This window comes from Pseudophryne corroboree, chromosome 10 (assembly GCF_028390025.1).
Source record: "Pseudophryne corroboree isolate aPseCor3 chromosome 10, aPseCor3.hap2, whole genome shotgun sequence".
Taxonomy (NCBI): Eukaryota; Metazoa; Chordata; class Amphibia; order Anura; family Myobatrachidae; genus Pseudophryne; species Pseudophryne corroboree.
Genome location: NC_086453.1, coordinates 39,909,738 through 39,981,826, shown reverse-complemented (window position 1 = coordinate 39,981,826; position 72,089 = coordinate 39,909,738). Strand labels below are relative to the sequence as shown.

The window sequence follows — 72,089 nt, the reverse complement described above, 5'->3', positions numbered from 1 at the left end:
TACAACAAGCTCATACTGCCCCCCCCCCTCCCCCCCTGCTGTAGTTACTGCGGACGATAGCTCCTCCTATGTCATTATCATATGACGTGTAATATATTTGTTATATAAGATCCCTGATATATTGTGTGTTATGTATATGAAGTTATTTATTATGTATATTTTTCAACAATTTTAAAAGTGTAACTTCATTTTGTTACATTTAATAAACTGGTGGCACTTCACACTCAATGGGGTATATTTACTAAGCTCCCGATTTTGACCGAGATGCCGTTTTTTCTTCAAAGTGTCATCTCGGTTAATCTCGGTAATTTACTAAACACTAATCACGGCAGTGATGAGGGCATTCGTAATTTTTTGCAAGTTCAGGTAAAAAATTACGAATGAATACACCATCGGTCAAAACGCGGCTGTTTAAGTATGAATCTCGGTCATTTACTAAGAAGTGCAAAGCCAAAAAAGAACAAACACTGCCGTGAAAAATTACAACTCGTAAAAAAGTGCTAAAAAAAAACAGACCTTTTTTTTTTATTCGTGATTGGATAGGCATGCACGGATCCATGAGATCCGTGCATGTATATCAGTGGGAAGGGGTGGGAAAGTGCTTATTTTTTCAAAAAAAATTGCGTGGGGTCCCCCCTCCTAAGCATAACCAGCCTCGGGCTCTTTGAGCCGATCCTGGTTGCAGAAATATGGGGAAAAAAATGACAGGGGTTCCCCCATATTTAAGCAACCAGCATCGGGCTCTGCGCCTGGTCCTGGTCCCAAAAATACGGGGGAAAAAAAGAGTAGGGGTCCCCCGTATTTTTAAAACCAGCACCGGGCTCCACTAGCTGGACAGATAATGCCACAGCCGGGGGTCACTTTTATACAGCGCCCTGCGGCCGTGGCATCAAAAATCCAACTAGTCACCCCTGGCCGGGGTACCCTGGGGGAGTGGGAACCCCTTCAATCAAGGGGTCCCCCCCCCCCAGCCACCCAAGGGCCAGGGGTGAAGCCCGAGGCTGTCCCCCCCCATCCAATGGGCTGCGGATGGGAGGGCTGATAGCCTTTGTTGTAAAATAAAAGATATTGTTTTTAGTAGCAGTACTACAAGTCCCAGCAAGCCTCCCCCGCATGCTGGTACTTGGAGAACCACAAGTACCAGCATGCGGCGGAAAAACGGGCCCGCTGGTACCTGTAGTACTACCACTAAAAAAATACCCAAAAAAACACAAGACACACACACCGTGAAAGTATAATTTTATTACATACATACACACATACATACATACTTACCTTATGTTCTCACGCAGGTCGGTCCTCTTCTCCAGTAGAATCCAAGGGGTACCTGTTGAAGAAATTCTACTCACGAGATCCAGGGGTCCAGGCTCCTCGGCAAATCCAGGGATAATCCACGTACTTGAATAAAACAAAAAAACGGTGTCCCGACCACGAACTGAAAGGTGACCCATGTTTGCACATGGGTCACCTTCCCACGAATGCCAGAAACCCACTTTGCCTTCTGGCTAAGTGGGTTTCTTCAGCCAATCAGGGAGTGCCACGTTGTAGCACCCTCCTGATCGGCTGTGTGCTCTTGTCCTCACTGACAGGCAGCACACGGCAGTGTTACAATGTAGCGCCTATGCGCTACATTGTAACCAATGATGGGAACTTTCTGCCCTGCGGTTGACCTAAAGTGACGTCACCGCTGAGCAGAAAGTTCCCATCATTGGTTACAATGTAGCGCATAGGCGCTACATTGTAACACTGCCGCGTGCTGCCTGTCACTCAGTACAGGAGCACACAGCTGATCAGGAGAGTGCTACAACGTGGCACTCCCTGATTGGCTGAAGAAACCCACTTAGCCAGAAGGCAAAGTGGGTTTCTGGCATTCGTGGGAAGGTGACCCATGTGCAAACATGGGTCACCTTTCAGTTCGTGGTCGGGCAACCGTTTTTTTGTTTTATTCAAGTACGTGGATTATCCCTGGATTTGCCGAGGAGCCTGGACCCCTGGATCTCGTGAGTAGAATTTCTTCAACAGGTACCCCTTGGATTCTACTGGAGAAGAGGACCGACCTGCGTGAGAACATAAGGTAAGTATGTATGTATGTGTGTATGTATGTAATAAAATTATACTTTCACGGTGTGTGTGTCTTGTGTTTTTTTGGGTATTTTTTTAGTGGTAGTACTACAGGTACCAGCGGGCCCGTTTTTCCGCCGCATGCTGGTACTTGTGGTTCTCCAAGTACCAGCATGCGGGGGAGGCTTGCTGGGACTTGTAGTACTGCTACTAAAAACAATATCTTTTATTTTACAACAAAGGCTATCAGCCCTCCCATCCGCAGCCCATTGGATGGGGGGGGACAGCCTCGGGCTTCACCCCTGGCCCTTGGGTGGCTGGGGGGGGGGGACCCCTTGATTGAAGGGGTCCCCACTCCCCCATGGTACCCCGGCCAGGGGTGACTAGTTGGATTTTTGATGCCACGGCCGCAGGGCACTATATAAAAGTGACCCCCGGCTGTGGCATTATCTGTCCAGCTAGTGGAGCCCGGTGCTGGTTTTAAAAATACGGGGGACCCCTACTCTTTTTTCCCCCCGTATTTTTGGGACCAGGACCAGGCGCAGAGCCCGATGCTGGTTGCTTAAATATGGGGGAACCCCTGTCATTTTTTTCCCATATTTCTGCAACCAGGATCGGCTCAAAGAGCCCGAGGCTGGTTATGCTTAGGAGGGGGGACCCCACGCATTTTTTGGGGGGATTTTACATTGTTTAATTAAAAATAAAAAATAAAAAGAACCCCAGCACGGATCACACAGATCCGGCCGAGATTGATTGTAAAAAAAAACGGCAGTGTTTTGCTAATCACTGCCGTAAAATTAGGAAAAAAAAAACGAATGACATCGACATCGGAAGAAAAGAAAAACACGAATACGACAGCTTAGTAAATCCATCGTAATAAATTCAAAAAGTTGCAGTTTTACACTCTCGATGTCATTCGTGATTGAACTTTGACCTATTTTCGGAAATTACGAATGTTAGTAAATATACCCCAATCTGTTGTTCATTGTTTTATGTGTGTTTTTGGAAACAAATTAGCGGTATACAGGTTAATTTACAGACACCCCGGGGTAAATTTACTAAGGTGGGAGTTTTTTTTTAGAACTGGTGATGCTGGTCATAGCAACCAATCAGATTCTATCTATTATTTTCTAGAAGCAGCTAGATAAATGCAAATGTTAATGTTAAGTAGAATCTGATTGGTTGCTATGACCAACATCTCCAGTACTTAAAAACTCCCACCTTAGTAAATTGACCCCCTCGTGAGAGACACAGTCCCTTCGTCTATACCTGGTTGGTTTCACCCACCTACAGGACATTCATGCGTTTTCAATGGATTAGGGCTGGTATAACATCAAATAATACCAAAATAAAGAGAATATATAACACACCGTTGGCTCCTTAGTATAGGATCTGTATTAGAGGCTAATAAAGAACAGGCGCCATGACAACGGAGCACTGAGACCAGCATGAGGTATGCAAAAGTCATAAAGCATAACAAAAACAAAAGACAACAAAATTATATAAATAACAAAACAAACATAATACAAACACAAATATCAGAAAACTAAGTAAATCTGAGTAAATAATGAAAAGAAAAACAAAATAATCAAAAAGCCAGGAAAGATGTCTGCAAGTAGCCGTTGGTTCGGTATGGAGTACCGGCGGGGGTGGGATGCCGGCAGGGGGGCGAGCATTTAGAGTACCTTTGCTGGCTCGGTTGCTCTCTGTACTCGCCATAGGGTCTATTCCCACCATTTGGGTCTTGTGGACACCCACAAGTAGGAATAGCCCTGGTGCACTGGGATTCCGGCTGGTGGTATTGTCGGCTGTCAGGATTCCAGTATCGGCCTCCTGAACGCTGGTACCCCGATCGCCGGCAAACTGACGGCATCCCGTTCATGTGGTTACATATATCAACTGGTGTAGGAAAAGCAGACAGGTGATACTACGCTGCCCCTAGAACGTAGCGAAGATACTACGCCGCCCCCAGAACCGTCTGAACATAGCAGGTTACACTACGCTGCCCCCAGAACCGTCTGAGCATAACAGGTTACACTACGCTGCCCCCAGAATGTAAATCACATTGTGGATTTCACATTTCCTCCCTGTAGCCAGAGCCGGATTAAGGGGGAGTAAGTAACCCAGGCCCCCCATTTTAATAGGGCCCCCCAGCACCCGCACACAGATCGTTCCTCCACGCTGGGCTCCCAGCGGCTCCCTCTAGGTTGCCCTGGCAACCTAACAGCAGCAGCGGCGCGCATAGAATTACTGGACAGCTGAGCGACGGCTCAGCTGTCCAATGGTGTGTAAAGGCGCTGCGCTCCCAGTGGCTCCCCATAGGTTGCCCTGGCAACCTAACAGCACTGCCGCTGCTTAGAAGTATAGACGGCTCAGCTGTCCAGTGGTGTGTAAATGTGCAGCCTCCTCCCACCTCTACTACCTACACTAATACACCCTCACACCTCCCCTCCTCCAACCTATACTACCTACACTAATACACCCTCACACCTCCCCTCCCCCCACCTATACGACCCACACTAATACACCCTCACACCTCCCACCTATACTACCTACACTAATACACCCTCACACCTCCCCTCCTCCCACATGTACTACCGACACTAATACACCCTCACACCTCCCCTCCTCCCACCTATACTACCCACACTAATACACCCTCACACCTCCCCTCCTCCCACCTATACTACCTACACTAATACACCCTCACACCTCCCCTCCTCCCACCTATACTACCTACACTAATACACCATCACACCTCCCCTCCTCCCACCTATACTACCTACACTAATACACCCTCACACCTCCCCTCCTCCCACCTATACTACCCACACTAATACACAATCACACCTCCCCTCCTCCCACCTGTACTACCCACACTAATACACCCTCACACCTCCCCTCCTCCCTCCTATACTACCCACACTAATACACCCTCACACCTCCCCTCCTCCAACCTCTACTGCCTACACTAATACACCCTCACATCTCCCCTCCTCCAACCTATACTACCCACACTAATACACCCTCACACCTCCCCTCCTCCAACCTATACTACCCACACTAATACACCCTCACACCTCCCCTCCTCCAACCTATACTACCCACACTAATACACCCTCACACCTACCCTCCTCACACCTATACTACCCACACTAATACACCCTCACACCTCCCCTCCTCCCACCTATACTACCCACACTAATACACCCTCACACCTCCCCTCCTCCCACCTCTACTACCTACACTAATACACCCTCACACCTCCCCTCCTCCATCCTATACTACCACACTAATACACCCTCACACCTACACTCCTCTCACTTATACTACCTACACTAATACACCCTAAAACCTCCCCTCTTCCCACCTCTACTACCTACACTAATACACCCTCACACCTCCCCTCCTCCAACCTATACTACCCACACTAATACACCATCACACCTCCCCTCCTCCCACGTGTACTACCCACACTAATACACCCTCACACCTCCCCTCCTCCCACCTATACTACCCACACTAATACACCCTCACACCTCCCCTCCTCCCTCCTATACTACCCACACTAATACACCCTCACACCTCCCCTCCTCCAACCTATACTACCCACACTAATACACCCTCACAACTTCCCTCCTCCCTCCTATACTACCCACAATAATACACCATCACACCTCCCCTCCTCCCACATATACTACCTACACTAATACACCCTCACACCTCCCCTTCTCCCACCTATACTACCCACACTAATTCACCTCCCACCTCCCCTCCTCCCTCCTATACTACCCACACTAATACACCCTCACACCTCCCCTCCTCCCACCTGTACTACCCACACTAATATACCCTCACATCTCCCCTCCTCCCACCTATATTACCCACACTAATACACCCTCCCACCTCCCCTCCTCCCACCTATACTACCCACACTAATACACCTCCCACCTCCCCTCTTCCCTCCTATACTACCCACACTAATACACCGTCACAACTACCCTCCTCCCACCTATACTACCCACACTAATACACCCTCATACCTCCCCTCCTCCCACCTATACTACACACACTAATACACCTCCCACCTCCCCTCCTCCCTCCTATACTACCCACACTAATACACCGTCACAACTACCCTCCTCCCACCTATACTACCCACACTAAAACACCCTCACACCTCCCCTCCTCCCACCTATACTACCAACACTAATACACCTCCCACCTCCCCTCCTCCCACCTATACTACCCACACTAATACACCCTCACACCTCCCCTCCTCCCACCTCTACTACCTACACTAATACACCCTCACACCTCCCCTCCTCCAACCTATACTACCCACACTAATACACCCTCACACCTACACTCCTCTCACCTATACTACCTACACTAATACACCCTCACACCTCCCCTCCTCCCAGCTCTACTACCTACACTAATACACCCTCACACCTCCCCTCCTCCAACCTATACTACCCACACTAATACACCCTCACACCTCCCCTCCTCCCACCTGTACTACCCACACTAATACACCCTCACACCTACCCTCCTCCCACCTATACTACCCACACTAATGCACCCTCACACCTCCCCTCCTCCCACCTATACTACCCACACTAATACACCATCACACCTCCCCTCCTCCCACCTATACTACCCACACTAATACACCCTCACACCTCCCCTCCTCCCACCTATACTACCCACACTAACACACCCTCACACCTCCCCTCCTCCCACCTATACTACCCACACTAATACACCCTCACACCTCCCCTCCTCCAACCTATACTACCCACACTAATACACCCTCACACCTCCCCTCCTCCCACCTCTACTACCTACACTAATACACCCTCACACCTCCCCTCCTCCCTCCTATACTACCCACACTAATACACCCTCACACCTCCCCTCCTCCAACCTCTACTGCCTACACTAATACACCCTCACATCTCCCCTCCTCCAACCTATACTACCCACACTAATACACCCTCACACCTCCCCTCCTCCAACCTATACTACCCACACTAATACACCCTCACACCTCCCCTCCTCCAACCTATACTACCCACACTAATACACCCTCACACCTACCCTCCTCACACCTATACTACCCACACTAATACACCCTCACACCTCCCCTCCTCCCACCTATACTACCCACACTAATACACCCTCACACCTCCCCTCCTCCCACCTCTACTACCTACACTAATACACCCTCACACCTCCCCTCCTCCATCCTATACTACCACACTAATACACCCTCACACCTACACTCCTCTCACTTATACTACCTACACTAATACACCCTAAAACCTCCCCTCTTCCCACCTCTACTACCTACACTAATACACCCTCACACCTCCCCTCCTCCAACCTATACTACCCACACTAATACACCATCACACCTCCCCTCCTCCCACGTGTACTACCCACACTAATACACCCTCACACCTCCCCTCCTCCCTCCTATACTACCCACACTAATACACCCTCACACCTCCCCTCCTCCCACCTATACTACCCACACTAATACACCCTCACACCTCCCCTCCTCCCACCTATACTACCTACACTAATACACCCTCACACCTCCCCTCCTCCCACCTGTACTACCGACACTAATACACCCTCACACCTCCCCTCCTCCCACCTATACTACCTACACTAATACACTCTCACACCTCCCCTCCTCCCACCTATACTACCCACACTAATACACCATCACACCTCCCCTCCTCCCACCTGTACTACCCACACTAATACACCCTCACACCTCCTCTCCTCCCTCCTATACTACCCACACTAATACACCCTCACACCTCCCCTCCTCCAACCTCTACTGCCTACACTAATACACCCTCACATCTCCCCTCCTCCAACCTATACTACCCACACTAATACACCCTCACACCTCCCCTCCTCCCACCTCTACTACCCACACTAATACACCCTCACACCTCCCCTCCTCCAACCTATACTACCCACACTAATACACCCTCACACCTACACTCCTCTCACCTATACTACCTACACTAATACACCCTCACACCTCCCCTCCTCCCAGCTCTACTACCTACACTAATACACCCTCACACCTCCCCTCCTCCAACCTATACTACCCACACTAATACACCCTCACACCTCCCCTCCTCCCACCTGTACTACCCACACTAATACACCCTCACACCTACCCTCCTCCCACCTATACTACCCACACTAATGCACCCTCACACCTCCCCTCCTCCCACCTATACTACCCACACTAATACACCATCACACCTCCCCTCCTCCCACCTATACTACCCACACTAATACACCCTCACACCTCCCCTCCTCCCACCTATACTACCCACACTAACACACCCTCACACCTCCCCTCCTCCCACCTATACTACCCACACTAATACACCCTCACACCTCCCCTCCTCCAACCTATACTACCCACACTAATACACCCTCACACCTCCCCTCCTCCCACCTATACTACCCACACTAATACACCCTCACACCTCCCCTCCTCCAATCTATACTACCTACACTAATACACCCTCCCACCTCCCCTCCTCCCACCTATACTACCCACACTAATACACCCTCACACCTCCCCTCCTCCCACCTATACTACCAACACTAATGCACCCTCACACCTCCCCTCCTCCCACCTATACCACCCACACTAATACACCCTCACACCTCCCCTCCTCCCACCTATACTACCCACACTAATACACCCTCACACCTCCCCTCCTCCCACCTATACTACCCACACTAATACACCCTCACACCTCCCTCCTCCCACCTATACTACCCACACTAATACACCCTCACACCTCCCCTCCTCCCACCTATACTACCCACACTAATACACCCTCACACCTCCCCTCCTCCCACCTATACTACCTACACTAATACACCCTCACACCTCCCCTCCTCCCACCTGTACTACCGACACTAATACACCCTCACACCTCCCCTCCTCCCACCTATACTACCCACACTAATACACCCTCACACCTCCCCTCCTCCCACCTATACTACCCACACTAATACACCCTCACACCTCCCCTCCTCCCACCTATACTACCCACACTAATACACCCTCACACCTCCCCTCCTCCAACCTATACTACCCACACTAATACACCCTCACACCTACACTCCTCTCACCTATACTACCTACACTAATACACCCTCACACCTCCCCTCCTCCCAGCTCTACTACCTACACTAATACACCCTCACACCTCCCCTCCTCCAACCTATACTACCCACACTAATACACCCTCACACCTCCCCTCCTCCCACCTATACTACCCACACTAATACACCCTCACACCTCCCCTCCTCCCACCTATACTACCTACACTAATACACCCTCACACCTCCCCTCCTCCCACCTGTACTACCGACACTAATACACCCTCACACCTCCCCTCCTCCCACCTATACTACCTACACTAATACACCCTCACACCTCCCCTCCTCCCACCTATACTACCTACACTAATACACCCTCACACCTCCCCTCCTCCCACCTATACTACCCACACTAATACACCATCACACCTCCCCTCCTCCCACCTGTACTACCCACACTAATACACCCTCACACCTCCTCTCCTCCCTCCTATACTACCCACACTAATACACCCTCACACCTCCCCTCCTCCAACCTCTACTGCCTACACTAATACACCCTCACATCTCCCCTCCTCCAACCTATACTACCCACACTAATACACCCTCACACCTCCCCTCCTCCCACCTCTACTACCCACACTAATACACCCTCACACCTCCCCTCCTCCAACCTATACTACCCACACTAATACACCCTCACACCTACACTCCTCTCACCTATACTACCTACACTAATACACCCTCACACCTCCCCTCCTCCCAGCTCTACTACCTACACTAATACACCCTCACACCTCCCCTCCTCCAACCTATACTACCCACACTAATACACCCTCACACCTCCCCTCCTCCCACCTGTACTACCCACACTAATACACCCTCACACCTACCCTCCTCCCACCTATACTACCCACACTAATGCACCCTCACACCTCCCCTCCTCCCACCTATACTACCCACACTAATACACCATCACACCTCCCCTCCTCCCACCTATACTACCCACACTAATACACCCTCACACCTCCCCTCCTCCCACCTATACTACCCACACTAACACACCCTCACACCTCCCCTCCTCCCACCTATACTACCCACACTAATACACCCTCACACCTCCCCTCCTCCAACCTATACTACCCACACTAATACACCCTCACACCTCCCCTCCTCCCACCTATACTACCCACACTAATACACCCTCACACCTCCCCTCCTCCAATCTATACTACCTACACTAATACACCCTCCCACCTCCCCTCCTCCCACCTATACTACCCACACTAATACACCCTCACACCTCCCCTCCTCCCACCTATACTACCCACACTAATGCACCCTCACACCTCCCCTCCTCCCACCTATACCACCCACACTAATACACCCTCACACCTCCCCTCCTCCCACCTATACTACCCACACTAATACACCCTCACACCTCCCCTCCTCCCACCTATACTACCCACACTAATACACCCTCACACCTCCCTCCTCCCACCTATACTACCCACACTAATACACCCTCACACCTCCCCTCCTCCCACCTATACTACCCACACTAATACACCCTCACACCTCCCCTCCTCCCACCTATACTACCTACACTAATACACCCTCACACCTCCCCTCCTCCCACCTGTACTACCGACACTAATACACCCTCACACCTCCCCTCCTCCCACCTATACTACCCACACTAATACACCCTCACACCTCCCCTCCTCCCACCTATACTACCCACACTAATACACCCTCACACCTCCCCTCCTCCCACCTATACTACCCACACTAATACACCCTCTCACCTCCCCTCCTCCAACTTATACTACCCACACTAATACACCCTCACACCTACACTCCTCTCACCTATACTACCTACACTAATACACCCTCACACCTCCCCTCCTCCCAGCTCTACTACCTACACTAATACACCCTCACACCTCCCCTCCTCCAACCTATACTACCCACACTAATACACCCTCACACCTCCCCTCCTCCCACCTATACTACCCACACTAATACACCCTCACACCTCCCCTCCTCCCACCTATACTACCTACACTAATACACCCTCACACCTCCCCTCCTCCCACCTGTACTACCGACACTAATACACCCTCACACCTCCCCTCCTCCCACCTATACTACCTACACTAATACACCCTCACACCTCCCCTCCTCCCACCTATACTACCTACACTAATACACCCTCACACCTCCCCTCCTCCCACCTATACTACCCACACTAATACACCATCACACCTCCCCTCCTCCCACCTGTACTACCCACACTAATACACCCTCACACCTCCTCTCCTCCCTCCTATACTACCCACACTAATACACCCTCACACCTCCCCTCCTCCAACCTCTACTGCCTACACTAATACACCCTCACATCTCCCCTCCTCCAACCTATACTACCCACACTAATACACCCTCACACCTCCCCTCCTCCAACCTATACTACCCACACTAATACACCCTCACACCTCCCCTCCTCCAACCTATACTACCCACACTAATACACCCTCACACCTACCCTCCTCACACCTATACTACCCACACTAATACACCCTCACACCTCCCCTCCTCCCACCTATACTACCCACACTAATACACCCTCACACCTCCCCTCCTCCCACCTCTACTACAGTACCTACACTAATACACCCTCACACCTCCCCTCCTCCATCCTATACTACCACACTAATACACCCTCACACCTACACTCCTCTCACTTATACTACCTACACTAATACACCCTAAAACCTCCCCTCTTCCCACCTCTACTACCTACACTAATACACCCTCACACCTCCCCTCCTCCAACCTATACTACCCACACTAATACACCATCACACCTCCCCTCCTCCCACGTGTACTACCCACACTAATACACCCTCACACCTCCCCTCCTCCCACCTATACTACCCACACTAATACACCCTCACACCTCCCCTCCTCCCTCCTATACTACCCACACTAATACACCCTCACACCTCCCCTCCTCCAACCTATACTACCCACACTAATACACCCTCACAACTTCCCTCCTCCCTCCTATACTACCCACAATAATACACCTTCACACCTCCCCTCCTCCCACATATACTACCTACACTAATACACCCTCACACCTCCCCTTCTCCCACCTATACTACCCACACTAATTCACCTCCCACCTCCCCTCCTCCCTCCTATACTACCCACACTAATACACCGTCACAACTACCCTCCTCCCACCTATACTACCTACACTAATACACCCTCACACCTCCCCTCCTCCCACCTGTACTACCCACACTAATATACCCTCACATCTCCCCTCCTCCCACCTATATTACCCACACTAATACACCCTCCCACCTCCCCTCCTCCCACCTATACTACCCACACTAATACACCTCCCACCTCTCCTCTTCCCTCCTATACTACCCACACTAATACACCGTCACAACTACCCTCCTCCCACCTATACTACCCACACTAATACACCCTCATACCTCCCCTCCTCCCACCTATACTACACACACTAATACACCTCCCACCTCCCCTCCTCCCTCCTATACTACCCACACTAATACACCGTCACAACTACCCTCCTCCCACCTATACTACCCACACTAAAACACCCTCACACCTCCCCTCCTCCCACCTATACTACCAACACTAATACACCTCCCACCTCCCCTCCTCCCACCTATACTACCCACACTAATACACCCTCACACCTCCCCTCCTCCCACCTCTACTACCTACACTAATACACCCTCACACCTCCCCTCCTCCAACCTATACTACCCACACTAATACACCCTCACACCTACACTCCTCTCACCTATACTACCTACACTAATACACCCTCACACCTCCCCTCCTCCCAGCTCTACTACCTACACTAATACACCCTCACACCTCCCCTCCTCCAACCTATACTACCCACACTAATACACCCTCACACCTCCCCTCCTCCCACCTGTACTACACACACTAATACACCCTCACACCTACCCTCCTCCCACCTATACTACCCACACTAATGCACCCTCACACCTCCCCTCCTCCCACCTATACTACCCACACTAATACACCATAACACCTCCCCTCCTCCCACCTATACTACCCACACTAATACACCCTCACACCTCCCCTCCTCCCACCTATACTACCCACACTAACACACCCTCACACCTCCCCTCCTCCCACCTATACTACCCACACTAATACACCCTCACACCTCCCCTCCTCCAACCTATACTACCCACACTAATACACCCTCACACCTCCCCTCCTCCCACCTATACTACCCACACTAATACACCCTCACACCTCCCCTCCTCCAATCTATACTACCTACACTAATACACCCTCCCACCTCCCCTCCTCCCACCTATACTACCCACACTAATACACCCTCACACCTCCCCTCCTCCCACCTATACTACCCACACTAATGCACCCTCACACCTCCCCTCCTCCCACCTATACCACCCACACTAATACACCCTCACACCGCCCCTCCTCCCACCTATACTACCCACACTAATACACCCTCACACCTCCCCTCCTCCCACCTATACTACCCACACTAATACACCCTCACACCTCCCTCCTCCCACCTATACTACCCACACTAATACACCCTCACTCCTCCCTCCTCCCACCTCTACTACCTACACTAATACACCCTCACACCTCCCCTCCTCCAACCTATACTACCTACACTAATACACCCTCACACCTCCCCTCCCCCAACCTATACGACCCACACTAATACACCCTCAGACCTCCCGTCCTCCCACCTATACTACCTACACTAATACACCCTCACACCTCCCCTCCTCCCACATGTACTACCGGCACTAATACACCCTCACACCTCCCCTCCTCCCACCTATACTACCTACACTAATACACCCTCACACCTCCCTTCCTCCCACCTATACTACCCACACTAATACACCCTCACACCTCCCCTCCTCCCACCTATACTACCCACACTAATACACCCTCACACCTCCCCTCCTCCCACCTATACTACCTACACTAATACACCCTCACACCTCCCCTCCTCCCACATGTACTACCGACACTAATACACCCTCACACCTCCCCTCCTCCCACCTATACTACCTACACTAATACACCCTCACACCTCCCCTCCTCCCACCTATACTACCCACACTAATACACCCTCACACCTCCCCTCCTCCCACCTATACTACCCACACTAATACACCCTCACACCTCCCCTCCTCCCACCTATACTACCTACACTAATACACCCTCACACCTCCCCTCCTCCCACCTGTACTACCAACACTAATACACCCTCACACCTCCCCTCCTCCAACCTATACTACCCACACTAATACACCCTCACACCTACCCTCCTCACACCTATACTACCCACACTAATACACCTTCACACCTCCCACCTATACTACCCACACTAATACACCCTCACACCTCCCCTCCTCCAACCTATACTACCCACACTAATACACCCTCACAACTTCCCTCCTCCCACCTATACTACCTACACTAATACACCCTCACACCTCCCCTCCTCCCACCTATACTACCCACACTAATACACCCTCACACCTCCCCTCCTCCCTCCGATACTACCCACACTAATACACCCTCACACCTCCCCTCCTCCCACCTATACTACCCACACTAATACACCCTCACACCTCCCCTCCTCCCACCTATACTACCCACACTAATACACCCTCACACCTCCCCTCCTCCCACCTATACTACCTACACTAATACACCCTACTACCTACACTAATACACCCTCACACCTTCCCTATACCCACCTATACTACCCTCAATAATACACCCACACACCTCCCCTCCTCCCACCTATACTACCCACACTAATACACCCTCACACCTCCACTCCTCCCACCTATACTACCCACACTAATACACCCTCACACCTCCCCTCCTCCCACCTGTACTACCCACACAAATACACCCTCACACCTCCCCTTCTCCCACCTATACTACCTACACTAATACACCCTCCCACCTATACTACCTACACTAATACACCCTCACACCTCCCCTCCTCCCACCTATACTACCCACACTAATACACCCTCACACCTCCCCTCCTCCCACCTATACTACCTACACTAATACACCCTCCCACCTCCCCTCCTCCCACCTATATTACCCACACTAATACACCCTCACACCTCCCCTCCTCCCACCTATACTACCCACACTAATACACCCTCACACCTCCCCTCCTCCCACCTATACTACCCACACTAATACACCCTCACACCTCCCCTCCTCCCACCTATACTCATATCTCCCCTCCTCCCTCCTATACTACCCACACTAATACACCCTCACACCTCTCCTCCTCCAATCTATACTACCTACACTAATACACCCTCCCACCTCCCCTCCTCCCACCTATACTACCCACACTAATACACCCTCACACCTCCCCTCCTCCCACCTATACTACCCACACTAATGCACCCTCACACCTCCCCTCCTCCCACCTATACCACCCACACTAATACACCCTCACACCGCCCCTCCTCCCAACTATACTACCCACACTAATACACCCTCACACCTCCCCTCCTCCCACCTATACTACCCACACTAATACACCCTCACACCTCCCTCCTCCCACCTATACTACCCACACTAATACACCCTCACTCCTCCCTCCTCCCACCTCTACTACCTACACTAATACACCCTCACACCTCCCCTCCTCCAACCTATACTACCTACACTAATACACCCTCACACCTCCCCTCCCCCAACCTATACGACCCACACTAATACACCCTCAGACCTCCCGTCCTCCCACCTATACTACCTACACTAATACACCCTCACACCTCCCCTCCTCCCACATGTACTACCGGCACTAATACACCATCACACCTCCCCTCCTCCCACCTATACTACCTACACTAATACACCCTCACACCTCCCTTCCTCCCACCTATACTACCCACACTAATACACCCTCACACCTCCCCTCCTCCCACCTATACTACCCACACTAATACACCCTCACACCTCCCCTCCTCCCACCTATACTACCTACACTAATACACCCTCACACCTCCCCTCCTCCCACATGTACTACCGACACTAATACACCCTCACACCTCCCCTCCTCCCACCTATACTACCTACACTAATACACCCTCACACCTCCCCTCCTCCCACCTATACTACCTACACTAATACACCCTCACACCTCCCCTCCTCCCACCTGTACTACCAACACTAATACACCCTCACACCTCCCCTCCTCCAACCTATACTACCCACACTAATACACCCTCACACCTACCCTCCTCACACCTATACTACCCACACTAATACACCCTCACACCTCCCCTCCTCCCACCTATACTACCCACACTAATACACCCTCACACCTCCCCTCCTCCAACCTATACTACCCACACTAATACACCCTCACAACTTCCCTCCTCCCACCTATACTACCTACACTAATACACCCTCACACCTCCCCTCCTCCCACCTATACTACCCACACTAATACACCCTCACACCTCCCCTCCTCCCTCCGATACTACCCACACTAATACACCCTCACACCTCCCTCCTCCCACCTATACTACCCACACTAATACACCCTCACACCTCCCCTCCTCCCACCTATACTACCCACACTAATACACCCTCACACCTCCCCTCCTCCAACCTATACTACCCACACTAATACACCCTCACACCTACACTCCTCTCACCTATACTACCTACACTAATACACCCTCACACCTCCCCTCCTCCCAGCTCTACTACCTACACTAATACACCCTCACACCTCCCCTCCTCCAACCTATACTACCCACACTAATACACCCTCACACCTCCCCTCCTCCCACCTGTACTACACACACTAATACACCCTCACACCTACCCTCCTCCCACCTATACTACCCACACTAATGCACCCTCACACCTCCCCTCCTCCCACCTATACTACCCACACTAATACACCATAACACCTCCCCTCCTCCCACCTATACTACCCACACTAATACACCCTCACACCTCCCCTCCTCCCACCTATACTACCCACACTAACACACCCTCACACCTCCCCTCCTCCCACCTATACTACCCACACTAATACACCCTCACACCTCCCCTCCTCCAACCTATACTACCCACACTAATACACCCTCACACCTCCCCTCCTCCCACCTATACTACCCACACTAATACACCCTCACACCTCCCCTCCTCCATTCTATACTACCTACACTAATACACCCTCCCACCTCCCCTCCTCCCACCTATACTACCCACACTAATACACCCTCACACCTCCCCTCCTCCCACCTATACTACCCACACTAATGCACCCTCACACCTCCCCTCCTCCCACCTATACCACCCACACTAATACACCCTCACACCGCCCCTCCTCCCACCTATACTACCCACACTAATACACCCTCACACCTCCCCTCCTCCCACCTATACTACCCACACTAATACACCCTCACACCTCCCTCCTCCCACCTATACTACCCACACTAATACACTCTCACTCCTCCCTCCTCCCACCTCTACTACCTACACTAATACACCCTCACACCTCCCCTCCTCCAACCTATACTACCTACACTAATACACCCTCACACCTCCCCTCCCCCAACCTATACGACCCACACTAATACACCCTCAGACCTCCCGTCCTCCCACCTATACTACCTACACTAATACACCCTCACACCTCCCCTCCTCCCACATGTACTACCGGCACTAATACACCCTCACACCTCCCCTCCTCCCACCTATACTACCTACACTAATACACCCTCACACCTCCCTTCCTCCCACCTATACTACCCACACTAATACACCCTCACTCCTCCCCTCCTCCCACCTATACTACCCACACTAATACACCCTCACACCTCCCCTCCTCCCACCTATACTACCTACACTAATACACCCTCACACCTCCCCTCCTCCCACATGTACTACCGACACTAATACACCCTCACACCTCCCCTCCTCCCACCTATACTACCTACACTAATACACCCTCACACCTCCCCTCCTCCCACCTATACTACCCACACTAATACACCCTCACACCTCCCCTCCTCCCACCTATACTACCCACACTAATACACCCTCACACCTCCCCTCCTCCCACCTATACTACCTACACTAATACACCCTCACACCTCCCCTCCTCCCACCTGTACTACCAACACTAATACACCCTCACACCTCCCCTCCTCCAACCTATACTACCCACACTAATACACCCTCACACCTACCCTCCTCACACCTATACTACCCACACTAATACACCCTCACACCTCCCCTCCTCCCACCTATACTACCCACACTAATACACCCTCACACCTCCCCTCCTCCAACCTATACTACCCACACTAATACACCCTCACAACTTCCCTCCTCCCACCTATACTACCTACACTAATACACCCTCGCACCTCCCCTCCTCCCACCTATACTACCCACACTAATACACCCTCACACCTCCCCTCCTCCCTCCGATACTACCCACACTAATACACCCTCACACCTCCCCTCCTCCCACCTATACTACCCACACTAATACACCCTCACACCTCCCCTCCTCCCACCTATACTACCCACACTAATACACCCTCACACCTCCCCTCCTCCCACCTATACTACCTACACTAATACACCCTACTACCTACACTAATACACCCTCACACCTACCCTATACCCACCTATACTACCCTCAATAATACACCCACACACCTCCCCTCCTCCCACCTATACTACCCACACTAATACACCCTCACACCTCCACTCCTCCCACCTATACTACCCACACTAATACACCCTCACACCTCCCCTCCTCCCACCTGTACTACCCACACAAATACACCCTCACACCTCCCCTTCTCCCACCTATACTACCTACACTAATACACCCTCCCACCTATACTACCTACACTAATACACCCTCACACCTCCCCTCCTCCCACCTATACTACCCACACTAATACACCCTCACACCTCCCCTCCTCCCACCTATACTACCTACACTAATACACCCTCCCACCTCCCCTCCTCCCACCTATATTACCCACACTAATACACCCTCACACCTCCCCTCCTCCCACCTATACTACCCACACTAATACACCCTCACACCTCCCCTCCTCCCACCTATACTACCCACACTAATACACCCTCACACCTCCCCTCCTCCCACCTATACTCATATCTCCCCTCCTCCCTCCTATACTACCCACACTAATACACCCTCACACCTCCCCTCCTCCAATCTATACTACCTACACTAATACACCCTCCCACCTCCCCTCCTCCCACCTATACTACCCACACTAATACACCCTCACACCTCCCCTCCTCCCACCTATACTACCCACACTAATGCACCCTCCTACCTCCCCTCCTCCCACCTATACCACCCACACTAATACACCCTCACACCGCCCCTCCTCCCACCTATACTACCCACACTAATACACCCTCACACCTCCCCTCCTCCCACCTATACTACCCACACTAATACACCCTCACACCTCCCTCCTCCCACCTATACTACCCACACTAATACACCCTCACTCCTCCCTCCTCCCACCTCTACTACCTACACTAATACACCCTCACACCTCCCCTCCTCCAACCTATACTACCTACACTAATACACCCTCACACCTCCCCTCCCCCAACCTATACGACCCACACTAATACACCCTCAGACCTCCCGTCCTCCCACCTATACTACCTACACTAATACACCCTCACACCTCCCCTCCTCCCACATGTACTACCGGCACTAATACACCATCACACCTCCCCTCCTCCCACCTATACTACCTACACTAATACACCCTCACACCTCCCTTCCTCCCACCTATACTACCCACACTAATACACCCTCACACCTCCCCTCCTCCCACCTATACTACCCACACTAATACACCCTCACACCTCCCCTCCTCCCACCTATACTACCTACACTAATACACCCTCACACCTCCCCTCCTCCCACATGTACTACCGACACTAATACACCCTCACACCTCCCCTCCTCCCACCTATACTACCTACACTAATACACCCTCACACCTCCCCTCCTCCCACCTATACTACCTACACTAATACACCCTCACACCTCCCCTCCTCCCACCTGTACTACCAACACTAATACACCCTCACACCTCCCCTCCTCCAACCTATACTACCCACACTAATACACCCTCACACCTACCCTCCTCACACCTATACTACCCACACTAATACACCCTCACACCTCCCCTCCTCCCACCTATACTACCCACACTAATACACCCTCACACCTCCCCTCCTCCAACCTATACTACCCACACTAATACACCCTCACAACTTCCCTCCTCCCACCTATACTACCTACACTAATACACCCTCACACCTCCCCTCCTCCCACCTATACTACCCACACTAATACACCCTCACACCTCCCCTCCTCCCTCCGATACTACCCACACTAATACACCCTCACACCTCCCCTCCTCCCACCTATACTACCCACACTAATACACCCTCACACCTCCCCTCCTCCCACCTATACTACCCACACTAATACACCCTCACACCTCCCCTCCTCCCACCTATACTACCTACACTTATACACCCTACTACCTACACTAATACACCCTCACACCTACCCTATACCCACCTATACTACCCTCAATAATACACCCACACACCTCCCCTCCTCCCACCTATACTACCCACACTAATACACCCTCACACCTCCACTCCTCCCACCTATACTACCCACACTAATACACCCTCACACCTCCCCTCCTCCCACCTATACTCATATCTCCCCTCCTCCCTCCTATACTACCCACACTAATACACCCTCACACCTCCCCTCCTCCAATCTATACTACCTACACTAATACACCCTCCCACCTCCCCTCCTCCCACCTATACTACCCACACTAATACACCCTCACACCTCCCCTCCTCCCACCTATACTACCCACACTAATGCACCCTCACACCTCCCCTCCTCCCACCTATACCACCCACACTAATACACCCTCACACCGCCCCTCCTCCCACCTATACTACCCACACTAATACACCCTCACACCTCCCCTCCTCCCACCTATACTACCCACACTAATACACCCTCCCACCTCCCTCCTCCCACCTATACTACCCACACTAATACACCCTCACTCCTCCCTCCTCCCACCTCTACTACCTACACTAATACACCCTCACACCTCCCCTCCTCCAACCTATACTACCTACACTAATACACCCTCACACCTCCCCTCCCCCAACCTATACGACCCACACTAATACACCCTCAGACCTCCCGTCCTCCCACCTATACTACCTACACTAATACACCCTCACACCTCCCCTCCTCCCACATGTACTACCGGCACTAATACACCATCACACCTCCCCTCCTCCCACCTATACTACCTACACTAATACACCCTCACACCTCCCTTCCTCCCACCTATACTACCCACACTAATACACCCTCACACCTCCCCTCCTCCCACCTATACTACCCACACTAATACACCCTCACACCTCCCCTCCTCCCACCTATACTACCTACACTAATACACCCTCACACCTCCCCTCCTCCCACATGTACTACCGACACTAATACACCCTCACACCTCCCCTCCTCCCACCTATACTACCTACACTAATACACCCTCACACCTCCCCTCCTCCCACCTATACTACCTACACTAATACACCCTCACACCTCCCCTCCTCCCACCTGTACTACCAACACTAATACACCCTCACACCTCCCCTCCTCCAACCTATACTACCCACACTAATACACCCTCACACCTACCCTCCTCACACCTATACTACCCACACTAATACACCCTCACACCTCCCCTCCTCCCACCTATACTACCCACACTAATACACCCTCACACCTCCCCTCCTCCAACCTATACTACCCACACTAATACACCCTCACAACTTCCCTCCTCCCACCTATACTACCTACACTAATACACCCTCACACCTCCCCTCCTCCCACCTATACTACCCACACTAATACACCCTCACACCTCCCCTCCTCCCTCCGATACTACCCACACTAATACACCCTCACACCTCCCCTCCTCCCACCTATACTACCCACACTAATACACCCTCACACCTCCCCTCCTCCCACCTATACTACCCACACTAATACACCCTCACACCTCCCCTCCTCCCACCTATACTACCTACACTAATACACCCTACTACCTACACTAATACACCCTCACACCTACCCTATACCCACCTATACTACCCTCAATAATACACCCACACACCTCCCCTCCTCCCACCTATACTACCCACACTAATACACCCTCACACCTCCACTCCTCCCACCTATACTACCCACACTAATACACCCTCACACCTCCCCTCCTCCCACCTGTACTACCCACACAAATACACCCTCACACCTCCCCTTCTCCCACCTATACTACCTACACCATGGGTCTTCAACCTGTGGCCCTCCAGCTGCTGTGAAACTACATGTCCCAGCATGCCCTGCCACAGTTTTGCTATTAAGGTATGCTAAAACTGAGGCAGGGCATGCTGGGATGTGTAGTTCCACAGCAGCTGGAGGGCCGCAGGTTGAAGACCCATGACCTACACTAATACACCCTCCCACCTATACTACCTACACTAATACACCCTCACACCTCCCCTCCTCCCACCTATACTACCCACACTAATACACCCTCACACCTCCCCTCCTCCCACCTATACTACCTACACTAATACAACCTCCCACCTCCCCTCCTCCCACCTATATTACCCACACTAATACACCCTCACACCTCCCCTCCTCCCACCTATACTACCTACACTAATACACCCTCACACCTCCCCTCCTCCCACCTATACTACCCACACTAATACACCCTCACACCTCCCCTCCTCCCACCTATACTCATATCTCCCCTCCTCCCTCCTATACTACCCACACTAATACACCGTCACACCTCCCCTCCTCCCACCTATACTACCTACACTAATACACCCTCACACCTCCCCTCCTCCCACCTATACTACCCACACTAATACACCTCCCACCTCCCCTCCTCCCTCCTATACTACCCACACTAATACACCGTCACAACTACCCTCCTCCCACCTATACTACCTACACTAATACACCCTCACTCCTCCCACCTGTACTACCCACACTAATACACCTCCCACCTCCCCTCCTCACACCTATACTACCCACACTAATACTCCTCCCACCTCCCCTCCTCCCTCCTATACTACCCACAATAATACACCGTCACACCTCCCCTCCTCCCTCCTATACTACCCACAATAATACACCGTCACACCTCCCCTCCTCCCACATATACTACCTACACTAATACACCCTCACACCTCCCCTTCTCCCACCTATACTACCCACACTAATACACCTCCCACCTCCCCTCCTCCCTCCTATACTACCCACACTAATACACCCTCACAACTACCCTCCTCCCACCTATACTATCTACACTAATACACCCTCACACCTCCCCTCCTACCACCTGTACTACCCACACTAATACACACTCACACCTCCCCTCCTCCCACCTATATTACCCACACTAATACACCCTCCCACCTCCCCTCCTCCCACCTATACTACCCACACTAACACACCTCCCACCACCCCTCTTCCCTCCTATACTACCCACACTAATACACCGTCACAACTACCCTCCTCCCACCTATACTACCCACACTAATACACCCTCACACCTCCCCTCCTCCCACCTTTACTACCCACACTAATACACCTCCCACCTCCCCTCCTCCCTCCTATACTACCCACACTAATACACCGTCACAACTACTCTCCTCCCACCTATTCTACCCACACTAAAACACCCTCCCACCTCCCCTCCTCCCACCTATACTACCCACACTAACACACCTCCCACCTCCCCTCCTCCCACCTATACGACCCACACTAATACACCCTCACACCTCCCCTCCTCCCACCTCTACTACCTACACTAATACACCCTCACACCTTCCCTCCTCCAACCTATACTACCCACACTAATACACCCTCACACCTACACTCCTCTCACCTATACTACCTACACTAATACACCCTCACACCTCCCCTCCTCCCAGCTCTACTACCTACACTAATACACCCTCACACCTCCCCTCCTCCAACCTATACTACCCACACTAATACACCCTCACACCTCCCCTCCTCCCACCTGTACTACCCACACTAATACACCCTCACACCTACCCTCCTCCCACCTATACTACCCACACTAATGCACCCTCACACCTCCCCTCCTCCCACCTATACTACCCACACTAATACACCATTACACCTCCCCTCCTCCCACCTATACTACCCACACTAATACACCCTCACACCTCTCCTCCTCCCACCTCTACTACCCACACTAATACACCCTCACACCTCCCCTCCTCCCACCTATACTCATATCTCCCCTCCTCCCACCTATACTACCCACACTAATAAACCGTCACACCTCCCCTCCTCCCTCCTATACTACTCACACTAATACACCCTCACACCTCCCCTCCTCACACCTATACTACCCACACTAATACACCATCACACCTCCCCTCCTCCCACATATACTACCCACACTAATACACCCTCACACCTCCCCTCCTCCCTCCTATACTACTCACACTAATACACCCTCACACCTAACCTCCTCACACCTGTACTACCCACACTAATACACCATCACACCTCCCCTCCTCCCACCTATACTACCCACACTAATACATCCTCACACCTACCCTCCTCACACGTATACTACCCACACTAATACACCATCACACCTCCCCTCCTCCCTCCTATACTACCCACACTAATACACCCTTACACCTCCCCTCCTCCCACCTATACTACCCACACTAATACACCATCACACCTCCCCTCCTCCCACCTATACTCATATCTCCCCTCCTCCCACCTATACTACCCACATTAATACACCCTCACACCTCCCCTCCTCCCACCTATACTAACCACACTAATACACCCTCACACCTCCCCTCCTCCCTCCTATACTACCCACACTAATACACCCTCACACCTCCCCTCCTCCCACCTATACTACCCACACTAATACACCATCACACCTCCCCTCCTCCCACCTATACTCATATCTCCCCTCCTCCCACCTATACTACCCACACTAATACACCATCACACCTCCCCTCCTCCCACCTATACTCATATCTCCCCTCCTCCCACCTATACTACCCACACTAATACACCCTCACACCTCCCCTCCTCCCACCTATACTACCCACACTAATACACCCACACAGCTCCCCTCCTCCCACCTATACTTACCACACTAATACACCATCACAATTACCCTACACCCACCTATACTACCCACACTAATACACCCTCCCACCTCCCCTCCTCCCACCTATACTACCCAAACTAATGCACCCTCACACCTCCCCTCCTCCCACCTATACAACCCACACTAATAATTCCTCTAACCAACCCTACACCCAACTATACTACCCACACTAATACACCCTCACACCTACCGTCCTCCCACCTATACTACCCACACTAATACACCCTCACACCTCCCCTCCTCCCACCTATACTACCCACACTAATGCACCCTCACACCTCCCCTCCTCCCACCTATACTACCCACACTAATACACCATCACACCTCCCCTCCTCCCACCTATACTACCCACACTAATACACCCTCACACCTCCCCTCCTCCCACCTCTACTACCCACACTAATACACCTTCACACCTCCCCTCCTCCCACCTATACTACCCACACTAATACACCATCACACCTCCCCTCCTCCCACATATACTCATATCTCCCCTCCTCCCACCTATACTACCCACACTAATAAACCCTCACACCTCCCCTCCTCCCTCCTATACTACTCACACTAATACACCCTCACACCTACCCTCCTCACACCTATACTACCCACACTAATACACCATCACACCTCCCCGCCTCCCACCTATACTACCCACACTAATACACCCTCACACCTCCCCTCCTCCCTCCTATACTACTCACACTAATATACCCTCACACCTAACCTCCTCACACCTATACTACCCACACTAATACACCATCACACCTCCCCTCCTCCCACCTATACTACCCACACTAATACACCCTCACACCTACCCTCCTCACACCTATACTACCCACACTAATACACCATCGCACCTCCCCTCCTCCCTCCTATACTACCCACACTACTACACCCTTACACCTCCCCTCCTCCCACCTATACTACCCACACTAACACACCATCACACCTCCCCTCCTCCCACCTATACTCATATCTCCCCTCCTCCCACCTATACTACCCACATTAATACACCCTCACACCTCCCCTCCTCCCACCTATACTACCCACACTAATACACCCTTACACCTCCCCTCCTTCCTCCTATACTACCCACACTAATACACCCTCACACCTCCCCTCCTCCTACCTATACTACCCACACTAATACACCATCACACCTCCCCTCCTCCCACCTATACTCATATCTCCCCTCCTCCCACCTATACTACCCACACTAATACACCATCACACCTCCCCTCCTCCCACCTATACTCATATCTCCCCTCCTCCCACCTATACTACCCACACTAATACACCCTCACACCTCCCCTCCTCCCACCTATACTACCCACACTAATACACCCACACACCTCCCCTCCTCCCACCTATACTTACCACACTAATACACCCTCACAACTACCCTACACCCACCTATACTACCCACACTAATACACCCTCACACCTCCCCTCCTCCCACCTATACAACCCACACTAATAATCCCTCAAACCAACCCTACACCCAACTATACTACCCACACTAATACACCCTCACACCTACCGTCCTCCCACCTATACTACCCACACTAATACACCCTCACACCTCCCCTCCTTCCACCTATACTACCTACACTAATACACCCTCACACCTGCCCTCCTCCCACCTATACTACCTACACTAATACACCCTCACACCTCCCTTCCTCCCACCTATACTACCTACACTAATACACCCTCACACATCCCCTCCTCCCACCTATACTACCCACACTAATACACCCTCACACCTCCCCTCCTCCCACCTCTACTACCTACACTAATACACCATCACACCTCCTCTCCTCCCACCTGTACTACCCACACTAATACACCCTCACACCTCCCCTCCTCCCTCCTATACTACCCACACTAATACACCCTCACACCTCCCCTCCTCCCACCTGTACTACCGACACTAATACACCCTCACACCTCCCCTCCTCCAACCTCTACTATCTACACTAATACACCATCACACCTCCCCTCCTCCAACATATACTACCCACACTAATACACCATCACACCTCCCCTCCTCCAACCTATACTACCCACACTAATACACCCTCACACCTACCCTCCTCACACCTATACTACCCACACTAATACACCCTCACACCTCCCCTCCTCCCACCTATACTACCTACACTAATACACCCTCACACCTCCCCTCCTCCAGCCTATACTACCCACACTAATACACCCTCACACCTACACTCCTCTCACCTATACTACCTACACTAATACACCCTCACACCTCCCCTCCTCCCACCTCTACTACCTACACTAATACACCCTCACACCTCCCCTCCTCCAACCTATACTACCTACACTAATACACCCTCACACCTCCCCTCCTCCAACCTATACTACCCACACTAATACACCCTCATACCTAACCTCCTCCCACCTATACTACCCACACTAATACATCCTCCCACCTATACTTCCCACACTAACACACCCGAACACCAACCCTCCTCCCAACTATACTAACCACACTAATACACCCTCACACCTACCCTACACCCACCTATACTACCCACACTAATACACCCTCACACCTACCCTCCTCCCACCTATACTACCTAATCCACCCTCACACCTACCCTACTCCCACCTATACAACCTGTCAAAGTCGAAAAATATTGTAATGCATTCACCATGTACTAACCCTTACACATGCCCGCTGCGCGTGTACTTATTCCGCCGTGCGTGCACATATTCGCAATTTGCGTAGGATCGCTCCTGCAATCATGCGCGTGGTATGGGTATTTACGACGGAGTTTGTGAGCGCATAGAGGGTTATCAGAACATTACATATTTAACCCAAATAGTGCACTTTGTACACATAGTTCCCCTACACCATATCAGCAAGTATCAACAGTTTAAATGATTCCAGGACTAAGGGATTCGCCTTTGCATGATAGGAGGGGACAGACGAAGGTTATAAGGTGATGTCTAGTATCCAGCTGTAGGGTATTTTAAGGGTAACATTCCGGTGTTGGTTAGAGAAAGATTGCATGTTCCTGCGTATAGTTATGTACAAAAGTAGAATATAGATATTAACTGTATTTACTGTATATTATGCATGCGGCGGGAATCCAGAGGATACCACCCCCAAGAGCATTTGAGAAAGACATCGCCCACCTTTTCAAATCAACCTATGATCTCTCCTGTAATGTAAAGATGCACCTCTGTGTCCAATGGACAATGAGATTACAGTGACCATTGTATTGTGTATGTAAGTTGTGTATAAAAAGCCCGTTGTTGCCTGGCCGGTCAGAAGACATAATATACTGTAAATACAGTTAATGTTCATATTCTACTTTTGCACATAACTATACGCAGGAGCATGCGATCTTTCTCTAACTAACACCGGAATGTTACCCTCAAAATACCCTACAGCTGGATACTAGACATCACCTTCCAACCTTTATCTGACCCTTCCTATCATGCAAAGGCGAATCTCTTAGTCCAGGAACTGTTTAAACTATTAATACTCACTGACATGGTGCAAGGGAACTATGGGTACAAAATGCACTATTTGGGTTAAATATGTAATGTTCTAATAACCCTCTATGCGTTCACAAACTCTACCGTAAAGGCGCATGGCCGTGAAAAGCTCCGTTACACAAATTGCGGATATGCGCACGCACGGCAGACTGAGTGCACACGCAGCAGGCATGTGCCTGGGTTTAGTACGTTAGGCATGCATGCATTATTTTTTCGACTTTGACAGTCCACCTTTTGGCAGTCAACAATATCTGCCACTATCTAAACATTAAACAGAAAAAATATACAATACAATATCTATAAAATGATTGGATGGTAGGAGGAGAGGAGTAGGCGGGAAATGTATGACCTAGTGGGATAGTAAAAGCATGTATGTATGAAATTCATGTCTGAGGGGCATGTATCATCGTGCCATACATGTTCTAGATAAGCTTTGAGTTATTGCGAAGTACACATTAAATCATTCTCATCCCGTATTAAGGGTCTGTAAGTGGGCCAACAAACACTACCGAGCTCTTTTTGGTTTCTCGTTCCAACAAATGGGGTGCACATTTAGTTGATGATACATGGAGGGGGAAACACATGTGAATGCTAATATATGTATATATATCACCTGTCGACTATGTGTGTCACTACCTGAAGGTTGTAGAGATGAAGATAAGACACATATCACAAATACAATCACATAACATTTGTGCAATCGTTCTTGGGTGTTGGTTGAAGTCTTGCCCGGCTGGGTGTATCTTTGCTGAAAGTGTTAATCAAAGTCTTTTCTGCATGGATGTATTGTTCATCAAAAGTATTTTCCGAATGGGTATTGTTCATCAAAGTCTTATCCGAATGGGTGTATTGTTCATCAAAGTCTTTTCCGAATGGGTGTATTGTTGCTTGAGGGAAAAAAAAGGAGAAATGGGTGAAAGAAACGGACCGTGGAATCACGTCTTATCACAACATTGTCTCGATTGATGGGTCATAAATTAAATCAGTTGTTGTAACAATGCCCCCGCTCCTCAAACTCATCACTTTGGTACAGCGCTTGCACCGCATTAAAATTCGAACACATCTAAATATCAAACCAATCATTATGACAACTCCCAGGATACAAAGGAGAAACTTTCCTACACTCACGATAACATTTTGAGCCCATTCTACTAAACCTGAGAACCAATTGCGTGGGTTCAACCATGAGACCCAGCCGGTCAGTTCATTACTCACAGCAGTAAGGGTAAGGTTGTGTCTCCTCCGGAACTCCCACTTCAATTGCAAGATATCGTCCATCTTTTGATCTATGACCTCGGTTGGGTCATCAGTGCTGTTTGTAATGTACGTGCAGCACTTCACACCATACTGAGTTTCCAAGGTGACACAGTACCCGCCTGTCACCGCTGTGATATAATTTAGAACCATCCTGTGCTGGATCAGTTCCGTTTTGTAAGTTTGCAACTCCCTCCCTGTATACCTGAAGGTGTCATCATACATCTCGGTGATATTATCTATCAGGTTCGCTAGCGCATGAATATACCTATAATTTATCATTCCTCTGGCAGTACAGGTGATATCTAACGCGAGTAGGAATTGAATCCCGGTGGATTTGTGGAGCAAATCAGAGGCTGCGTGCTCTGTCCTATCTATAAGGTGTCTCTTAAACAATGTGTTCATAGTGAGTGTGAGTGTAAGGAGCTTGAGCATTGCGGTGAACATCTTTAATCTTATTATGGGTTATGGTCATAACTTCTGGCAACACTGTTCCAATGTAACACAATCCCTCTGAGTTTGGGGCAAACCACTTATACGTCTTCCTCCCGCATATGAAATATGCATCATCGGGGAGAACATATGGGACAGAATATGACATTACCATATTGCAAACCTTCCAAGTGAAAAATCCTATCCCTAACTCTCTCATCTGTTCAGTACACGTATCAGGCTGTATTATATGTGCACAGTACCCTGGTGATACTTCTCCAACCCGCATGGTCCTGCTTCCTAGAGTATACCTGTACCGAAAATACCTTCCACCGTCGGCTATTTGGCGTATAAGTTCAGTGTCTACGGGTATTCTGTCGGCTCTGTGTGAAAATGCCATGGTTTGGTTATTCCATGTCACTTCCCAATTTCCCGGCTTTTGGGAATTGGAAATGTTGAAACATACTAAGGATCTATCCACATGATATTGGTGGAGCTTCAAACTAGGGGGCCTAGAAATATTAAATTTCTTGTCCACCGGTCTCCCACCCCTTAATTCAAGTACCTCATCTATTGTTAATGGATACGGTACTAGTCCTGACTTGCTCTGACCTTGAGGTACTTGTGAGCACACCCAGCATTCTGTTTGGTTTAGAACCTTACCTACTAATGAGTGATAATCACTCAATGGATGACGGTCCATGTTGATATTAAGGCTGGACTGACATCTCTGGATGCACCCGTCCTCAACTATGTTTTCAGTTTCTACAAATACAATTTTCCTCAGCCAATAACCCTTCACAGTGCCTCCTAGTTTCTTGACTACCAGATCGTTTTCTGATACTCGCTTTTGCTCAATGGATGTGTTGCTCTTGGAATTCTACAAATCCGTCCTTGCCATCAGAACCCATTCCAGATCCTTTCTCGACCTCTCTGGTACTCTCACCGAAACAGACTGCTCTGGTCAACAACAGGGTCAACAGGAAAACCCAGAATGCAGTCTCTTGTGGTAAGTCCATCTTGCTAAGGGGAGAGAAAAAGGAGCAAGGAAGGGGGGAAAGGAGGGTAATGGGAGATGGAGAAAATATTAAAAAGGAAAAAGAAATTTTGGTGCGACAACCGCCTCTGGTCTTGTAGTTCTCTGTGCTCAGGTGTCGTGACAACAGTCCTGCCCCTCAACCTTCCCGGAACAGGCACTCCAGTGATACGATTTCCTCGACACTCTGCTCTTTGTCACGGCTTTCTCTGGGTCAGCGACCTTCTTACAGTGGGACGAGTGGACCCAAGTCTCTCTCTCGGCAACCTTTAATGCTGTCGTGCTGGTCAGTAAGACTTGGTACGGTCCTTCCCACCGGTCAATAAGGCAACCTGAGCGTAGAAAATTTTGAATCATTACATAATCCCCAGGTTCAATGTCATGACTGCTGGCTCATCTTAACCATATATTTTACAGTCATCTCATTATTGCATTTCAAATCATCCTGGGGGTCAATCATTACATGGGGTTGTCGACCAAAAAGAATCTCAAAGGTTGATAGGTTAAGGGGGGACCTGGGAGTGGTTCTGATGCTGTACAATACAAGCGGCAAAGCTTCTGGCCATAACAATCCAGTTTCAGCCATCACTTTGCTCAACTTGTTCTTAATAGTGCTGTTTGCTCTTTCCACTTTCGCACTCGCCTGTGGGTGGTACGGAGTATGCAGCTTACTATTAATTCCCATCAGTTTGCACATAACCTGGAAGACTTCACCTGTAAAATGGGTACACCTATCGCTTTCAATTATCCTAGGGATACCATATCTGCACACAAATTCCTGCACAATTTTCTTTGCAGTGAACGTAGCAGTATTTGTGGCAGTGGGGAACGCTTCTACCCAATTTGAAAACACGTCAATACAAACTAACACATACTTTAAATTTCTGCAGGGTGGAAACTGTATGAAATCAATTTGTATTACCTGAAAAGGGCCGTCTGTTGGCGGGATATGGGATGGTTCTATTGGTATTGACTTTCCAATATACTTCATAAACAGGTAAGACATGTCATTGCTCTCTTACCCGCATGAGAAGAGTATCCTGGCGCACACCAGTAGGCTCTCACCAGCTTACACATACCCTCTTTGCCCAGATGAGTCAGACCGTGTGCCGCCTCAGCTAAGCTTGGAAGATATGCTCTGGGGGCTACTGGCTCACCTTGTCCATCTGTCCAGAGTCCTGAGGACTCCTGGCCATATCCTTTTGACCTCCAGACTGCCTTTTCCTGTGGAGAACACAAATTTTGCATTTCACTTAATTTTTTTGTGTTGACGGTGCTGGCTGCTGATTTAGCAGCTTCGTCTGCCCGGCTGTTACCAAGTGACACTGGGTCTTGACTGTAAGTGTGGGCTTTGCACTTGATAACGGCCACTCTGTCAGGTTCCTGTATCGCTGTTAGAAGCCTTTTTATATGGGATGCATGCGCTACAGGTGTGCCAGCTGCCGTCATGACATTTCTGAGGCGCCATAGGGCCCCGAAATCATGCACTACTCCAAAGGCATACCTAGAATCTGTATAAATATTGGCTGACTTACCCTTAGCCAATTCACATGCTCTGGTTAGGGCGACCAGCTCAGCAACTTGTGCTGAGTGCAGTGGGCCCAGGGGTTCAGCTTCTATGATACCTTTGTCATCTATGACTGCGTATCCAGTACACAAGTCTCCCGAGTCCGTCTGTCTGTGGCAACTACCGTCAGTGAAAAAAGTAAAATCTATGTCTTCCAGTGGGTTGTCACTAATGTCGGGTCTTGCAGTGAAAGTTTGGTTCAGATATTCCATACAATCATGTGTGTGTCAGTGTCTGTACTAAATCCTCCTTCACCATCACTCTCATCCTCCACCCTTTGTGCCTATCCAGGCATACCCGGGAGGTAAGTTGCAGGATTTAGTGCACTGCATCTCTTTATGGTGATGTTTACAGGTGCCATTAGTGCTAATTCCCACCTTGTAAACCGTGCTGATGAGACATGTCTGGTTTGGGCAGAGTTCAGTAAGGCTGATACTGCATGAGGTGTATGGATGGTCAGGTTGTGTCCCAACACTACATCTTCACTTTTACTCACTAGCAAAGCTATCACTGCAACACTTCGCAAGCATGTGGGGAGAGACCGTGCTACGGTGTCCAACTGTGCACTGTAGTAAGTGGCAGAGTCATGTCCCGAATCGCCTGTATTCTATCAGCGGTGAGGTGTCTCAGTCCTTGTGTCAAGCAATGTCCCAAATATTTCACCTTGGTCTGGCACAACTGTAACTTATCCTTTGAAACCTTGTGTCCCGTATTAGAAAGATGAAACAGAAGCTGTTCCGTGTCTTTCAAGGATGCTTCGAGTGAATCTGAACACAGCAGTAGGTCATCTACATACTGTATTAATACTGATCCGCTCTCAGGTTGAAAGGATTGTAAACAGTCATGCAAAGCCTGGGAGAAAATACTTGGGCTGTCAATGAAACCCTGGGGGAGACGAGTCTAGGTGTACTGTACTCCTCTGTATGTAAATGTAAACAAATATTGGCTATTAGGGTCCAGAGGGACCGAAAAGAAAGCAGAACAGAGGTCAATGACAGTGAAAAATTTTGCAGTAGGGGGAATTTGCATGAGGATGACAGCTGGATTTGGCACTACGGGGAATTGGCTCTCAACTATCTTGTTTATCCCCCTTAGATCCTGCACTAGCCTGTAACCCCTCCCCCCACTCTTTTTCACAGGGAAGATGGGACTATTGGCAGTGCTGGACGTCCTAACTAGGATGCCCTGTTGTAGCAAGCGCTCTATGACTGGGTACACTCCTAATTCCACCTCTGGCTTCAGAGGATACTGTGGGATTTTTGGAGCTATCCTACCATCTTTTACTTGCACAACTACAGGAGCTACATTTGCCATTAATCCAGTGTCTTGTCCATCTTTGGTACAGAGGGATTCCGGTATATGGGAGATCATTTCCTTTACCTTGGATGGACACCTGTCTATAACAGCAGAGTGTGACATTAACCTTTGTGGGGTGTCTAACATATCCTGCACTTCCTGAACGTGATTCTCAGGTATATCTAAGAAGACACCCTCAGGAGTACAATATATGACACACCTCATCTTGCACAGTAAATCTCTCCCAAGTAGAGCCGATGCAGCTAGCAAAAAGGAGTGCTTGGTCTGCAAAGGCCCTATCGTAATCTCCGCTGGTCTACTTAAAGGGTAGTGTTGCACTACTTCTGATACCCCCATTGCTGAAATTGTTTTGCCCGTTGTTTTCATACCTACCGTTGAATTTAACACTGACCTGGCCACCCCTGTATCTACAAGGAAAGGTAGTGATCTACCAGCTACGTCAACTGTAACCTCGGGTTCATTTCCAAGGCTAGCAATCAACTTCACTGGTTGCAAACTACAGGTGTGGCCTAACCCCTATTGTATGTTGTGACCTTCCCGCAGCGCGCTGGCAGCTACAATATGTGAGGGGGGTAGCTGAGAATTTCCAGAGGTCTGCCAGTCCCTCCTAGGTGGGTACCTCCTTGTTTCCCCTGCATGTAGTTCATAGTTCCTCCTATGCGGTCCCTTATCCCAATTACGTGTGTTATGCTGTGAGTCATGTTCTGGTCTAGGGCGTCGATATACGTTGCTTTTATAATTACAGTTCTGTGAGTAATGTCCTTCCCTCTGGCAATTATAACATTTTACTACATACGACTTACCATCAGGGGTCTGGGGTTTTGGCTGATGTGGCTTCGTTGTCAGGGCTTTGATACTTACGGTCATCAGCTTATCCCCCTGTGACTCCCTGTGCTTAATGATGTTCCGATCGTGCTCGATAGCGGACTCTCTTAATACAGCCACCGAAATACCTCTCCAGTTAGGTTGAGTGGTTTGTACCCTTGTTCTCAACGTTTCTTTCAAGCCGTCCATTAATACGGACACAGCTACCTCTCTATGGTGTACATTTTCCTTAATGTCCTCGACCCCAGTGTATCTAGCCATTTCCTGCAGTGCTCGATGGAAATATTCAGAAGCAGCTTCACCTTCTTTTTGTCTAATGGAGAAGATTTTATTCCACTTGACAACAGTAGGGAAATATACTCCTAATTGCAGATTGATCTGTCGTACATTCTCCTGAGTGTATTCATCAGTGAGAGGTACCTCTGCGTCTAATTTACAATCAGCAATGAATTTCACAGGGTCAATATTGGAGGGCAAACATGCCCGTAGCACTGTCCGCCAATCTTTGTTTGTGGGTTCGGTGGCGTTACCTAGTTCTCTAATAAACCTCTGACATGCGACTAGATCTTTTCTGGGATCGGGAAATTCAGACATAATTGTCCTCAATTCTGTCTGGGTCCAAGGACAATGCATAGCAATGTTCCTGACGGGAGTGATTCCCTGAGCGTCAGTCTTCCCATTGGGGACTGCGATCACCCTGACAGGATTTAGTTCAATTACATCATTCTGGGTTGCTTCTACAATGTGAGGTGCAATTGTCTCTGCATAATGTACTGTACCGTACTTACCTGTGGACACGACCTCACCTATCCCTCCGCTAGGGGCCTTTGCTACTGTTCTTACTGGTTGGGCCGTGCCCACTTGTGTGTCTTGTATGGTGGCTGCCAGAGAGAGTGCCGATATCGTGCTGGGCTCATCTTCTTGGTCGCAGTTCTGAGGGAAGTTTAAGATGGGATACAACTTGCACGGGTTAGCATTAATACATTTATCAAGTTCACTCTTATCATATATTAGTATGCCATTCTCTGTAGCCACTTTCTCCCCTGTAATATACGGTGGTGGTGGTGGTGGTGCAGTTGCAATGAGTTTCCTGCTAGGGTTGGAACCAGCTGCGTGAGCTAGTTCCCTTTGCATATCACTCTCTCGTTGCCATAAATGTAAACAGTTTGAGTGTCTGATCCTTTCTTTTCGGGATTTTATCAGACATATCCTAATCCTTAAATTCTGCAACATTAATTAATTCTGCAGATTAAAACTGCCTACCTTAGGGAATGGTTCCCTATCTTCCGCAGTCATACGTTCCCATTCATTGCATAAAACCTCTGTGTGTGAGCCATATTTCTCACACATTATGTACCTCGCCAACCCCTTGGGCCGCGGAATATCAACCTGAACCCTGGTTGATCGTCCCTTACTTGAGCAACTGGCCCCAATCTTTTACAGGTATTGCCTTCTCAGCAAATTCCTACAAAAAAACAAAATACTCAGTGATAAGGCAACGGTGAAAGTTCTCCAAACGCTCTCACCCACTCACGCCCACGTTGGCCAATACACCTAAACACTGTCGTCAGCGCCGGTCCTACCCAACCTAGGGCCCCTGTGTAACCTTTATTTACTGAGAGTGTGTGGGAGTGACTTACCCTTCCCAGTAAATATTGGTCATTGGAGATTTCCTGAGTGACCAGCGAAACTCCCTTAAAACAAAAAAATTGTTACACAAATCACGTTGCGTGTACTACACCTAGCGCCAATGATCCCACGATTTTTACGCTCAACTCGTAAAAGGGTATCGCGGTGGGCTAAGTATTGCACTCACGAACGCGCAGTACAATTGCCCAGCGTATAGGTAACTGTTACTTATCCGGCGTGCGACCAATGGAATCGTTTTTCAGGCTGCAAAACCTCAGCCGGAGCGTATCTGAACGGGCCTATATGGGTACTACGCCAACCCCCTGGGCTGCGCTCTCTACACAAAACCTTGCTGACCTTTTAGGCCGAGGTATTCAGTGGATACACTAGTGCTGATTAGATAAGCGTCTGCTTGACTTTGTCAGCGGTTTTCTGACTTCGCTGACCTTTTGGTCTGCTGTTATACTAATTGCTCCTTTATACCTTAATCAATGTTAACGTGAGCAAGCCACTCTCACGCCACCAAGTGTCCACTCACCTGGTGTGGTCTCCTACGGGATCCCGAATTCCCTGGGTCCACAAAACCTTTATTGTTTGCACGCTCACACTCGTTCACTCATATACACTTTGGTTTTTCTGTACAGAAAATTAACTTTCATTCAGATAAAACAGAATAATTCCAGAGGTGATATAGTAAGAAAGGTATTTAAACTAAATATTGGACACTGATCAATTTGTGCTATTATCACGTGGCTACCGTTTCACACCTAAACTAAAATAATGCTATTGTGTGCTTTGTATTTAGCGGTCGTACTTTTACGCATGTTGCGTGAACATGCCACGTGTGTATGCCTATACGTTGCATACGCAGTCCCGTACGCTATTCGAGACACGTGTACAAAGGCCGTACGTCCGCAGTACTACAAAACCCACACTTCTATAAATGTAAGCGATATTTAACTATAATCGCTTACTGAACACTCAACACAGTTCCTACTGTATGAACCTTTACAACTAGGCCAGGCTTACACTTAACTATTAACTCTATATTTTAACTAAATAGCAACAAATTTTCTCAGTACAGGTCAAAATTAATCTAGTAATCAATGCTTATGGCAATAATGCGAGCAGATATGCAAAGTACAAAATACAGGTGTATGCGTGTGTTGCGTGCGCATGTGGCGCCAAACAGAAATTTACAGATTATAAAAATAGCTTTGCGTTCTTACCTTACGGATCCCTCCAGCATCCCTTCAAACCATTATATATATATACAGCTAGAGATAAATCTCAAAACTGTATAAATCTGGCGCTATAAAAATTGTAATATGTATTGAATGAATAACTATTGATCAATGTAAAAATAGTGATACTGCGGCTGCTGAGCAAAACAGCTGGCTAAGCTGAAAAATACTATGAAACACAATCAAAAGAAATGCTCTGCGCTCTCAATCACTTGAAATTAATTGACTAATCAATTAAAGGTAGTCTATCATGGAGAATAATTGACTCAATGAGGCTTGACTCCTTTAAAAAATATTTTATCGTTTCCTCATCTTGAGGAAGTCTCCGTTGCTAGGAGACGAAACGCGTTGACGTCCCTTCTACCAGTTCATCATTGGACACCTGATACCGGACAGACAGGCTCCTTAGCTTTTCAGCTCCCTGCACCATCCGGCATTCACATTGCGGCTAAGTGACCATCAGGAACCGTATCTCCGCTGTGAGACAAAAGGTGATTTCAGCTACACGGCATTGTGTGTTATTTGGTGCCGCGACTAAGAATAGTGCATTATCAGCCATCAGCGGACTGAATTTACCACACTGCTATTATCAGCTGAATTAATCACATCCCCTGTTGGGAAGTTCCTAACACATTATCATCATATGGTCAATTGCCGGTTTCTCTAACGGAGGTTAGAGCACTTCAGCAAGTTTACCTTCTAATTATTATTGAGGCATCAATTAAGAATCATCACATCTACCTCATGCATTTGCATACAGGACCCTGTGATAAACTCCAGGAACCAGCACGGGGGTAAATATTATTGTTTGTTTTGCCTCAATAGTTTTTACTAACTTTTGCGGAGCCGTCTGTGGACAGTATATATGATTCTACACTGGGACGCCAGCAGTAGAATCAATTGACATTGATAGAGAGTTCTCTCTCAAGTTATCCAATTTTGCACCTTAGTTACATTGTATACTGCCTTACCAGCACACTCATAATTATAGATACAGTGTTTCTATGTATATTAGAGGTATTAACCTCTGATTTTTTTAAACTGTGAAATTTTCCTTATATTGTTTGTCTTATATGTTTATGTAGTATATAAATGCTTGATAAAATATTTTTTAAAGGAGTCAAGCCTCATTGAGTCAATTATTCTCCATGATAGACTACCTTTAATTGATTAGTCAATTAATTTCAAGTGATTGAGAGCGCAGAGCATTTCTTTTGATCCCTTCAAACCATGCAGCGCAGATGCTTATCTAATCAGCACTAGTGTATCCACTGACCAAGAGAAGGTTTACAGGGGATACCTTTCCGACCTTTGCTAATAGATAAAGTTTGCGAAACCCTGCTAGGCTGCGGGTATGAGGAAGAACCGGACGATGCCCCCAATTGATAATGTCGATATTATCTTAGATCGTAAAGCTATACCTCTAATTACACTTTTACCGTGGAGCCGCTATGGCCGCTATACTGAATACACATGCTACGCACTTTGTACGCTATTTGCGTACAGAGTCATGCACGAGGTACGCACTTGGCGTACACACGCCGCGCTGAGTGTACAGAGTACACACAGCGAGCGCACACACACTTGATAACCTTTAAACCTTGTTAATGATACAATGTAATGATATGCTTACACTATAAACCCTTAACAGCAAAGTACTGCAATGATGTTATACCTTAAACCTTACGTAGCACTGACGGTATAAGTAACCGCAGTGCGTACACCTTATCAATACTTATACACCTTATACAGATAAATACACTCTAAAGCCCTTGCAGGAAAGTGAAAACACAACACTGATTTGTAGTTGCAACCACAGGGTTCTAAGGCCACAGTGGATTAATTCCAAAAGGTAAAACAGTACAAATCATACACTACAGGCTAACAAGTAAATCTAAACAGAATAATGGCTACAGAGAATGTACACACTAATACACCCTCACACCTCCCCTCCTTCCACGTATATTACCCACACTAATACACCCTCACACCTACCCTCCTCCCACCTATACTACCCACACTAATACACCTCACACCTCCCCTCCTCCCACCTATACTACCCACACTAATACACCCTCACACCTCCCCTCCTCCCACCTATACTACCCACACTAATACACCCTCACACCTACCTTCCTCCCATCCTATACTACCCACACTAATACACCCTCACACCTCCCCTCATCCCACCTATACTACCCACACTAACACACCCTCACACCTCCCCTCCTCCCACCTATACTACCCACACTAATACACCCTCACAACTACCCTCCTCTCACCTATACTACCTACACTAATACACCCTCCCACCTATACTACCTACACTAATACACCCTCACACCTCCCCTCCTCCCACCTATACTACCCACACTAATACACCCTCACACACCTCCCCTCCTCCCAACCTACACTAATACACCCTCACACCTCCCCTCATCCCACCTATACTACCCACACTAACACACCCTCACACCTCCCCTCCTCCCACCTATACTACCCACACTAATACACCCTCACAACTACCCTCCTCTCACCTATACTACCTACACTAATACACCCTCCCACCTATACTACCTACACTAATACACCCTCACACCTCCCCTCCTCCCACCTATACTACCCACACTAATACACCCTCACACACCTCCCCTCCTCCCAACCTACACTAATACACCCTCACACCTCCCCTCCTCCCACCTATACTACCCACACTAATACACCCTCACACCTACCCTACTTCTACCTATACTACCCACACTAATATACCCTCACACATCCCCTACCCCCACCTATACTACCCACACTAATACACCCTCACACCTACCATCCTCCCACCTATACTACTCACACTAATACACCCTCACACCTACCCTACTCCCACCTATACTACCCACACTAATACACTCTTACACCTACTCTACTCCCACCTATACTGCCCACACTAATACACTCTCACACCACCCTACTCCCACCTATACTACTCTCACTAATGCACCATTACACCTATCCTACTCCCACCTATACTACCCACACTAATACACCCTCATATCTCCCCTCCTCCCACCTATACTACCCACACTAATACACCCACACACCTACCCTACTCCCCCTATACGGCCCACACTAATACACCCTCACACCTACCCTACTCCCACCCAGCAGCTTACAAAGGAGGTCATACGAGGATGGAGATACTACACCAGCGATTGGAGTTGGCGTCAGTTTCGATGGTTCAACCGATAGTGCTTCTAAAGACTCACCAGACAGTAATGCAGCTTTACTACTTTGCACAATTGGAGGCATTACTGTACCCCTGTGGAGGGCCCTGTAGCACCATTAGCATAATGTTGCAGACACAAATGCAGCAACAGATGCAACGGAGACTTAGTGTCAGGCACACACAGTTTTACATGTAAGTATGCTGGTCTCCTTGAGGTTTTATCGACAGGAAATATAAATATACACAGTGGGGAGTCCTGCACATTCTGCACAGCTGCAATTGGAGAAACAGAGGGTTTTCCAGCTCACCCAGACACCCATGTCTTGTCCTTGTTGGAAAAAATGGGGCCGTAATGAATAGGTCGGAACCCCTTCCGACCTAAAACTGTCGGAAGCTGCAGTCTTCCCGACAAGACGGCAGCTTCCAGCAGTTATTGCATATACCCCCTAGTCTGCCCCTGTTTTAGCTTTTGGTAACCTCAACCCTATTTGAGCTGTAGTTCTTTGTAAAAAAATATCCTTATGTCTATCCCAAACGTGTTTAAATTGCCTACTGTATTAGCATCTACCACCTCTGCTGGGTGGCTATTCCAACTATCCACTACCCTTTCTGTAAAGTAATTTTCCTCAAATTTCCCCTGAACCTCTCCCCCTCCAGTCTCAGTGCAATGAAGGATGGTGATCTCTTCTATGTGTGAAATACATATTTTGTGTGTCAATTACCATCACGGTTCCCTCACTGCTGTGTACACGGCCTCTAGAAGTGATTACAGTGCAGTAATACTTGGATAAGTTCCGTTTGTCTAGAGCAAACAGGGGAAAAGAAACATTCTGCCGTTGCCAAACTTATTTGTGGTGCAATCAAGGTACCTCGTCTCCAGCCTCAGACCGGAATACTGCGCACCCGTATACGGCACCGCAGCAACCTGGGCATATGTCCTTGAATAATGTAACATTAGATAGAAGGAACGTTTCATTATTTAGCCATTACTAGCAAGTAGTGATGTGCACCGGACATTTTTCGGGTTTTGTGTTTTGGTTTTGGGTTCGGTTCCGCCGCCGTGTTTTGGGTTCGAACGCGTTTTGGCAAAACCTCACCGAATTTTTTTTGTCTGATTCGGGTGTGTTTTGGATTCGGGTGTTTTTTTCAAAAAACCCTAAAAAACAGCTTAACTCATTGAATTTGGGGGTCATTTTGATCCCATAGTATTATTAACCTCAATAACCAAATTTACACTCATTTTCAGTCTATTCTGAACACCTCACACCTCACAATATTATTTTTAGTCCTAAAATTTGCACCGAGGTCGCTGGATGGCTAAGCTAAGCGACCCAAGTGGCCGACACAAACACCTGGCCCACCTAGGAGTGGCACTGCAGTGTCAGGCAGGATGGCCCTTCCAAAAAATACTCCCCAAACAGCACATGACGCAAAGAAAAAAAGAGGCGCAATGAGGTAGCTGTGTGAGTAAGCTAAGCGACCCTAGTGGCCGACACAAACACCTGGCCCATCTAGGAGTGGCACTGCAGTGTCACGCAGGATGGCCCTTCCAAAAATACTCCCCAAACAGCACATGACGCAAAGTAGAAAAAAAAGAGGCGCAATGAGGTAGCTGTGTGAGTAAGCTAAGCGACCCTAGTGGCCGACACAAACACCTGGCCCATCTAGGAGTGGCACTGCAGTGTCACGCAGGTTGGCCCTTCCAAAAAATACTCCCCAAACAGCACATGACGCAAAGAAAAAAAAGAGACGCAATGAGGTAGCTGTGTGAGTAAGCTAAGCGACCCTAGTGGCCGACACAAACACCTGGCCCATCTAGGAGTGGCACTGCAGTGTCACGCAGGATGGCCCTTCCAAAAAACACTCCCCAAACAGCACATGACGCAAAGAAGAAACAAAAGAGGCGCAATGAGGTAGCTGTGTGAGTAAGCTAAGCGACCCTAGTGGCCGACACAAACACCTGGCCCATCTAGGAGTGGCACTGCAGTGTCACGCAGGATGGCCCTTCCAAAAAATACTCCCCAAACAGCACATGACGCAAAGAAAAATGAAAGAAAAAAGAGGTGCAAGATGGAATTGTCCTTGGGCCCTCCCACCCACCCTTATGTTGTATAAACAGGACATGCACACTTTAACCAACCCATCATTTCAGCGACAGGGTCTGCCACACGACTGTGACTGAAATGACTGGTTGGTTTGGGCCCCCACCAAAAAAGAAGCAATCTCTCCTTGCACAAACTGGCTCTACGGAGGCAAGATGTCCACCTCATCATCATCGTCCGATTCATCACCCCTTTCACTGTGTACATCCCCTTCCTCACAGATTATTAATTCGTCCCCACTGGAATCCACCATCTCAGATCCCCGTGTACTTTCTGGAGGCAATTGCTGCTGGTGAATGTCTCCATGGAGGAATTGATTATAATTCATTTTAATGAACATCATCTTCTCCATATTTTCTGGAAGTAACCTCGTACGCCGATTGCTGACAAGGTGAGCAGCGGCACTAAACACTCTTTCGGAGTACACACTGGAGGGAGGGCAACTTAGGTAGAATAAAGCCAGTTTCTGCAAGGGCCTCCAAATTGCCTCTTTTTCCTGCCAGTATACGTACGGACAGTCTGACGTGCCTACTTGGATGCGGTCACTCATATAATCCTCCACCATTCTTTCAATGGTGAGAGAATCATATGCAGTGACAGTAGACGACATGTCAGTAATCGTTGGCAGGTCCTTCAGTCCGGACCAGATGTCAGCATCAGCAGTCGCTCCAGACTGCCCTGCATCACCGCCAGCGGGTGGGCTCGGAATTCGTAGCCTTTTCCTCGCAACCCCAGTTGCGGGAGAATGTGAAGGAGGAGATGTTGACAGGTCGCGTTCCGCTTGACTTGACAATTTTCTCACCAGCAGTTCTTTGAACCCCTGCAGACTTGTGTCTGCCGGAAAGAGAGATCCAACGTAGGTTTTAAATCTAGGATCGAGCACCGTGGCCAAAATGTAGTGCTCTGATTTCAACAGATTGACCACACGTGAATCCTGGTTAAGCGAATGAAGGGCTCCATCCACAAGTCCCACATGCCTAGCGGATTCGCTCTGTTTTAGCTCCTCCTCAAATGCCTCCAGCTTCTTCTGCAAAAGCCTAATGAGGGGAATGACCTGACTCAGGCTGGCAGTGTCTGAACTGACTTCATGTGTGGCAAGTTCAAAGGGCAGCAGAACCTTGCACAACGTTGAAATCATTCTCCACTGCGCTTGAGACAGGTGCATTCCACCTCCTTTGCCTATATCGTGGGCAGATGTATAGGCTTGAATGGCCTTTTGCTGCTCCTCCATCCTCTGAAGCATATAGAGGGTTGAATTCCACCTCGTTACCACCTCTTGCTTCAGATGATGGCAGGGCAGGTTCAGGTTTTTTTGGTGGTGCTCCAGTATTCTGTACGCGGTGCCTGTACGCCGAAAGTGGCCCGCAATTCTTCTGGCCACCGACAGCATCTCTTGCACGCCCCTGACGTTTTTTAAATAATTCTGCACCACCAAATTCAAGGTATGTGCAAAACATGGGACGTGCTGGAATTTGCCCAGATGTAATGCACGCACAATATTGCTGGCGGTGTCCGATGCCACAAATCCCCAGGAGAGTCCAATTGGGGTAAGCCATTCTGCGATGATCTTCCTCAGTTGCCGTAAGAGGTTGTCAGCTGTGTGCGTATTCTGGAAAGCGGTGATACAAAGCGTAGCCTGCCTAGGAACGAGTTGGCGTTTGCGAGATGCTGCTACTGGTGCCGCCGCTGTTGTTCTTGCAGCGGGAGGCAATACATCTACCCAGTGGGCTGTCACAGTCATGTAGTCCTGAGTCTGCCCTGCTCCACTTGTCCACATGTCCGTGGTTAAGTGGACATTGGGTACAACTGCATTTTTTAGGACACTGGTGAGTCTTTTTCTGATGTCCGTGTACATTATCGGTATCGCCTGCCTAGAGAAGTGGAACCTAGATGGTATTTGGTAACGGGGGCACACTGAACTCCAATTTATAATAACTCTTGCGCTATAATTATATAATTACAAGATATGACTGACAAGAATAACAGACTCCTATTAAATTAAAAATATATTTAATATTGTATGAATTATCATGTATCATAAAACAAGACCGGTCTTAAAAGTTTAAACATCAAAAAATGACAAGTATATATACTTTCTAATAAATGGAGGTGGACTTAAGCATAATCTGTGCACAGAAGTGTAAAAACAAGCTCTATAGCTATATGACTTAATTAATGAGGTCAAAAAATTGAATCAAGTGTAGCTGCTGGTAAGACCCATATATTAATTGTTTCCAATAGATAGTCACTTTGTATCAAAGTTCTTTAGGATATAAAAATCCAACATATAACGATGAAATGAATAAGAGCCTTTTGTAACCGGAATCTTACGTGAGGTGAGAGCAAGTGGTATCAGCAGAAGTACATCCCGACGACCACCACAGTGGCTTGTAGCTGCGGGGAAAACGGCACCTGCAATGGCGCCCGCTGTGACTTAACCTGCTCAGTCACGATGCTCCACGGGTATCCACCTCTACGTGCCGTTTGCAGGCACCGGTAAGCGGCTCCTCTCCACTCAAAATCAAATGACCAGGCAGAAGAATATTACAGCCGGTACGTGATGCGGGTCTAACTCCAGCTGGGGTCCAACAAAATCAGCTTCTGACGCGTTTTGCTCCTCCCACAGGGGCTTCCTCAAAGAATGAATACCTGCAGTCCAAGGACCCTTTTTATATGGCTGATATCAAATGCCATTGGTAAATTGGGTGATGAATTCACATCACCTGTTGATACACCTGCTTAGCCACCTCCTAGTCCAACCTCCTTAATTGAGACTACTAAGAGTCCTATTAACCCAATATGTAAAGGATATATACCTTACACAAAAAAAAATGATTAAACTTATGAATACAATCTAATGAAAATGAGTACACTCATATATAAAAACAAGTTTCAATGCCCGCTTTATAAAACATCTTTTACATAATAATTCAAAAGTACAAATTATATTACGCTTGATCTTTCCCCTATTATAAAACATATAACCATTTTAGTCTACATGGTGAATCGAACCTGCAACCTCCTACTTCGTATCCCGTTGCGTTACCACTCCTCTATCTCTTCCTCCCAAACATAGTGCGCTGTGTTAAAGCTTATATAGAGATGATCCCTCATCAGTTAAAAAATCCCTACTACACACATTGATACATTTAAATAACGGAGAATCTCGACACCAAGTGTCTTATAAAAAGAAGTAGCAACTTATTGAATGTCAATAACCGTTTCAAATAAACTGTTAAATAAGAAAAATACTAAATAAAATCTACATACAAATCTACATATACAACGGATTAGACTTCCCACTTAAGAATAGAACTCCCAACCCAATCATTCAAAATCTGAATTTCTACCGATCCCCCATCTTTCAGCTGCCATTTCTAATGTAACTCCGAAATGGTATTAAACTCTGGTAATTGTACTATATACAATAACATCATCAGAAATGGGAATAACACTACAGTCCATCTATATATTGTTAAGTGTTCAAACAGCCAATTTTTACCCACCCAATGTGGACTACTATCCCTTCATTAGTCACTAAACCCACCTCTATACCCCTAAACTTATATATAACTCCTACAATGATGTTATTGATTATAGTAATTGTGGGGTGCACGGCCCCCTAAATTGTGTACCATATATCATGAACTGGAATGAGATCTTGTGAACTGTATTTGCTAATTATACCCCGCCCCCACCCACCCCCCCAAAAAAAAACCTCTAACCCCCGATGAACCCACCCAATCTAATACCTAAATGTGACTACTCTACATAATTGATGAGGTTCATACCTCCTGTGGAACCTACTAAGCAAAAGATTCAAACTCTAAGCTCTCGTTCAATCCCTGTGGTGACAGCGTGTTCATTCGGAAGATCCACAGTGCTTCTTTTTTGCATAAATTTCTAAAACGATCCCCTCCTCTTTCAGTCCTCTTAACATGGTGAACCCCCACGACTTTGAGACCCAGAGGATTACATTGATGTTCTTTAAAGAAATGGTGCGAGACACTGTGTTTACAATAACCCTTGAGAATATTCAGCCTGTGCTCCCTAAACCTGGTTTTTAGACTACGAGTCGTTCTCCCTACGTACTGCAGACCACACGGGCACTGCAGCACGTAGATACAATAAGTAGTATCGCAATTGATGAATTCTCTTATCCTAAATTTTTCTTTAGTAGTATGAGATTCTATTTCACTGGATTTCATCATAAATCCACATGTGAGACACCTACTTTTTCCACATTTGAAACAACCTGTCACCGGTTGTCCCAAACCACACATCGCAACGGATGGAAGATTCACCCTGGGAAGTTTCCTCAACATGCTAGGTGCTAGCAAGTTTTTAAGATTACAGTTTTTCTTAAAAATAACCTGGGGATCTGATGTTAGCACTGATTGTAATACACTATCCTGCTGTAAGATCTTAAAATTATCTTTCACTATTCTTTTAATTTTTGAGGACTGGGTATTGTACTTAGTTATAAATCTCATCCGAACTGGGGTCCCTAGATTAGCGGGTCCGCCCAATTTATCTTTTTTGTTGTTTTTGGAGATAGTTAAGAATTGGTTTCTATCTTTTTTGATTACTTTGTCACAGGCTGCTGTAACCAAACCTTTAGGATACCCCCTATTTATAAAATCTTCTGTCATTCCATGGGCTTGTTCTTTAAAATCGTCTATATTAGAACAGTTCCTACGTATCCTCCCAAATTGACTGTATGGTATATTACGTAACCAGGGTTTATAATGGTTACTTGAAAAATGGAGGAAATTATTGGTGTCAACCTCTTTTTTAAAGTTCTTTGTAATAATAGCCTCTTTATTAGCGGAGATGGCCAGATCCAAATAATTAATAGTACTTTTACTAAAAGTGTGAGTGAACTTTAAATTAAAATCATTACTATTCAAAAAAGTAACAAACTCAAGTGTAGAATCCAAATCCCCATCCCAAATAAAAAATAAATCATCTATGTAACGGCCATAGAATACCAGGTTCGCACCAAATGGACCATTCCAAATGAATTGTTCCTCGAATGTGCCCATGTATAAATTGGCAAAACTCGGTGCGAACCTGGTACCCATGGCCGTTCCCAACACCTGTAAAAAGAATTCACCCTCAAAAGTGAAATAATTGTGTTCCAAAATAAATGTGATAGCCAAAAGTAAAAAGGACCCCAATCCCTCCGAGATGTCAGGATTATTTCTTAGATAACCACTAGTAGACTCTACCCCTTTTCTGTGGGGAATATGAGTGTATAAAGCTTGAACGTCCAAAGAAAGGAATGCATAGTTAGGTTTCCATTTTATATCTTTTAGAGAATAGAGAGGTTCAGGTTTTTTTGGTGGTGCTCCAGTATTCTGTACGCGGTGCCTGTACGCCGAAAGTGGCCCGCAATTCTTCTGGCCACCGACAGCATCTCTTGCACGCCCCTGTCGTTTTTTAAATAATTCTGCACCACCAAATTCAAGGTATGTGCAAAACATGGGACGTGCTGGAATTTGCCCAGATGTAATGCACGCACAATATTGCTGGCGGTGTCCGATGCCACAAATCCCCAGGAGAGTCCAATTGGGGTAAGCCATTCTGCGATGATCTTCCTCAGTTGCCGTAAGAGGTTGTCAGCTGTGTGCGTATTCTGGAAAGCGGTGATACAAAGCGTAGCCTGCCTAGGAACGAGTTGGCGTTTGCGAGATGCTGCTACTGGTGCCGCCGCTGCTATTCTTGCAGCGGGAGGCAATACATCTACCCAGTGGGCTGTCACAGTCATGTAGTCCTGAGTCTGCCCTGCTCCACTTGTCCACATGTCCGTGGTTAAGTGGACATTGGGTACAACTGCATTTTTTAGGACACTGGTGAGTCTTTTTCTGATGTCCGTGTACATTATCGGTATCGCCTGCCTAGAGAAGTGGAACCTAGATGGTATTTGGTAACGGGGGCACACTACCTCAAGAAAATGTCTAGTTCCCTGTGAACTAACGGCGGATACCGGACGCACGTCTAACACCAACATAGTTGTCAAGGCCTCAGTTATCCGCTTTGCAACAGGATGACTGCTGTGATATTTCATCTTCCTCGCAAAGGACTGTTGGACAGTCAATTGCTTACTGGAAGTAGTACAAGTGGTCTTCCGACTTCCCCTCTGGGATAACGATCGACTCCCAGCAGCAACAACAGCAGCGCCAGCAGCAGTAGGCGTTACACTCAAGGATGCATCGGAGGAATCCCAGGCAGGAGAGGACTCGTCAGACTTGCCAGTGACATGGCCTGCAGGACTATTGGCTTTCCTGGGTAAGGAGGAAATTGTGACACTGAGGGAGTTGGTGGTGTGGTTTGCGCGAGCTTGGTTACAAGAGGAAGGGATTTACTGGTCAGTGGACTGCTTCCGCTGTCGCCCAAAGTTTTTGAACTTGTCACTGACTTATTATGAATGCGCTGCAGGCGACGTATAAGGGAGGATGTTCCGAGGTGGTTAACGTCCTTACCCTTACTTATTACAGCTTGACAAAGGCAACACACGGCTTGACACCTGTTGTCCGCATTTCTATTGAAATACTTCCACACTGAAGAGCTGATTTTTTTTGTATTTTGACCAGGCATGTCAATGGCCATATTCCTCCCACGGACAACAGGTGTCTCCCCGGGTGCCTGACTTAAACAAACCACCTCACCATCAGAATCCTCCTTGTCAATTTCCTCCCCAGCGCCAGCAACACCCATATCCTCATCCTGGTGTACTTCAACACTGACATCTTCAATTTCACTATCAGGAACTGGACTGCGGGTGCTCCTTTCAACACTTGCAGGGGGCGTGCAAATGGTGGAAGGCGCAAGCTCTTCCCGTCCAGTGTTGGGAAGGTCAGGCATCGCAACCGACACAATTGGACTCTCCTTTGGGATTTGTGATTTCGAAGAACGCACAGTTCTTTGCTGTGCTTTTGCCGCAAGTCTTTTCTTTTTTCTAGCGAGAGGATGAGTGCTTCCATCCTCATGTGAAGCTGAACCACTAGCCATGAACATAGGCCAGGGCCTCAGCCGTTCCTTGCCACTCCGTGTCGTAAATGGCATATTGGCAAGTTTACGCTTCTCCTCAGACGCTTTTAATTTTGATTTTTGGGTAATTTTTTACTGATCTTTTGTGTTTTGGATTTTACATGCTCTGTACTATGACATTGGGCATCGGCCTTGGCAGACGACGTTGATGGCATTTTATCGTCTCGGCCATGACTAGTGGCAGCAGCTTCAGCACGAGGTGGAAGTGGATCTTGATCTTTCCCTATTTTTTTAACCTCCACATTTTTGTTCTCCATATTTTGCGCACAACTAAAAGCCACCACAGGTATACAATGTAGATTCATGGATAGTATACTATTATTACTTATACTTATGGACGACGAGTGAAGACACAGAGGTAGGTACAGCCGTGGCCTACCGTACTGCTGCTTATATATATATATATAATATACTGTATAACGGACCTGGTGGACACTGTCAGCAGACTGCTAAACTAGTATGAAGAAAGAAAAGAAAAACACCACAGGTATACAATGTAGATGGATGGATAGTATAGTATTACTTATACTTATGGACGACGAGTGATGACACAGAGGTAGGTACAGCCGTGGCCTACCGTACTGCTGCTTATATATATAATATACTGTATAACGGACCTGGTGGACACTGTCAGCAGACTGCTAAACTAGTATGAAGAAAGAAAAAAAAACACCACAGGTATACAATGTAGATGGATGGATAGTATAGTATTATATTACTTATGGACGACGAGTGCACTGACGACACAGAGGTAGGTACAGCCGTGGCCGACCGTACTGCTGCTTATATAATATACTGTATAACGGACCTGGTGGACACTGTCAGCAGACTGCTAAACTAGTATTAAGAAAGAAAAAAAAAAACACCACAGGTATACAATGTAGATGGATGGATAGTATAGTATTATATTACTTATGGACGACGACTGCACTGACGACACAGAGGTAGGTACAGCCGTGGCCTACCGTACTGCTGCTTATATAATATACTGTATAACGGACCTGGTGGACACTGTCAGCAGACTGCTAAACTAGTATGAAGAAAGAAAAAAAAAACACCACAGGTATACAATGTAGATGGATGGATAGTATAGTATTATATTACTTATGGACGACGAGTGCACTGACGACACAGAGGTAGGTACAGCCGTGGCCTACCGTACTGCTGCTTATATAATATACTGTATAACGGACCTGGTGGACACTGTCAGCAGACTGCTAAACTAGTATGAAGAAAGAAAAAAAAAACACCACAGGTATACAATGTAGATGGATGGATAGTATAGTATTATATTACTTATGGACGACGAGTGCACTGACGACACAGAGGTAGGTACAGCCGTGGCCTACCGTACTGCTGCTTATATAATATACTGTATAACGGACCTGGTGGACACTGTCAGCAGACTGCTAAACTAGTATGAAGAAAGAGAAAAAAACACCACAGGTATACAATGTAGATGGATGGATAGTATAGTATTATATTACTTATGGACGACAAGTGCACTGACGACACAGAGGTAGGTACAGCCGTGGCCTACCGTACTGCTGCTTATATATATATAATATACTGTATAACGGACCTGGTGGACACTGTCAGCAGACTGCTAAACAAACTAGTATGAAGAAAAAACACCACAGGTATACAATGTAGATGGATGGATAGTATAGTATTATATTACTTAAGGACGACGAGTGCACTGACGACACAGAGGTAGGTACAGCCGTGGCCTACCGTACTGCTGCTTATATAATATACTGTATAACGGACCTGGTGGACACTGTCAGCAGACTGCTAAACTAGTATGAAGAAAGAAAAAAAAAAACACCACAGGTATACAATGTAGATGGATGGATAGTATAGTATTATATTACTTATGGACGACGAGTGCACTGATGACACAGAGGTAGGTACAGCCGTGGCCTACCGTACTGCTGCTTATATATATATAATATACTGTATAATGGATCTGGTGGACACTGTCAGCAGACTGCTAAACAAACTAGTATGAAGAAAAAAAAAAACACCACAGGTATACAATGTAGATGGATGGATAGTATAGTATTATATTACTTATGGACGACGAGTGCACTGACGACACAGAGGTAGGTACAGCCGTGGCCTACCGTACTGCTGCTTATATATATATATATATATATAATATACTGTATAACGGACCTGGTGGACACTGTCAGCAGACTGCTAAACAAACTAGTATGAAGAAAAAAAAAATACACAGGAGTGTTTTTCAGGCAGACAAACGTATACTGGACTGGTGGTCACTGTCAGCAAAACTGTGCACTGTACTCCTGCTATAACTGCTCCCCAGTCCCCACAATTGGGCAGTGTGAGCAGTGCACTCAGCACAGATATATCATGCAGCAGGGCAGCACACTGAGTGAGCACAGATATGGTGGAGCGTTTTTTTCAGGCAGAGAAACAAAGGATTAAACTCACTGGTGGTATAATCAAAACCCTGCACTGTACTCCCTAACAGCTGCTCCCCGTCCCCAATCCTCCCCACAATTATAACAATGTCACTCTTAGTCTTTTCTATTACGGAGAGGACGCCAGCCACGTCCTCTCCCTATCAATCTCAATGCACGTGTGAAAATGGCGGCGACGCGCAGCTCGTTATATAGAATCCGAGTCTCGCGAGAATCCGACAGCGGGATGATGACATTCGGGCGCGCTCGGGTTAACCGAGCAAGGCGGGAGGATCCGAGTCGCTCGGACCCGTGTAAAAAAAAGGTGAAGTTCGGGCGGGTTCGGATTCCGAGGAACCGAACCCGCTCATCACTACTAGCAAGTGGGCATAATGTTTAGTAATTAGAATAAACAGGACTTATAATACACGTACACCACAAAATCCCATTGTATGTATTTCAGTTGCTGTAGCAAAGCCATGCTGTACCTATTCTGTCTTGGACTTGCAAATTTAAATATGTTTTAAACAGCTAAGACAATAGGTGGTATTCAAATGATACAGCACGCCCAATCTCCTTTCTAAAGTGATCCCGTTCACGTGCATATGGCGCCCATAGAAATCAGGTTCAGCTGCGTAAAGGGTTAGGGTGCCTCGCTAACCCAGGGGTAGCGAGCTGAAATGATGATACCACGCCCATCAGCAGAAACAGAACGGGTGTGGAAGGGGGCGATTAGAATTGAATATCGCCCTAACAATCCAAAGTTATTATTTATTATAACATTATTTATTATATTATTATAATATTATATTATATATTATAATATTATATATTATAATATTTCTTATAATATTATATTATTAATCCAAAGTTATATGATTTATTTTACATCTTTTAATAAAACCAATTTGTTTACGGCTTAGTATTCCTATTACATGTGAATATATTTAGATAAACATATTAAAACATACAGTACTAAGTACACCAGAGACATATCAATAGGACTGAAGGTTTTGAAATGAAACAAACATGAAGGAAATTAAACCATGAGGTGTTTCTCTGCGTATAGCCTCTTTAATGCGTTGGAGTTGTTTACCCTTTAAGATTGAGAATGTTAGTTGTGGTTTTGTCCTGTTCCATAGGATTGATAGGGGAGGAGTTTGTGGAGTCTTAGCTGATGCTAGGCAGATTTAGTACCTTTTTGATCTGGTTCACCATACCACCATCCCTATATCTCTGTTGTGTGTGTGTGTGTGTGTGTGTGTGTGTGTGTGTGTGTGTGTGTGTGTGTGTGTGTGTGTGTGAATTGACTGCATTGGTTCAGCTTACTCAAATGAAGACCACAAGCAACAAGAATGTGTAATAATAATACCATGGAGATTCCCTTATAATAGGTCTTTTCTTTTGAGAAGTCACAGGGCCGTGTCTGTAGTAATAGCATAGTAAAAACAACCAGAGTGTTTTTAAAAATAATTTGATAAAATCTTTGGTTTAAACCAGTGGTTCCCAAACTCGGTCTCAAGGACTCACAACAGTTCATGTTTTCCAGATCACCTAGCAGGTGCCCAGGTGTATTCATTATTCACTGACACATTTTAAAAGATGCACAGGTGGAACTGATTAATTCACTCACGATTCTATGAGGAAACCTGGAAAACCTGAACTGTTGGCGGACCATGAGGACCGAGTTTGGTTTAAACCAGTCAATGCTGTCACAAACCAAAACCATGTGCACTTCTCTGCCCCTATAGCCCTCCTAGCGTTCCTTTGATCCACTACCAAACTGTGCCTCTGCGCTGGGGACCCGGAAGGAGAAAGCCGGGCAGCGTTTGAGTGTCCTGTGGACGCTCAACACTGATCCCTCAATCCCCGGGATTGGAGCTTCCAATCCCGGGATTGAATCCCGGCCATTTTTGGGCCCATATCCCAGGATTGGCCCCCATTGCCACTGCTGAACCTACCTACCTATATGTGCCACTGCTGAACCTACCAACCTATGTGTGCCACTGACACTCCTCCCCATGTGTGCCACTGTTAAACCTACCTACCCATGTGTGCCATCGCTGAACCTACCTACCTATGTATGCCTCTGACACTCCTCCCCATGTGTGCCACTGCTGAACCTACCTACCTATGTGTGCCACTGACACTACTCCCCATGTGTGCCACTGCTGAACCTACCTACCTACCCACCAGTGTGTACTGCTGAACCTACCTACCCACCAATGTGTACTGCTGAACCCACCCTTCCCATGTGTGCCACTGCTGAACCTACCCCCCCATGTGTGCCACTGCTGAACCTACCTCCCCATGTGTGCCACTGCTGAACCTACCTACCTATGTGTGCCACTGCTGAACCTACCTACCTATGTATCCCAGTGACACTCCTCCCCATGTGTGCCGCTGCTGAACTTACCTAGCCACCAATGGGGGTAATTCCAAGTTGATTGCAGCAGGAAATTTTTTAGCAGTTGGGCAAATCCATGTGCACTGCAGGGGGGGCAGATATAACATGTGCAGAGAGAGTTAGATTTGGGTGGGTTATTTTGTTTCTGTTCAGGGAAAAAACTGGCTGCTTTATTTTTACACTGCAATTTAGATTGCAGATTGAACACACCACACCCAAATCTAACTGTCTCTGTACATGTTATATCTGCCTCCCCTGCAGTGCACATGGTTTTGCCCAACTGCTAACAAAAATCCTGCTGCGATCAACTCAGAATTACCCCCAATGTGTACTGCTGAACCCACCCTTCACATGTGTGCCTCTGACCCACCTCCCCATGTGTGCCTCTGACCCATCCTTCACGTCTGTGCCTCTGACCCATTCTCCCCATGTGTGCCTCTGATCCACCCTTCCCACGAATGCCTCTAGAAACACCGTTCCCAAGTGTACCTCTATCCCCTCCCCCCATCTCCTACTATGAACCACCACCATCCCCCCCAAGCTGGTGGCTGACGGTCAATAGTAGCGCGAGTCAACGGATATAAGACCGTGCCTGACGCAGCATAACTGGGCATAAAGGAGGCAGGCGAGTGCTCTTTTCCCTCATTCTTAAAGTATTGGAAGCCCCTTCAAAGTGTATTTTATGCGGATCCCGCATTTCATATATGAATCAATATGGCTATCCCTTTATATATGATATGGACTCTGATTTTCTGTGGGGAGAGGGGGGTGGCGGGTGTATTCAGAGCAGTTTTCTCTCCTATATTTCTGTATATATAGTTTTATATATGACAGATTGACATGTTAAAATAACACCCACCCCCACAGTTCTAATGTTCACAAGTTTTTATTTTTAAACTGGTTTATGCACCAGTTTATGCCCCGCCCCCGTACAGTAACCCATAGGGCGCAATGTGCAACCGTCATCTGATGATGGCACTAGCTGCTGGGGCAGTCTTTGATAGTTTAGCTTTGATATCAGCTGCGGAACGCCCTTCTTACATCCTGGGGTGTTGCTTAATTTTTGCAAGTATTCCCCGAAATGGCTGGAATCATTAACATAGATAGTTCTGAATAAGATTATGGTACATAGTTGTATTACCTGGCAGCCCATGTCACCACTGAGGGAATACCCAGAAGGCCACTGTACCGGTAATCCCAGCTATCTCTCCTTATCTCTCCTGATTGTCTGTTGTGTTTATTTTCTTTAACCAGTAAATTCAGTGCACAGAGCGTATTTTCACGTGTGTTCTAGAGTATTACACTATAGGGGCATATTCAATTAGCCGCAGGGCTTACTGCGGGCTTGTTGCAGTGTCCGGAGCTATTCAATTCCAGCCCACAGTGACCCCACAGGCTGCGGGTTTCTGCTTGCACCCCCCTGAGAAGCAAACAGGAATCTGCGGTAAGTAGGGCATTCTGCCCTTACCGCGCAATTAACCCTGAATCTATGGGTTAATACTAGTGATGTGCACCGGACATTTTTCGGGTTTTGTGTTTTGGTTTTGGGTTCGGTTCCGCGGCCGTGTTTTGGATTCGGACGCGTTTTGGCAAAACCTCACCGAAAATGTTTTGTTGGATTCGGGTGTGTTTTGGATTTGGGTGTTTTTTTTTCAAAAAACCCTCAAAAACAGCTTAAATCGTAGAATTTGGGGGTCATTTTGATCCCATAGTATTATTAACCTCAATTACCATAATTTCCACTCATTTCCAGTCTATTCTGAACACCTCACACCTCACAATATTATTTTTAGTCCTACAATTTGCACCGAGGTCGCTGGATGGCTAAGCTAAGCGACACAAGTGGCCGACACAAACACCTGGCCCATCTAGGAGTGGCACTGCAGTGTCAGGCAGGATGGCACTTCAAAAAAATAGTCCCCAAACAGCACATGATGCAAAGAAAAAAAGAGGCGCACCAAGGTCGCTGGATGGCTAAGCTAAGCGACACGAGTGGCCGACACAAACATCTTGCCCATCTAGGAGTGGCACTGCAGTGTCAGGCAGGATGGCACTTCAAAAAAATAGTCCCCAAAAAGCACATGATGCAAAGAAAAAAAGAGGCGCACCAAGGTCGCTGTGTGACTAAGCTAAGCGACACAAGTGGCCGACACAAACACCTGGCCCATCTAGGAGTGGCACTGCAGTTTTCTAGCGAGAGGATGAGTGCTTCCATCCTCATGTGAATCTGAACCACTAGCCATGAACATAGGCCAGGGCCTCAGCCGTTCCTTGCCACTCCGTGTCGTAAATGGCATATTGGCAAGTTTACGCTTCTCATCAGACGCTTTCAATTTAGATTTTTGGGTCATTTTACTGAACTTTGGTTTTTTGGATTTTACATGCTCTCTACTATGACATTGGGCATCGGCCTTGGCAGACGACGTTGATGGCATTTCATCGTCTCGGCCATGACTAGTGGCAGCAGCTTCAGCACGATGTGGAAGTGGATCTTGATCTTTCCCTATTTTACCCTCCACATTTTTGTTCTCCATTTTTTAATGTGTGGAATTATATGCCAGTATCAATAGCAATGGCCTACTACTATATATACTGCGCACAACTAAAATGCACCACAGGTATAGAATGTAGATGGTTAGTATACTTAATGACGACACAGAGGTAGGCACAGCAGTGGCCTTCCGTATCGTACTGCTATATATAGTATACTGGTGGTCACTGTGTCGGCAAACTGCAAAACTAAAATGCACCACAGGTATAGAATGTAGATGGATAGTATACTTAATGACGACACAGAGGTAGGCACAGCAGTGGCCTTCCGTATCGTACTGCTATATATAGTATACTGGTGGACACTGTTTCGGCAAACTGCAAAACTAAAATGCACCACAGGTATAGAATGTAGATGGATAGTATACTTAATGACGACACGGAGGTAGGCACAGCAGTGGCCTTCCGTATCGTACTGCTATATATAGTATACTGGTGGACACTGTGTCGGCAAACTGCAAAACTAAAATGCACCACAAGTATAGAATGTAGATGGATAGTATACTTAATGACGACAAAGAGGTAGGCACAGCAGTGGCCTTCCGTATCGTACTGCTATATATAGTATACTGGTGGTCACTGTGTCGGCAAACTGCAAAACTAAAATGCACCACAGGTATAGAATGTAGATGGATAGTATACTTAATGACGACACAGAGGTAGGCACAGCAGTGGCCTTCCGTATCGTACTGCTATATATAGTATACTGGTGGACACTGTGTCGGCAAACTGCAAAACTAAAATGCACCACAGGTATAGAATGTAGATGGATAGTATACTTAATGACGACACAGAGGTAGGCACAGCAGTGGCCTTCCGTATCGTACTGCTATATATAGTATACTGGTGGACACTGTGTCGGCAAACTGCAAAACTAAAATGCACCACAAGTATAGAATGTAGATGGATAGTATACTTAATGACGACACAGAGGTAGGCACAGCAGTGGCCTTCCGTATTGTACTGCTATATATAGTATACTGGTGGTCACTATGCACTGTACTCCTCCTATATAATATTAATTATACTGGTGGTCCCCAGTCCCCACAATAAAGCAGCACACTGAGCACAGATATGGAGTGTTTTTCAGGTAGACAACGTATACTGGTGGTCACTGTCAGCAAAACTCTGCACTGTAGTCCTGCTGTATAATACAGCTGCTCCCCAGTCCCCACAATTAAGCAGTGTGAGCAGAGATATATCATGCAGCACACTAAGCACAGATATGGAGCGTTTTTTTCAGGCAGAGAACGGACTAGTGGTCACTGATCAGCAAAACTCTGCACTGTACTCCTCCTAACAGCTGCTCCCCAGTCCTCCCCACAATTAAGCAATCAAGTTTAACAATAAAGTGAATAAACGGAGAGGACGCCAGCCACGTCCTCTCCCTATCATCTCCAATGCACGAGTGAAAATGGCGGCGACGCGCGGCTGCTTATATAGAATCCGAATCTTGCGAGAATCCGACAGCGGGATGATGATGTTCGGGCGCGCTCGTGTTAGCCGAGCCAGGCGGGAAGGTTCGAACCTGCCTCGGACCCGTGTAAAATGGGTGAAGTTCGGGGGGGTTAGGTTTCCGAGAAACCGAACCCGCTCATCACTAGTTAATACGCATTAGCACTGGGTTTACCATGGGAGGAAATGAGCTTAGAATTGAATAGCTCCAGGCGTTAAAGCTCAAGGATATTCTCCAGCGGCTAACTGAATATGTCCCTTAGTGTAGGGAATACATACACACTCTATATTCTCAGCAAGAATTTTTTTTAAATAGAAAAACAACTCCTCCTTTTCTATGCACTTACAAGGACTGCTCAAACATGGGCATCGTATTGTGATCCCGACACCTACTAGGTAAGCAGAGCCGGTCCTAACCATAGGCAAACTAGGCAAATGCCTAGGCCATTTGGAATGCCTAGGGGCACAAGCAGATTCTGCTGATTAAAGTGATATGCGGCATGCCTATATTCTGGTGTGACTGCGGCTGTATCTGCATACGAAATGCTACTTTACAGTGTATTCCTGGAAATCACTGTAATGTAGCATTTCATATGCAGATACAGCCACAGTCACACATAGAACACAGGCATGCTGCATATACTTTAAATCAGCAGAAGCTGCTTGTGCGTCCCAGTCACATAACAATGAAAATAAGACACATTTTCTGCAAAAAAAGGCGCCCAGCATTGGCAGAGTTGGACGGGAGCTGCATGGCATATTGAGGTAAGATTTATGAGAACACATTTGTACCCAAGCAGAGGCAGAGATCACAGTGTTAATGGTCATGTGAGTGCTGTGTGTGGGTAGGATTGTTGTGCAATAGTGTTTGGCATATGTGTAAGGGGCATTATGTGTGTTGTGTATGTGTATAAGGGCATTAATAAAGGTTGGCATAATGTGTAAGGCACTTTATGTTTATAAGGACATTAATAATGTGTGTCATATGTGTAAGGGGCATTTCTGTGTGGTATTATGTGTATAAATGCATTACTAATGTGTGGCATTATGTGTAAGGTGCTCTATTGTGTGGTGTAACGTATAGAAAGAGCACTACTGTGTAGTCTTATGTGAATAAAGAGCAATATGGTGTAATGTGACTAAGGAGCAATTCAGTGTGGTGTAATGTGAATAAGGAGCAATTCAGTGTGGTGTAATGTGAATAAGGAGCAATTCAGTGTGATGTAATGTGAATAAGGGGCTCTACTGTGATTAGTAACGTATACAGGGGGTCATTCAGACCTGATCGCATGCAGCCGGTTTTCGCAGCGGTGCAATTAGGTCTGAAGTGCGCTTGCGCATGGGTCGCAATTCGCAGGCGCGTCGCTCCCTGGCAACGGCCATTGCCAGGAAGCAACAGATTTAATGAAGAAAGAGAGAGTGACAGGAATTGGCCGTTTGGGGGCATAAACTGACTATTTTCAACGAGTGTCCATGCGGCCCAAGATCTAAGATACAGGACGCCGCCACCGCCACAGGACGAGACCAGACTGAGCGGGCAAGAGAGGGGCAGGAGAGGAACGTGCTGTGCTCTCCTCTCCCCGACAGTCACACTGCACAGCAGCAACAAAGGTGAGTTTCACTGCTGGGGGCATATCTAGCACTGTGGAGGCATGTGTATTTTGCAATGTGGGGGGATATCTGGCACTGTGGAGGGATGTGTATTTGTCACTGTGGGGCATATCTGGCACTGTGGGGGTATGTGAATTTGGCTATGTGGTGGAATATCTGGCAACGTGGGGGCATATCTGGTACTGTGGGGGCATGTGTATTTGGCACTGTGGAGGCATATCTGGCAACGTGGGGGCATATCTGGTACTGTGGAGGCATGTGTATTTGTCACTGTGGGGGCATATCTGGCACTGTGGGGGTATGTGAATTTGGCTATGTGGTGGAATATCTGGCAACGTGGGGGCATATCTGGTACTGTGGGGGCATGTGTATTTGGCACTGTGGAGGCATATCTGGCAATGTGGGGGGCATATCTGGCACTGTGGGGGCATGTGTATTTGGCACTGTGGGGGCATATCTGCCAAAAATGTGTATTTGGCAACATGGGGGCATATGTGGCACTGTGGGGGAATATCTGGCACCGTGGTGGCTTATCTGGCACCACGGGGGGCATAGGTGAACCTGGCACCATGGGGGCATAGGTGTATCTGGCACCGTGATGGCATATGTGTATCTGGCACAGTGAGGGCATATGTGTATCTGGCACCGTGGGGTCATATGTGTATCTGCCACTATTGGGGGCATATGTGTATCTGGCACTACACTATTGGGGTCATATGTGTATCACCCCCCCCCCCCATTTCCATTGGCCACACCCATTTGTTGGCGCGCGCGCACACAGTACCACTGAACGTATATAAGTTAAAGTGGTACTACTGTGCGCTCTGTTCCTATTTAAACTATTGGGAGTAGGATCACCAAAATGAGGACTGCTATGACTGAGGGGTGATGGTGATGGGAAAGGGGTGCAGGGTCAGAGGTGGAAATAGCAGTGGTGCTAGGGGGCACCAGCCAAAATCTTGCCTAGGGCATCATATTGATTAGGGCTGGCTCTGTAGGTACGTATACTAAGTCTAACTCCCTATCCCTCACCCCACCCCGCAGCCTAACCCCCCCCCCCTACCTGCAGTCTAAAGACCTAACCTTCCCAACCCCAGCAGCCTAAAAACCTAAGCCCCCCCTACACACACACACACACACACACACACACACACACACACACACACACACACACACACACACACACACACACACACAGGCCAGCCTAACCCTTACCCCCTCCCTTAGCCTAAACCTACCCTTACCCCAACCCTCATGGCCTAATCCTAAATAGCCCCGGCATACAGTACTTACATTTGGGGTGTCAGCACCGGCATTGCGGTCAATGTTGGAATCCCGGCATCGGTATTATGAGCGGTGTCAGGATGCCGGTGTTGGTATTCCGACTGCCGACATACCATACTCCAGACATGATAAAATGGAAGTGCCATTATACTGTAACAATGACTATAAAAACAAAGGTGGTCATTCCGAGTTGTTCGCTCGTTGCCGTTTTTCGCAACGCAGCGATTAGGTGGAAAATGTTGCTGGGCGGCAACTTGCCGTTTTCAGGGAATGTGCTAAAAAACGCTGGGGTGCCAGGAAAAAACGCAGGAGTGTCTGGAGAAACGGGGTAGTGGCTGGCCGAACGCAGGGCGTGTTTGTGACATCAAACCAGGAACTAAACGGACTGAGGTGATCGCAATCTAGAAGTAGGTCTGGAGCTACTCAGAAACTGCAAGGAATTATTTAGTAGCAATTCTGCTAATCTTTCGTTCGCTATTCTGCTAAACTAAGATACACTCCCAGAGGGCGGCGGCCTAGCGTGTGCAATGCTGCTAAAAGCAGCTAGCGAGCGAACAATTCGGAATGATCCCCATTGTACAACACAATCTACTGCCCACAAAATAGGGAGTTTAAATTATATCCCACAAATATGATTTGATAAATAGGCCCCCATAGAAGAGATGTATCAAACCTTGGAGAGAGATAAAATGGAAATGTTGCCCATAGCAATCAATCAATCAATCAATCAATCAATCAATCAGCTTCTAGCTATCATCTATGTAGCACAGACAATAAAGTGACAGTTGGAAGCTGATTTGGTGCTATGGGCAACTTCACTTTATTGCTGTTAAAGTTTTGCTACATCTCCCCCTAAATGTTTAAGTTTAACCTAATCTGGACCCATCATTGGGGTTGGAAGGGTCATTTTTATAAAGCTGTTTAAGTGGAGATACAGTAGCAGTAATACTGTATCTCCCAACACTAAGTGATTGGCTTATAGTCTGCTACGGAACTGGCATAATATTAATATTGTGACATAATATGAAGTGGAGGCACTATAGTGTGACATAATATGAAGTGGAGGCACTATAGTGTGACATAATATGAAGTGGGGGCACTATAGTGTGACATAATATGAAGTGGGGGCACTATAGTGTGACATAATATGAAGTGGGGGCACTATAGTGTGACATAATATGAAGTGGAGGCACTATAGTGTGACATAATATGAAGTGGAGGCACTATAGTGTGACATAATATGAAGTGGAGGTACTATAGTGTGACATAATATGAAGTGGGGCACTATAGTGTGACATAATATGAAGTGGAGGCACTATAGTGTGACATAATATGAAGTGGGGGCACTATAGTGTGACATAATATGAAGTGGAGGCACTATAGTGTGACATAATATGAAGTGGGGGCACTATAGTGTGACATAATATGAAGTGGGGGCACTATATTGTGACATAATATGAAGTGGGGGCACTATAGTGTGACATAATATGAAGTGGGGGTACTATAGTGTGACATAATATGAAGTGGAGGCACTATAGTGTGACATAATATGAAGTGGAGGCACTATAGTGTGACATAATATGAAGTGGAGGCACTATAGTGTGACATAATATGAAGTGGGGGCACTATAGTGTGACATAATATGAAGTGGAGGCACTATAGTGTGGCATAATATGAAGTGGGGGTACTATAGTGTGGCATAATATGAAGTGGGGGCACTATAGTGTGGCATAATATGTAGTGGGGGCACTATAGTGTGACATAATGTAAAGTGGAGGCGCTACAGTGTGACATAATATGAAGTGGAGGCACTAAAGTGGGGCATAATATGATGTGGGGGTACTATAGTGTGGCATAATATGAAGTGGGGGTACTTTAGTGTGACATAATATGAAGTGGGGGTACTATAGTGTGGCATAATATGAAGTGGGGGTACTTTAGTGTGACATAATATGAAGTGGGGGCACTATAGTGTGACATAATATGAAGTGGGGGCACTATAGTGTGACATAATGTAAAGTGGAGGCGCTACAGTGTGACATAATATGAAGTGGGGGCACTATAGTGTGACATAATATGAAGTGGGGGCACTATAGTGTGACATAATATGAAGTGGGGGCACTATAGTGTGACATAATATGAAGTGGGGGCACTATAGTGTGACATAATGTAAAGTGGAGGCGCTACAGTGTGACATAATATGAAGTGGGGGCACTATAGTGTGACATAATATGAAGTGGGGGCACTATAGTGTGACATAATATGAAGTGGGGGCACTATAGTGTGACATAATATGAAGTGGGGGCACTATAGTGTGACATAATATGAAGTGGGGGCACTATAGTGTGACATAATATGAAGTGGGGGCACTATAGTGTGACATAATATGAAGTGGGGGCACTATAGTGTGACATAATGTAAAGTGGAGGCGCTACAGTGTGACATAATTGAAGTGGGGGTACTATAGTGTGACATAATATGAAGTGGGGGCACTATAGTGTGGTATAATATGAAGTGGGGCACTATAGTGTGACATAATGTAAAGTGGGGGCGCTACAGTGTGACATAATATGAAGTGGGGGCACTATAGTGTGGCATAATATGAAGTGGGGGCACTATAGTGTGGCATAATATGAAGTGGGGGCACTATAGTGTGAAATAATATGAAGTGGGGGCACTATAGTGTGACATAATGTAAAGTGGGGGCGCTACAGTGTGACATAATATGATGTGGGGGCACTATAGTGTGACATAATGTAAAGTGGGGGCACTATAGTGTGACATAATATGAAGTGGGGGCACTATAGTGTGACATAATGTAAAGTGGGGGCACTATAGTGTGACATAATATGATGTGGGGGCACTATAGCGTGGCATAATAAGAAATGTGACCACTATGGTGTGGTATAACATGAAATGTGGGCACTATAGTGTGGTATAATATGAAATGGGGACACTGTAATATGGCATACAGATGTAACTGGGCTCAGCTTACCTTTGATGCATACACACAGGTACATCCATCGCGTGCGCGACTATTCACACCTGCGATCGCATAATGCAACGGCTATGGATTGGGGGTGCACCGCAGCAAACGAGACGTAGTCAAGCTGAGCTTGGCTACATCTGTAATTTAAAATAAAAGGGCACTATATTGTTGCACAGTATGAACAGAGGTCACTGTGTCATTATCTGAATTGGGGCACTGTGTGGCATAATGTGTACTGGCAGCCCGACAATGTGACTTTATGTAAACTAGGGAGCTATGATGGTTCATAAAATAGACTAGGGCACTACTATGGTTCAGAATATGGTGACAACTGCTGTGGAGAGGTGCCTTTCTAGAAGCATTGGACAGGGTATACGGATGATACTGTAGGTCGACAGTTAAAAGATCAACACCAATCGACAACATATGGTCGAGATGATTTTTAAAATGTTTTTTTCCCCCAACTTTTTCATACTTTACCATACACGTGGACTACGATTGGGAACAAAAACCTTGCCCCCACATGGCGAGCGAAGTGAGGGGACGCGGGACGCGGAACGCTAATTGGGGGTTCTACGTCCTGCAGCTTTGACATAAAAAAATGATGACAAAAATCATGTCAACCTTTTCATGTGTCGACCTTTTGAACCTGTGGACAAATGTCAACCTACTGTATTATACCATTACCTTGGGACAGTGGCCCCTTCAAAATGTTTCTATGGGGCCCGGCAAGGTTCTGCCACGCCCCTGGCGGAGAAGGTGCTATTGAGTTGGTCCTGTTTTCTGCTTCTTTAATAATAACATGACGAGTGCTGTTCTCTGTCCAGATACCATAGATTCGCCTCAACAACAAAACAGAGGGTTCCCCTCTGTTACTCAGTGTGCTGGGCTGAAGTTCAGAGTGACCAGGCACCCGAGAGCCGGCTGCAGTCAGACCCAGGGGCGCCTGAAGCAGCCAGGACACTGACTGACCTCACTCAGTAGTGACAGAGGGCGGAGGTTACAGAGGAGGTGCACAGGCTGCTGGTGGCTCTGTGCCAGGACGTCACCCTTCACTAGATGGTAATCTGCTCGGGGAAGTGATAACAGGACGTTCACAGGGACCAAGCACAGAGCTAGCTCTCAGTCGCAGCAAAGTGACTACTTCTAGCACAGCTGTGTAACCACTGGCGCCAGCAATACATAACATCTGCAGGGAAACGTCAGGGTGGGACCCACTGTATATATCTATTATATAATTCTGTATAAGGTCTGTCCCTGACATGCGCTGTGAGAGCTGCAGCACCACCACGAGACAAAACCGTAACCACCCCCCCTCCCCGCACCCTACCCCTAACCCTTCCCCCCCACACCCTAACCCCCCCCATCCCCGGCGTAGAACTTACCCTTGTTGACGATCGGGATTCCGACAATGTTCTGTCCCCTTTCGGGAATCCAGCGTGTGTCCGTATTCCAACTGCCGACATACCATACTCCAGACATGATAAAATGGAAGTGCCATTATACTGTAACAATGACTATAAAAACAAGGGTGGTCATTCCGAGTTGTTCGCTCGTTGCCGTTTTTCGCAACGCAGCGATTCGGTGGAAAATGCGCATGCGCATGGTACGCAGCGCTCATGCGCTTAGTAATTTAACACAAAACTATGGAGATTTACACAAGCTCGAGCAACGTTTTTTCAACGCTCGAGTGATCGTAGTGTGATTGACAGGAAGTGGGTGTTTCTGGGCGGCAACTTGGCGTTTTCAGGGAGTGTGCTAAAAAACGCAGGCGTGCCAGGAAAAAACGCAGGAGTGGCTGGAGAAACGGGGGAGTGGCTGGCCGAACGCAGGGCGTTTGTGACGTCAAACCAGGAACTAAACGGACTGAGGTGATCGCAATCTAGGAGTAGGTCTGGAGCTACTCAGAAACTGCAAGGAATTATTTAGTAGCAATTCTGCTAACCTTTCGTTCGCTATTCTGCTAAGCTAAGATACACTCCCAGAGGGCGGCGGCCTAGCGTGTGCAATGCTGCTAAAAGCAGCTAGCGAGCGATCCACTCGGAATGACCACCATTGTACAACACAATCTACTGCCCACAAAATAGGGAGTTTAAATTATATCCCACAAATATGATTTGATAAATAGGCCCCCATAGAAGAGATGTATCAAACCTTGGAGAGAGATAAAATGGGAATGTTGCCCATAGCAATCAATCAATCAATCAATCAATCAATCAATCAGCTTCTAGCTATCATCTATGTAGCACAGACTATAAAGTGACAGTTGGAAGCTGATTTGGTGCTATGGGCAACTTCACTTTATTGCTGTAAAAGTTTTGCTACATCTCCCCCTAAATGTTTAAGTTTAACCTAATCTGGACCCATCATTGGGGTTGGAATGGTCATTTTTATAAAGCTGTTTAAGTGGAGATACAGTAGCAGTAATACTGTATCTCCCAACACTAAGTGATTGGCTTATAGTCTGCTACGGAACTGGCATAATATTAACATTGTGACATATAATATGAAGTGGAGGCACTATAGTGTGACATAATATGAAGTGGAGGCACTATAGTGTGACATAATATGAAGTGGAGGCACTATAGTGTGACATAATATGAAGTGGGGGCACTATAGTGTGACATAATATGAAGTGGAGGCACTATAGTGTGACATAATATGAAGTGGGGGCACTATAGTGTGACATAATATGAAGTGGAGGCACTATAGTGTGACATAATATGAAGTGGGGGCACTATAGTGTGGCATAATATGAAGTGGGGGCACTATAGTGTGACATAATATGAAGTAGGGCACTATAGTGTGACATAATATGAAGTGGGGGCACTATAGTGTGACATAATATGAAGTGAAGGCACTATAGTGTGACATAATATGAAGTGGAGGCACTATAGTGTGACATAATATGAAGTGGGGGCACTATAGTGTGGCATAATATGAAGTGGGGGCACTATAGTGTGACATAATATGAAGTAGGGCACTATAGTGTGACATAATATGAAGTGGGGGCACTATAGTGTGACATAATATGAAGTGAAGGCACTATAGTGTGACATAATATGAAGTGGAGGCACTATAGTGTGACATAATATGAAGTGGAGGCACTATAGTGTGACATAATATGAAGTGGGGGCACTATAGTGTGACATAATATGAAGTGGGGGCACTATAGTGTGGCATAATATGAAGTGGGGGCACTATAGTGTGACAATATGAAGTGGGGGCACAATAGTGTGACATAATATGAAGTGGGGGCACTATAGTGCAGCATAATATGAAGTGGAGGCACTATAGTGTGACATAATATGAAGTGGGGCACTATAGTGTGACATAATATGAAGTGAAGGCACTATAGTGTGACATAATATGAAGTGGGGCACTATAGTGTGACATAATATGAAGTGGAGGCACTATAGTGTGACATAATATGAAGTGGGGGCACTATAGTGTGACATAATATGAAGTGGGGGCACTATAGTGTGGCATAATATGAAGTGGGGGCACTATAGTGTGACATAATATGAAGTGGGGCACTATAGTGTGACATAATATGAAGTGGAGGCACTATAGTGTGACATAATATGAAGTGGGGCACTATAGTGTGGCATAATATGAAGTGGGGGCACTATAGTGTGACAAAATATGAAGTGGAGGCACTATAGTGTGACATAATATGACGTAGGGGCACTAAAGTGTGCCATAATATGAAGTGGGGGCACTATATTGTGTCATAATATGAAGTGGGGGCACTATAGTGTGACATAATATGAAGCGGGGGCACTATAGTGTGACATAATATGAAGTGGGGGCACTATATTGTGACCTAATATGAAGTGGGGGCACTATAGTGTGACATAATATGAAGTGGGGCACTATAGTGTGGCATAATATGAAGTGGGGGCACTATAGTGTGACATAAAATGAAGTAGGGGCACTATAGTGTGGCATAATATGAAGTGGGGGCACTATAGTGTGAAATAATATGAAGTAGGGGCACTATAGTGTGACATAATATGAAGTGGGGCACTATAGTGTGACATAATATGAAGTGGGGCACTATAGTGTGGCATAATATGAAGTGGGGGCACTATAGTGTGACATAAAATGAAGTAGGGGCACTATAGTGTGGCATAATATGAAGTGGGGGTACTATAGTGTGACATAATATGAAGTAGGGGCACTATAGTGTGACATAATATGAAGTGGGCGGCACTATAGTGTGACAATATTAAGTGGGGGCACTATAGTGTGGTATAATATGAAGTGGGGCACTATAGTGTGACATAATGTAAAGTGGGGGCGCTACAGTGTGACATAATATGAAGTGAAGGCACTAAAGTGGGGCATAATATGATGTGGGGGCACTATAGTGTGGTATAATATGAAATGTGGGCACTATAGTGTGGTATAATATGAAATGGGGACACTGTAATATGGCATACAGATGTAACTGGGCTCAGCTTACCTTTGATGCATACACACAGGTACATCCATCGCGTGCGCGACTATTCACACCTGCGATCGCATAATGCAACGGCTATGGATTGGGGGTGCACCGCAGCAAACGAGACGCAGTCAAGCTGAGCTTGGCTACATCTGTAATTTAAAATAAAAGGGCACTATATTGTTGCACAGTATGAACAGAGGTCACTGTGTCATTATGTGAATTGGGGCACTGTGTGGCATAATGTGTACTGACAGCCCGACAATGTGACTTCATGTAAACTAGGGAGCTATGATGGTTCATAAAATAGACTAGGGCACTACTATGGTTCAGAATATGGTGACAACTGCTGTGGAGAGGTGACTTTCTAGAAGCATTGGACAGGGTATACGGATGATACTGTAGGTCGACAGTTAAAAAAGATCAACACCAATCGACAACATATGGTCGAGATGATTTTTAAAATGTTTTTTTTCCCAACTTTTTTCATACTTTACCATACACGTGGTCTACGATTGGGAACAAAAACCTTGCCCCCACATGACGAGCGAAGTGAGGGGACGCGGAACGCTAATTGGGGGTTCTACGTCCTGCAGCTTTGACATAAAAAAATGATGACAAAAATCATGTCAACCTTTTCATGTGTCGACCTTTTGAACCTGTGGACAAATGTCAACCTACTGTATTATACCATTACCTTGGGACAGTGTCCCCTTCAAAATGTTTCTATGGGGCCCGGCAAGGTTCTGCCACGCCCCTGTCGGAGAAGGCTGCAGCCAGCCGGCTGCAGTCAGACCCAGGGGCGCCTGAAGCAGCCGGGACACTAACTGACCTCACTCAGTAGTGACAGAGGGCGGAGGTTACGGGGAGGAGGCGTACAGGCTGCTGGTGGCTCTGTGTCAGGACGTCAGCTATCACTAGATGGTAATCTGCTCGGGGAGGTGATAACAGGACGTTCACAGGGACCAAGCGCAGAGCTAGCTCTCAGTCGCAGCAAAGTGACTACTTCTAGCACAGCTGTGTAACCACTGGCGCCAGCAATACATAACATCTGCAGGGAAACGTCAGGGTGGGACCCACTGTATATATCTATTATATAATTCTGTATAAGGTCTGTCCCTGACATGCGCTGTGAGAGCTGCAGCACCACCACGAGACAAAACCGTAACCACCCCCCCTCCCCGCACCCTACCCCTAACCCTTCCCCCCCACACCCTAACCCCCCCATCCCCGGCGTAGAACTTACCCTTGTTGACGATCGGGATTCCGACAATGTTCTGTCCCCTTTCGGGAATCCAGCGTGTGTCGGTATTCCAACTGCCGACACACCATACTCCAGACATGATAAAATGGAAGTGCCATTATACTGTAACAATGACTATAAAAACAAGGGTGGTCATTCCGAGTTGTTCGCTCGTTGCCGTTTTTCGCAACGCAGCGATTCGGTGGAAAATGCGCATGCGCATGGTACGCAGCGCTCATGCGCTTAGTAATTTAACACAAAACTATGGAGATTTACACAAGCTCGAGCAACGTTTTTTCAACGCTCGAGTGATCGTAGTGTGATTGACAGGAAGTGGGTGTTTCTGGGCGGCAACTTGGCGTTTTCAGGGAGTGTGCTAAAAAACGCAGGCGTGCCAGGAAAAAACGCAGGAGTGGCTGGAGAAACGGGGGAGTGGCTGGCCGAACGCAGGGCGTTTGTGACGTCAAACCAGGAACTAAACGGACTGAGGTGATCGCAATCTAGGAGTAGGTCTGGAGCTACTCAGAAACTGCAAGGAATTATTTAGTAGCAATTCTGCTAACCTTTCGTTCGCTATTCTGCTAAGCTAAGATACACTCCCAGAGGGCGGCGGCCTAGCGTGTGCAATGCTGCTAAAAGCAGCTAGCGAGCGATCCACTCGGAATGACCACCATTGTACAACACAATCTACTGCCCACAAAATAGGGAGTTTAAATTATATCCCACAAATATGATTTGATAAATAGGCCCCCATAGAAGAGATGTATCAAACCTTGGAGAGAGATAAAATGGGA

At 47.5% G+C, this 72,089-nt stretch overlaps 1 protein-coding gene across 1 annotated transcript in view; it reads left to right on the top strand.

Annotated features, from left to right (window-relative positions):
- The window catches only part of HAMP (hepcidin antimicrobial peptide), a 2,968-nt gene extending 2,740 nt beyond the window's left edge, over positions 1 to 228 (top strand). The window contains exon 3 of the mRNA XM_063942311.1: positions 1 to 228. This exon is cut by the window's left edge and continues 763 nt beyond it. The gene's annotated coding sequence lies outside the window, so the exon portion shown is untranslated.
- Positions 229 to 72,089: the final 71,861 nt, after the last annotated feature.